Raw genomic sequence first — 53,288 nt, 5'->3', positions numbered from 1 at the left:
TTTGTTTGTTTACCTGATTCACATCATACTGCTTCTACACATACACCTTGTTAGCCACAGGGCTGATGGATACACTTGTTCTCGCATAATATTTCAGATTAAAATCAGCATATTGGCAAACGTCACTCTTGCTATTAGGACATTGAGATGCACGGTGTGGTTATCGAGAATTGTGGCGATTGACTGTCTCGATTGAAAACCAGGCCTGGCAATTAAAATTCTTCGTCTAGCGTTGGTTGTAATGTTACGAGAAGTTCACCTTATTCTATCGTTCTTTTCGCTCTTTTTATTATGAAGAGTTGTTCACGAGCGAATGCAAACGGCTCAGAATTTACATCAACTGAAATGCATAGCATTGATGGATAAAAAGTCTCATCTCGGTCGAACTTTCACTGTTTTTGGTATAAGTATTACAATTCGTGCGAATCGAAGCTTGTTAACCTTGATGGAAACAGATTAACAAAGAAAATATTTCTTTGGGACTATGCTCTTCAGCAGTCCAATTGGTCTTCTGATGTATGTCATATTTTTGATGACCTGAATTTTGATACAGATGGACTACTTCATGTAAACTTAAGTCTTGCCTCAAGTCGTTTGCGACTTGAATATTCAACTGCTTGGTGTGAAAGTGTAAACCGAAAACCAAATTTAAGAAAATATGTGCTCTTTAAACTGATTGTAATGTAGAATGCTATGTATTGATGTGTCTGTCTCGTAGACAGCGACCTTTATTGGCTCAATTTAGAGCAGGTGTTTTGCCTTTACGAATAGAAACTGGAAGATATAGGGGAGAAGCTGTTGACAATAGAATCTGCATTTTCTGTAATCAAAATGCTGTAGAAAATGAGACGCACTTTCTTTTCCATTGTAATCTATATGACGATTTGAGGGAAATGTATTCAAATACTGATTATCAAACTTTGACATCAGATACTGAGAAATGTAAATTTTTGATGTCTAGAAACGTTAGGGGAATATCAAAGTTTATTGAACATGCATTTACAAGGAGAAAAGAGCGTTTATATGTGAATGTTTGAAAGCGTATTGTTTTCCGCTTACAATGCCCTCGTGACCTATATTTTGAATTGTCTTAAAAGTGACATATAAGCCCATTGGGCTGGGAGGTGTTAACCTTATGCTGAATTGTATTCTTTTTGAACCACTGATATCTCATGTCACTATAATAAACTTAACTAACTAAACTTAACTAAAATATAGTTCACACCAACGCTGCACTGAAATGAAGTTGCCATGTATTGGTCGAGACAATGCCTGCAGGAATTAAAGGGTCAAACCCTAAATTTATCACAGTACATTTCATTATTTTTTCGAGAAAACTACATCTCCTACTTTTTTGTCCCCAAGTATGAGGCAGTGCAAAGAATTAGCCTTACATTGCAAATCGTGTCAACACGAAATGTTATTGTCGACGAAAGTATTTTAACCTGAACTAGAGTTGAGGTGTACCAACAATAGCATCAAGGACTTTACACACAAATGCAGACTGTGTTGACTAGTTGAACACGAAGCATTTCGACAAGAATTTGAAGTGGTGCAAGAAAGTGTGTTTTATGTACAGATATAAAAGAATAAAAGTAATGGCAACATGGATCAAAAGTTACAGATAACGGAGTTTTGATAAGTATGTTAACATGAGTCAAACTTTGGTGGATTTCAAAGTTTGCACACTTCATAGTTCAAAATATGCTCCATCATTTCCATGCAAGTTACCGGAGCCGTTTTCCAGTCCAGAAATGTGAGCATAGTGGAAAGGATTCAAATTGACAGCCTTATGCTTCGAAAGATATATAAAAAGACCAAAAATCGAGTATTAAACTAGGGCAAGATTTTTGTAGAGCCTGAGGTTAATCGTCAGCAAAGTTTATATTCTAAATTTCGGTCTCACTGGCCAAAAATTGCGTATACTGTTTATATTCTCTAATCAGCGAAACTGAACTCGACCACTCAGACTGGAAAAACAGGCTTTTATACTTTCCACGAAAACTGAGTCCGTTGGGGTTCTATACGATGCGGATGGCGAGAACAGAAGAAGCGTTGTGATTGATGACACCGTGGAGTATCTGTTGCCTGAAAATGACAGACCATCTATCGTTGGCGACATCACCCTTGGCGGGCCGATTTGACAGCTGATGGGGAGAGTTCAAGCCACCACCATCCACTCAGGGCTGTGTTAGTGTTTCCTTGTCAGTTCCAATTATCGATGAAGTCAATCACAGCTACTTGGTAAAGCATGGTGTTTGTAATCTGCAGCAGTGAGTAAATACCCAGTTTGACAATTACAAATGGAATAGCTTAAAGGTTAACCATTACTGTCATAAAACAGTTGACTCTGAAAGATAGGGGAGTTCGGATTTTGCTTCCCAATGAATGCTTGACAGTTCGTTTGAGGGGACTTAATATCTATGTGTATACTTTTGCGTCTAATTTACATAATTGACTGACGTAACGAAAATGACAAGACTTTCTTCATATCACCATGATCAGAGGAAATTAGGTCAACACTATACATGGGGTTTCCTCATACTTATTTCGCAGGATTCGGAGGGAAAATTATGATGCTGGAATTACATCAGAAGTTGGCGAAAAAGAGGCGTAAATGAAAGAGAAGACTTTACAGAGTCTACAAAGCAGTATTGCAGCAGTTAAAATTGTATTTGTTCAAATTATTTTCATTTCCCAACCAGATGGGAGAAGCATTTCCAAAACTCGCGGCTTTTGGCGAGCTCCTTTAGCGCAGGCGAGAAATCTAAGGAACAAGAAATTGGCAGCTTAAACTAATGTGCTAATCTGTCGTTGAATATGTGTACATGCTCGTGGCCATTACTTTCGCCATACACCGTTATCGCAAGTCTACCTACCCCTGTCTTCCCATGGGCAAGTTCTCTGTTAAGGTATCATATCGATGATCGGCTATATAGAGACTCTTAAATACATCACTTCCAGTGAACGATTTTATCAAATGAGCTATGCAAACCGAATGTGACTCAAATCACAATGATGTGTTTGCGTAGCGTTGAACTACGGCAAGTGATGTTAGCCCCTTGTGAGCATCCCATCTGTGTTAGGGTTCCATCTGGACAGCAATAAACTCCATCCTTTGACATTGAAAGAGATTTCATAGTGCCGAATCTAGAACGCAGCCATGCGTCATTGACGAGCCAAAAATTGTCGAGGAGGCCTGAATAGTGCCTAGCAAAAGCATAAAGGTATGAAAGGTATGGTGACGTGACCTCATGTCTGAATGTTTTTTTTTAATTGTTTTTAAGCCAAAAAGGAAAAAATAAACCATTTGATATCCCAAATCGATGGTGCGATGGTTTTTTGCTGACGGTAAAGTGATTGACGGATTGATGTAAAGCGTTACCTAGATTATAATTTTGGATTTTGTACCAATTATCGTACTTACCCTTGATGAAATAGGTCTACTATGCCATTGCGATCTGTAACTCCAAGTAATGTTCAACCTCCCTCTAGAAAAGATTGTTCAACCATCATATCAAATGCTAAACACCGTCTACACGAAAGGAGGCAGGGATGGCATTACGAAAGCTATAAACATTCGTAAGTTTAGAGTTACATCAGTTACATACATGTACTTGCGTCTCCCTTTTGCTATTGACTAGATTTTTCTTAATTTTGAGATAGATAAGACTAAATTTTACGATCTTTTAAAAAAAATATCCAATGTCTGTCACACATTTCATCACAGTAGTGTTTTTGTCAAAACTATCGCTGCATTCAAGTGTCTGTGTGTCTCGAGTCAATCCGTGACCTCTTGGCTGAGTATACCTATGGCGTACGTAACGATCAACATCTGCAGTAATCTATGAGTAAAAGTCTATTTTCCCAGCAATGGCGTTGATTGAAATGATTGTTAAAATGCCTCTAGGACAACGTTATGTAACTTTGAATGATTAAAGATATCTAGGCTGTAGGTTACTTGTACCTCTGAGCCAAAGTTTCACTAAAAGTAGGGTGGCCAAGCCATTTTTTCTCTTGTTTATACACACAGTTTAAATGGATTTTTAGCAAGAATGGGGTAAAAGAAGAAAAATAAAAAAAAAATTATGCAAATAGCTGTATCCAATCAAAAGTTATGAAGTTTTAAAGCAAAAAAATGCCATTTTTCCGCGGACAATTTTCGGCAAATTTTAAAATTATTTCAATGAATGCCGATTCCTTCAAGTTTGGCAACCCATAATTTTTATTTACTTCACATGGAATCATTAAACTATGTGTCTTGTGCACAGATTTACCAAATATTACGGAAAAATCAAGATTTGACTGATGCACAGTCTTGGATTTTGAAACTGTGAGTGTTGAAAATTGAAAATATTTTGTCTGACTTAGTCAAAATTGCGGCGGCACCGTACCATCGAAAAATGGATGGATTTTTATGTTTTTATGAATTTTGAATTCACATAACTTAAAAACTAGAGCTCACAATACAATGAAATTTTGTCACAATGTTATTTAATAACACTCAATTCTAACAAATCAATTTAAACTGCCAATTGTCTTTTAATGCAGTTCATTTTCAGCCATGAAATTGTAAGAAATAGCTGTCCCTAACTTCAGCCTCAGGCAGGCTGTCAATGGTGTGTCAGTGTGACTGCCTTCCGCCGCCATCTTGAGTTACACTGTACTGAGGTCTATGAATGAACATGATTTTGTTTTTATGATTCGTACTTGTGCTCGTGGACAGATTTTCGTCATATTTCACAGAAATGTTGGAATGATGTTTAAAAAGAGCATGCTACAAGTTTTATGGCAAAAATATGTATCTAAATGGGAAAAATCTACACCGAATTCACCGTACTCACTTTACCTCGTGTTTGCTGGCTAAAATTCCCAGAATATAACAAAAACTCACCACTACATGTAAATGGGATGGTCTGCCACTTCCTGGCCAAGTTTCACAGTTCTATGACAGCGTGCACAGGGCCCGAAAGCAGTTCCGTTGCGAAATAGGTATTGACTGGATTCAGAAGTGCGTGCCATGAGCGGCGACCGCTCGAGCGCTGTGGCCGGTCAGTACAAAGTGGCATTTTTGGAGAGGAAAACTATTTTTCTATCGTTTTTTCTTCAGTTTTTAATGAAACCTGCCTCATACATCGATTTTAATTGGAAATATCTATTTTTTCAGTAACTGAGCTACTTATTTTCAGAAAAAATGGCGTTTAAAATTTCACGAAAATCAAATTTCACTTTCAGTGTGCGTGAGTTGCGTATAATGTCGCAACATTTTAGCTTAACTTTGGCCAACCTTTCACTAAAAGGCATTGTGTATACTATAGAGCCCGGCCGGCATTGCATTGACTTATTAATCTACACGGTGGCAAGGTCGTGAAAGTGGTTCGTACCGCTGCAAATATGATAAAATGAGATGACAAAGGGTATTTACAAAAGATCAAACTGCAAGACTGTATTTGCTATCGAGTGAACTTCAAGAGATCAAAGATGGCAGACTGGGGAATTACGGAATGAAAATGCCCGTTTCATAACCTGCTGTGAAAACAATTTTATACAGATCAATTAGACTAATTAAGTCTGTTTCTAGATTTGGTGACTTGAATGAAAACATTATTAATGCCGTTTTCCATGTTTTTACTTCAAATTGATCTGTTTTATTGTTTCAATTATCTGTATAATGTTTTTACTGTAAACATCTTGCAAGCTTGTGCTTGGGCTATTATGAAAGCAATTTTATTCATATATGGCCCAGTGTCTGCTTTGTCCAGCTAGTGACAGAGTGTAAATAATACAGCTCAATGAGTATAGTTATTAAGGAATTATTAAAGTGCAAATACAGGAAAGGAGTGATTCAGTAAAAATTGTAAAGGAGTGTTCCCTGTACTAATCCATGGTTGTCATATGCGAAGGTATTGAATGCAGTGTTTGTAATCTCCGTCCTACCTCCATAATCTCAATCCTGTAAAGAAAATGCAAATTCGTACAAATAAATGCAGATTCTTAGGCTTTTTTTTGCCATTCCTAGAAATTTCGGATTACCCAGCTCTAGTTGGAATGGATACTAATTACCACTTCTATAGTTATTTTGAGAAAACATGTGCTCACGAAATGGCTTCCGAAGTACCTTAGAAAGATGGGGGAAAACACTCGAGAAGAGGGTAAAACAAGTGTAGTACTGATGAAAAGGATAGGGCATCTCTGTTATTCCAAGTGCATTTCAAAGTGACCCCCTTATGACTTCCATGGCCCCAAAATTTATGTACGGGCCCAAATGTCCTCTGATTCTACTACCTACATTCAACACGTAGATGGATTTAGTTTAAAATCAGTTTACTACACGAGGCACTGGAGAAAAAATATCGCCTCTTTGCCCTGACAGCATGGATACTTTCCAAATACTGCCCAAGGTGAATCACTAGAGATCCTTGAAATAAAAACACAATAAGTCTTCCCGTTTTATCGGATTACGAGTGACGTCAATTTCATTTATGCCGGGGGGGGGGGGATACCGGAGAAAACATTCAATCAGAAAACAGGTTTGGTGTAAAAGAGATATGCATAGTTTGATCATTGCTTGAACAGTAGGAATGGTATTGGTAACAACAAAACCGATTTTGTTTGTGACTTCATACGAAATCGACATCAATAGTGAAATGACTAGGAATGCAAAACAATGACTAAATGCCATCACATGTGTACGGTCGACTACGTGGCAATAAGCTTCTGAACAACCTCAAGAATCAAGTTTCTCCATGTAATAGCGCAGGGCCATTCACTCGATTTTGTCAGCTGACGAGTAGCACCTTTTGCATCGGATTGACTAATATAATATGATGTGATATGATATGGTATGATATGATATGGTATGATATATGACGTGATGTGATATGCTGATATGACATGTTGCATTGTCATATCTAGTTTCAAACAATGGTTGTTAAGGGCAACATATTCAAAGCGCCTATATATATCATGAACTTCGTGTTTTAACTTATAAGCCTGTGAGATAAGTCCACTTAGAGAATGAAATGGGAATGGTTAATTCTGTATGGCCGTCATACACCAAGAAAGCTTCGGTTGCGCTTTCTAGTCACTTTCATTTCAATATGATAAGATATTTTTGTCCCGGTGCATGTGACAAGTCTACATTGTCTTCGTCAAAACATCATGACTTTAACAAAACAAATGAATAGAACTGTACAGCAGAAGAGGTAATATCTTCTTATCGAGATTTTACATCATCCTCAGTATTTCTTCTCAAACATCCGACAAATCATGTAAAATGAAAATAGCGGGCTCAGCATCTCGAACGACTCACTACTGCTTAAAGATGTGGAGAAATTCTGATATGAGAGTTTTTGGAAACAAGAAATGGTACAATTCAGAGTAGCTTTCTTAGAAAGCGAGTAAAACATAACCTTCACTGATGCTTTCACTGGAGAAGTGGCACAGGGAACATTTGCACGTTTTCACCAGTAGGTAAATGGTTAACCAGCAATGCTTTATGACATAGCTGTGGGGGTACTTCAGTGGGGGTTCTGTCTGACAATAAATCTTAACAGAGAACAGAAGCTCTCTGCATCCGGAAGCCAGAGTGACAGATTATTTGGATTGAAAAGGGATCGTCAATTCATCTGAACCAAATCCCCGTGAACAATTTGCATTGTTCGTTTGTTAAATAACGATCCACAATGTCACTTTCAACCCTTTTGTAGTCGTACATTTCAAAAGCGACTGGCACACTCAAGGCGCAACATTACATCAAAGACCACGTCTCTTTGATGCAAATGACGTCACTACTGTTGGCTCAGGCACAATTATTTCGTTAAATAACGGTATTGCTAGAACCAGATCCTCGCACACTGGAGAGCTGAGGCGATGGCATTGCTTTGTCTAATTACGGGTTACTGATGAGGTCTTTTCTAGTTTGAGATATCCTATTCTTTTGCTCTCAAAGTTTCACAGGTTTGCTTAGATTTGAGCATGTCAAGCTCACAATAGAGCAGTATCATTTATGTAAACGCTTTCACAATGCCGTCTGCCACGGTCTGGTATCTCGACGCAGGCCGACATCGCAAGGGACAAATGGCTGCATTAATTTATTGTAAGAATTGTATATAGGCTTTTAGGAAACTCAGCCGACGGTGTAAATTCCAAGTCTGCGCACGAAGGTCGCCGTTAACCCTCTTGAGCATCGCACTTGAGATCTCTTACAGAATACAAGGATCGTCTACTCGTGGCCATACGATTTCATCTCGGCAAAAGGAATTATGGCCGTGCCCTAACTCTGAACGACCCGACAAATATTGAAAAAGATTGCTGGAGGGTTAGGTCATCTTAAGGCTTAAAATGTACCAACAGAAAGAATGAAATGGCCCCTTTTCCTAATATCATACCTGAAAAGTATTATTTCAAACTTCTAGGCCAAGAAACTACTGCTCCATTCATATTATTACTAATTGATGAAATATTTTAATTTTTCAAGTTTTAATTTCTAATCCATGCCAACAGAACAACTTTTCTTGACGTTCATTATCATAATAATATGATTCGACGTTGACTTCTAGTGTTTTAAATTTCAGACATAATGATGATTAAAGTAGGATAAGAACCATGTTGTGGAAGTTGCTGAAACAGCTTCTTGAACCCCCGGATGTTGCGCACACCTTGAACAACAGGGTCTTAAGACGAGCTGGCTGCGTCTCTGTCATAAATATATCTTACTTCAATGTCAGTTAGGTCATCAATCAAGGCCACGCCAAGTCTGCTGTACTTTATCGGTATATAATTATAATCGACTAAATAATCGAATCAAACTTACTTTTCGTAGGCCGAAACTTCGGAATATCGTGGAGAATAAAAATCTCAAGGTGAAGGACAAATTCATGTACATCCTTGGTCTCTGTCTGTTTATGTTCTCTAATCTGTGTGCGTAGAATATTTGGTGAATCCTTTCAAGAGTCCTTACTTATTCCAAGGTTAGCACCGCAGTTGGATAAAATACTTTAAACTATAGTTTACATCCATTGCTACTCACCAAAATCTGTGCTGTCAACTAAATACATCATCGCCAATGTCGGTTCTTTTTTCATATATGAACTCAATAAAGCAGTGTAAACCACATTATTTGATCAAATATAGTGCAAGAATAGAATTTAATAAAACATCTTTGATTTAATTAACATGGCTCTGCTAAAATTCACATCATTGCGACAAGTATGTCAATCCAAGAACGTTTTAGTTTCCTTGTGTTCTGTAAGTATTCTATAGAAACTAGGTTCCTCGCAGTGAGTCAGGAATTAAACTCGATTAGCAGTAATGTATTTTCTTTCCAGTGTTCTGTCTGTGTTTGTAAAACAGTTTTTCTAGTGCTACTCCCTATATAGCCATGTCGAAATGCGCAGTGTTTCACCATAGACCCCCAACAAAGAGGGGTCTATTATCTAACTTTAAAAACTTAAACTGCTCTATGTGTAATGTCCCGTGTTATTGTTGATAACTAAGTTTTAGTCCAAACTGGAATTCATTGTCTGAATAACATGTCATATTGCACACAAGGCATATACCTTGTGGTTTACCATTCTGTAATGAGAAGAATGAGAAATGTATTTAAATAAATGAAAACATAATCAAAGGTTAGAACAGTTGTCCTTTTAACAAACATCCAAGAGCTTTAACTTCTTTCCTCGTTGTGTGTTTGTGAAAGTAGTAATTGCTATGTCCCCGTTGACCACTTAACGCTTGCCTAGCTGAAATGAACAGAAAACATTCGACTATACAGAGACTGGGGAATAGGAATTAGGAATTCCTATCTGTAGGGGTTCCAATACTGCATGACAAAACGGTAAGATGCTGTCCATTTTGTCTAAGAGGTGGGCTTGCCTCGGGGGCACGCAATCATTCTATGTGTGTGTGCATACCTACTTCAGCACAGACATAATGCTCCAATCGCTGAATGATCAAGTAGCGTTGACCTCGGGCTGTCAGCTCGCTTTTGAAGATACAGACTAAAACCTCTGCATAGATGACCTGCAAATACTTCACTGAAGTATCACGTGACCCCACTTCATACAGTTTACAGCAACCTGTCAGCGCCGCCAAACTATCATTTCCCATGGCATAAAAAGGCATTTTACTATTTTGATTTCGTTTCGGCAGATATCGGGCAAGGTTCGATAAGAATGAAATTTTCATATGATAAAATTTTGTGCAGGTGTATCATCTCAAATAATTGTCTGTGCTAAACCGTCGTCTGATGCATAAAGCAACACTTGAAGCCAGAGAAGCGAAACATCCTATAGTCAGATTAATGAAAACTATTTTCGTTAAGAATAACCCAACAGAAACAGGAGTACATAAGTAACGAACGCCTGCTTATAACAAGATCTTTTGAAAGTTAAAAACTTGTCGAGGAGAAAGTAACATATCAAATGTAATTACTTGTTTAGCAAAACACTGATATTAAACAATGCCTTTGGCAATGACCATTAAATCAACATATAACTGACAGAGTTTGGGCGTAAAGAGAGACAAAGGCTATTGTTTTCCTTTTCTGTACAAAGCAAACATTTTCGTTTAAAATATCAACAAAAACTAATAAATGCACGAAATGGTCTTTCTGGTGGCATTATCAAGGTAAGAATACCTGCGAACTCTACCGGTGGAACCGTGACGTGTACGGTCAGCTGAGGTACGTCTGAAAAGGGCGATTTGTATTCGAAATATGCACCAGGTGCCGATGCGTTGAATGGCGAGTATCAATATTTGGAATAATCATGGACCGACGTTTAGTTCCACTTGTCGTTTACGCATACCTACACTGGGCAGGCACTCCGACGTTTGTTGTCTTTGCAAACAACGGCGATTGTGTTTCGAATCTGCGACAAAAAGCCGAGTCTTACTTCTGAAATCACAAAAAGTCGCCAATGAAAGCTTATTTTCTCCTCTCGGGCCGTCTTTTATCAACCAAGGTAAACACCAGACTGTCGTTGCTATAGGTGCCACAAACTGCGTTCAAGCACTGCCGTTCAACAGTATGCAGACAAACTTCTGCGCTTTACCGTATACTAGTAACATTAACCCCACACTGACCACGGTCCCTACACAAATATGAAGGACCTGCATCTTACGTACTATGCTATACGCTGTGACAAAAAAATGTATATTGTTGATTTTAAGAGCGAGGAATCGCACGAAACACAAGCGAAAATTCCATTTTAACCAGATTCCACACTGTCGTTTAACAAACGTTGAAACAGTCGGGCGATAGTACTTTTACACCATAGGCAGTACTGTCCGTATTTAAACGTAGTTTTGACTCGGTTCTCACTACGGATTTGATTTTTCTCAAAGTTTCAGGGAGTACTCTGCTTATCCAACAAATCCGCCGGGTATTATTTGGTAGGATTATAAAATAACGGACACATAACTGTATTACGAGGCGGGAATGCATTCTACCGTATTACCCACACCGTCCACATACACTGCAGTAGGGAAAAATCTTTACAGTTTTCTTTGCTTGGATACAGGGTTCGCTCTATTGTATCACACAGGGGTGTGTAGTATTGATCCGAGTAAAGTTTTCACAATGTGGTTCTATGTAACAATTGTTACAGAACTATTGTTCTATTCTATGTCATTGTAGACATACAATACAGTTATTATGTGTCAAAGGCACACCTACGTTTTTGCTGTTTGTTTCAAAAAGTTTCACCCATCCCTTTAAGAAATAGTTTCGTCCTAAACTTCGATTATCTGTCTTCCCCTTTCACTGCTCACGCACGGAGCAACACCGGGAGAGCTGGACTCGACCCAAGGCGTCTCCGACGTATACAGAGCAACTGGCCAGTCACGCAGAGACGACAGTGCTGTGCCAGCCTCCTGGAACGTGATACAGGGAAGCCATTTGGGGATAACAGAATCCCCCTCGTGTTAAATGAAGAGGAGGGTCTGGAGAGAGAGGGGAAAGTTCCGAAAGAGGATCGAACGTTAGGTAGGTAGTTCATATGTGTGCTTTCACTGTGCCTATCATGAAGTCAGTGTTTGTAGCCATTGTATTTGTAATCTACAGAACAGTAATCGTATTGAGCGGGCATTAATTAAGCAACAGGGTGGGTTTCCGAAACGACACAATGGTCCGATGTTTTCGGTAATAGGGTCTTCAAAACTCGCCCTTCTTTCCTAATCCAAGATGATGACCTGTGCGAGTTTTACGAACTGCCGATAATTTGGCAGTAGCGTAGTGTTCTGCATTCAGAAGAATAGCTCTCTCTCTATCTTTAAGGCTCCTATCACGTAGCTTGGAGTCTATTCTTCGATTACAAGAATGTCAGAGCTTACAACTTTGGAGACTGGAAATCGGAGGATTGACAATTTCTAGCCTTCTTTCCATGCTGTAGTCTGAGCATCGTTATTCCGACTTCGTTAAGACACTGTTTAAGTTGATAACATGTTCCCTCTTGCACTGTTGACCGACGACAAGCCGTGTTTGGCAACTGAACTTAAAGACTTAAAGTACCTGTTGTATCTTGTGGCAAGTTAATATCATCATACTCAACACACGGGAGACAGCTATGTCCGATTTTGTCTGGCTTGCAGACACCCCGTCGAAAATTTCCACTTGAAACCGTGCTTCTTCCGCACATGGAATTTATTTCTGTTTAACATTTGAAGTGTGCAGACGGCAACGGAATAAAACGAAGGTCAAATAAAATATAAACCATGTCATTTGATTACAGCACAGTTAAGACCACCGTAGGGAAGGCCGGTACACTTAAAAATGTTTACATCTATCAGCCAAGCACCGCCTGCAGATGTAACAACTTTTCTGTTCTTATAAAATACCTCCCGTCTAATTGGCGTTGGTTGAAACGGTCTACACTTTCCGGACAAGGACGCGTTTCACGGATAAAACACCAACGAAAACGGCATTACTGCCTGAAGTGTTACGGTCTCTGTGTTCCTAAAAAGTGCCTCTTTACCTGATAAACGACGCGATGCACACAATTTCAGTCGGCTGCTGTGTCCTCGATATGCGTCCTGAGCTCAGAAAGTTTCGCATAATATGAACTGGAAGATGAATTTGTAAGCGAACTTAGTTCTAACCGATACATCGTACGTTCCAAGTTTGCAAGTTTAGACTATATGATGTCGATAAAATGTATCGTTCATAAGGTTAGTACGGCATTTCAAATATATCTTAGTCCTTGAGCACGTAGTTCAGACATCTAGTTTTCGGAAGCTTATTTATTCAACTCAGATGACCCTTCACAGATGCTACTGGGTCGTGTCAAACGTTGATACTGGGATACTTTCCAGTGTCAACATTACCATTTGGATGTATAATCGTGGAAGGGGACTCAGCAGTTACCATGTCAACCTTTCCAACGGCGAAGGTTAAGGGTCATTCTCCGAGAAAAAGGTCATGGCACGATTGTGTCGACATAACCCCTGTGCGTGCTAACCGAGAGAAACACTGGCTTGAGCAAATTTACACTTTTTCTTTGCTTCTTTTGTGATGAACACTGACCAGTAAGAAGCTCTCCTTTATCCACTTTCACGAGAAAAGAAAAAAAAAGTGTGATGCGAATACAAACTGATCCACGTAAATCGTAAACAACAGAAGTTATAACGTTGCCGATGTTTAATTAAACCTTTGTCTTAATTAATAAGATTTAGCTGTAATCAGTAGTTAGTTTGTTGCAATTGAAGATTTTCAATTAGGAAAAGGTGATAAAATCTAATAGGCAACGACAACACACCTGGCTGCGAACGTCAAGTAAAACTCATCATGCAAATCTGACTTCGTCTACCAATAATTAGAACTTCCATTACACAGGTCAAGGGTGAAACTTTTGCGAGGTTGTATCGCTTCGAGAAAAAAAAAACCCTGGATCAGTATTGCTCATATATGCAAGTGAAATCTTTGGAGATAAGATCACAGCGTATATATATTTTTCATGTTCTTTATTCCCCGCTCTTACTGCATACGTGAACTTTTTTGACAGCTACGGACCTAATTTTACATATCAACCCCGTGCTTCCTTTCAATCTCAGAACGCTACGTTCAGAGATTTAATAGGTCCCATTTTAAGATGCAAAACATTCTTTGACTTAGATGGTGGTAGGTATGTTGTCCAAACTACAAAGGATCGGTACATTTCCCCTGGAAAGGACCGTTCCATTCACCTATATCCTCAATATAGCATATGCTGGTGTTTAATGGATGCGCGTTGTATATCTGAAGAAAGTGGTTGCCAAGTCACTACTTTGCACAAGCATGCCATTACTAAAATACTCCGCTGTGCGATTACGTAGTGAAGGGTGGGTTGAGATATATTCAGAAGTTGAACTTTCGCAATCAAGCCTCGATTTATCTTCTCACGCACTGATATAATAAACTGCCCAGCCGAGTTCTTTTGATTTTTTGTCTTGCGTTCGCAAGTGACACACAAGTGTCTGAGATGTTTGAAGTTCTCCTGAATATTAATGAGGGCAACTCCACATTCTGTCGTTTTATATGACCTTTGTGAAGTTTAAGGGGACGGCGGGATCTATTGGCAAATAACGCCTGAAAACTGAAAAAATGATAAGGGCGTAGATATGACATCTGACTTCTCAATAATACAAGCCAAAGGAGAGGAATGCAATTCTTTGATATAGTGATATTGTAGGGGAATCCAGGTAATACTAGATACTAAAACGATATCGCGATGGCAGTATTATTTTTGAATGAAGTATTTCCAGATCCTGCCTTGGCTTCTCAAATGAAGTATAACCGTGCACCATCGCATCATTCCAGCGCCGCAACAAGTTAGTTTGGATCTTTTTCGCGATATCTAAATGTAGATCAAGTGTTTTCCGCTGTTTTGATCCTGGCCCTGCGGAGTTACCTCGGGACGATGAACTGCCCTATTTATCAGATAAAACTCGAGTAAGGTCTCTGTCGAACAGCTCACGATACACACGAGCAATATCACGATACACATTGTAGCAAGATTGCTGGTGCGTATCGCACGTCAAACGGTCGGCACACTGAAATATAATGTTTCATTTACCCCCTCAACTGCCATACAGGAAAACAATTGTCATTTGCAGGATAAGAGGTACAGTAATAGTCAGAAAGTCAATTCAAAATGTCATCGAGAGTACTTAGTAAATTAGTTTTCACAAGTGAATAATTTTGCCTAAGCATTCAGTATCTAGACTGTTTTTAGTGGGAGTACCTCTGTCTCATTGTTATGGATCATAAAAGATTCCAGATACACGCAATTATATCTTTCTGGTGCTTGTGTAGGTGGTCACCAGTGTGCTGATAATTGGTATTGCGAACAATGTCGACTGTTTTAATGGAAGGGTTTCTTCAGAGTACCGTTACCGAAGATAAACTGCCACTGGAAGTGCACATGATTTTGTATATTTGACTTTCATTTAGGCTTTCTTGGGTGAAATGCTTGTCCACTTTTCATCCCTGATAGTGACTCATTTGTGTTAGTAGAGGGTCGTTCAGAATCCTACAAATGGCGTATAGTTCACTTTGATGTTACATTGATTTTAGACCCTGAAACTGCCCCATCAAGTTCTCCGTTCTGTTTCTTAGACCATTCAAGAATTCCATACACCTGATTTTTAACCCAAAACAACATTAATCAAACCAACAATATCAAAAATGTGTGCCTTCCATGTGACAAGGGTTCTTGAAATAGCAGTATGTAATGTTATATTGTACAATGATTTTGGATAACAAGGGTAAATAGTAAAATTTGGACAAAAATTTGCCTATTCTTCAGCGTCAGATCCCTGATATGCTGTAAAGTGTTCAACCCCAACACTCTCTCAGTCTACGGGAAACATTTCCCTGTCCGTCTATAGAGGATTGCTTGTAATGGAAAAGAAGATAGCTAGTTGTGTTGAATTAATTTTTTTCTGATGAGTTGGTTCAGTATAACTTCGACATAGTCCGTCGGGCCGCGGATGACAACAGGCAGGTTAATAGCATGAAAGTAGCACGGCTAATTAATTCTGAATTTCCACCTTTTTGTTGCCTAATACCAGGGTAATGAAATAAAAGCTATGGCTCGTCTACCATCCATGTCCGTTTCTCTCGCGCGTTGGATTTGGCATGCACACGGTGTGCTATGATAGGACAACAGTCATATGCCAGAATGCCCTGTTTATTGAGCATTAACAAAACCGATTATTGAGAGGATTGTTGCTTCCTTTTACCGACAATCTAATAGTCGACCTTCAGGTTCAAGCTCAAAAGTCTCTCGAAACACGAAGCATTTTCGACATGTTTTAATGCAGGACTCCAAAGTAACGGTAGTCTTGCCTTGGGATTTCTAGTTCCTGGAAATGGTTGTCCCGTGGGACTACCACATGTTCTGATGTGTTAATGGAATGAAACCGCGGTGCACAGCCGAACGCGGTGCGCTGGTTCCAAGCTGGCTTGTAGATTCAAACAACGCTCAGTGATCATGCCTAAACCTGATGAAATTTTATCAAATAATGATCAATCGATCACCAGTGTAATTTATGCTAAGTCTTCTTTGGCCATTCATAATAATGAAAAAGATGAAATTGAGTGTAGTGAACCTTTTTGTCTCGTTTCTGTTTGTTTACAAAGTGTGTGATCAGCTTATAATATGAAATGAAAATTGAGTATTCTTTGGCTTTGTTATGAAACATTTCGACTTGAAAGTGCTTTTAAGTACTGTCAATGTGTTGCCAAGCTGAATGAAATTAAACTAAATGAGAAATAATGCTTTGGTGTAATAGTCTTTCGTTTATCAGATTCGTAGAAATTATACTAATTGTAGGATGTAAAAGTACGGAAGCCATATGGCAGTAGTACAAGCGGGCTACCAAATATCTTCTTTGTACAGCTATATTAATTTTCGGAAATGGTTGTCCACTTTGACTACCTCTTAAAAAGTTCATTTCGAGCCCTGTGACAGTAGAGGCGTGCTGCGCATAGTAAGAAATGAAAAAGTCGATTCAGAAACCGAAGCTAAAACAGACGACAGCGGCAAAAGAATTAAAATACGCTTCAAACGTCAAGCAAGGAAGTACGTGATCTGTCCTAAGTATTGACGACTACTGCATCAAGCGTGAAGAGCATCATAAACTCGAGTCATGAGCGGATGACACTAGCAGAACTGCAAATTCAAGGAACCCCTTCGGGTGGAATTGACGATCACCTTTGTTAGCCCAGTATACAAGCGTTTTGCTGTGAACTAACTACAAATAGAAGAAAACGCAATTACACCACCAGCATTTGTCTCTTTATGAGAGACTTTTTCAAGCGGGGCTTTTGGTATCGTTTGCCTTCGTAAGGACAAAAGAGTTGAAACGCTGCTTAATTTAAAAACAGAAATTCCATCCAAAGAGTAAGTCCAGCGAAGCGAGGCGACAAGCATTTTTGGTTCTGTGGTTTTAGCAAGTACAATATCTCTCATTTGAAGTTGTCCTTCCATGCGTTCACATTGAGAGAAAACGAAAACAGCGTCAGGAATAGCGAAATCTAGATGAAAGAAACCTATTCGTAGGTTATAAAGTTGTCAAAAGGCGAGAAAATTGAGTAAATAAGAGCAATCGAAAAGATTAAATAAGACAAATTAAATTTCGGAAGGCGAAGAAGCAGCATTGTAACTGACAACACTGCCCCGCAGAGTTAATGCCTCAAACAATGTATTCAGTTTTTTGTCTTACTTGGAGTGTTTGTTTGTATCTTTGTTTGTTTCCATGGTTTCTTCTGTGTGGGGTGTAAGACGCGCACTCCATGGGTAGCAGGTAGCTTTTGTTGGTGGTGTAAATCTACGCAAACAGTCGATAAACCCGTGAATGAATACTATTCAACGAGTTTCGTCTCCAGGGATCTCTTGATCTGCTTTAGCTCTATCTCAGACTCAGCGGACCGTCTCTTATCTTACTAATTAACAACAACGTAATTAATAACACCGCTCCATTGTCTAACAGGTATTTACACCCATCCCCCACCCCAAGGGTCTGTTTTATTCTGGGTTGATTGCAAGCCTTACGGGATTCCCAAGCGAATTGACCATCGACTTAAACAACAATTATCACCCGTGTGAGAAGTCGTAATTATGAAAAGAGAAGTTCCGTTATCCACATGCAGATTTGGAAGTCAAATTCTAAAGATGCGATATTTTACTGATATATCGACGAAGAGTAGAACCTCATTGCATGCCGAAAGGCAAGGCGTTTCCGATGTGCGTCAGATGCTAAGGTATTGCATTCACGTAGAGATCGCTTTCTTCATCCACATCATCCGTTGCTAGGATACCAATCATTCTCTCCTCAATCATTCTAGGACTTATCCTTTCCGTATCAATTGTCTCTGAGCTCAGGCACATTTTTTATTCTCAGTCCTCCCTAAGGTCGTCAATAGCGAAAGTTTATCTTTCACCCGTCAAACAGTAAAATCCCCAAGACTGATGACCCAGTAATCATCAGAATGATGAATCAACCCGATCGGTCTCTGTCGTATTTGATGTGCGGTTTTGGTTCATTGATTTGTCATGTGACACTTCCTCTCAAAACTTACGGTTTTATCAAGACCAAGGACCACTGGTTAGCAGCAGGGAATGGCGCACAAAAAGATGTCGGTCGTTCATGCAGTCTTCCAAACAATCCAATCAATTTATGCCTTGTCAACGTTGTGGCCGGTCATGAACCTAGCTCGTAGTTTGGTCGGAGACCCTGAGTCTAAGGTCTAGCCAGGAGAAAGAGAAGCTTGGAAGCGGTCTTTCATTAAAGTCATGAGTTGCCACAGACGTAAAGAAAAAGGTCGGGTATTAAAATAATGAAGAAAGTTACCCACCTATTGTAACTGCGCCAAAAACTGTTTAATACAACTACAACCTTCGTCCTTCGCGTTAAAAGAGTGATAGCTGGAGGGGGTTGTTTTACACAATACTGTGAGATCATGATCTATGCCCGCTTCTTTCTTTGTGATATTGAATTTTGATCTATCCTTTTACCAATATTAACACAGAAAGTGATGATGCTATTGATCCACGTGACTTGTATTCAGCACATATTAATTGCAAAGTCAGTCAGTTTGCTGTCTTGAGTCGACTATCCGAAAGTTTCCCATCAAAGTAACTCGATCAAGGAAGCTTAAAATAACTCTTTGGGCAAAATCGAATAATCCTGAGTGAAAACTACTCTGAATTTGAAAAAAGTCGTATAAAAGACATGCCATGTACTTCGTTGCGATCGAACTGAATTAGGCACAACAAAATGGGTAGCAACAATTAATGACGTCATCGTAAACTTACATGGCCCAGTGATTTTATCTTTTAAGTTTGTTATGTAGACTAAAGCATCATCGTTCAAGTCGATGTCACGTGAAAGGGGAAGCACCATTCAAAAGACCAAATATGTTCAGCCTTTCATTGCTCGATCAATGCGTCGTCACCATACGCCCCTTACACAATCAAATTATTTGTTTTCAAGAATTAACGTCATGCTGGATCAGCTTGTGCATAATTCAAAGACATTGATTAACCATGGTCGTCCATTCTTTGCAATTAACTTGACAGACTGTCACCTGGTTACAAAGTGACACACTTTTAGAGATTGGCACTCCGTTTGAAATTTTCCGCAAGGGGGAAAGTTGTCCGACAGAGTAAGCCACAAATATTCAACTAACTGTGATGCAAATTAACAACAGGTTGTTATTGGCATGGCAATATTGTTTATGTTTCTACTGTCCTGTTTATTTTTAAGGATTAGTAAACCTTATGACAATGTCAATGGAGTATCTGTTTTTTAGCCCGTTTGACAAAGAACATTCATGGCAAAGACAAGAACTATCAAAGCAGGCCGGAACACGTGTATGGGATAGTTTTGAACAACTTCAATACATTTGTGCCTGGACGATGTGTATCAGAATTCCTGTGTACACCTATTAGGACGCCCTCTATAATGGAAATGAAAGCCAAGTGCATCAATCAACATGACATTGATCGGCATTAACATACTTTTCCAAATTGTGGAACTACACTTGCGGAAGCGTGACTGTGTTTGTTTTCCAGTGGGATATTGAGTCGTTTTAAGCCCTCAGCGTGTAGCAACGATAGCTGCTGCACTATTTCCTTGATCCTTGCGTGAACAGTTCACCTCTCAAATGAATGTGGGTCAAGGAGCACGCATGTCATGACAAAGAATGGCGAGTCTGTCATTTGCCAGCTGACCTTGTGCCCGGTGATACGATCAAAGACACCAAAATAGTATTCATGAATGCGCGCAAACTCCAAATCCTGCGAAGTGGTGTATCCCAGAATCATCCGCGTCAAGTCGAAATGACGAAATCGTTATCAGAGTGACTACAGTCATTTGACAATAATTTGAGTAAGTCCGAGCCATTTAATTTTTTACGGTATTTTGTCCTGCGGTTTTGTACAGCCACATGGCAACTTTATAGGAGTGCAGTATTCCCTTCAGGTTCTTTTCATGAATTGTAGATGTATCCTAGAGATAGAGGAAACATGAGCAAATCAGATGAGACAGCGTTCTTAAAGAGTGTGTGTCACCTTTCAAATCGATCTGGAATTGAACAGCGGAGGAATAAAACTAGCTACAGTTTATATGTAAATCTTCTCACTTAATTTTTGCATTCATTTAAGTCGATTGATTGAAATTAGTCGTATTGCACGCAACTTGAATACTACTGAGTATACTCAGTGAACACCTATGGCTCCAGTGAGTGCAGCAGTTTTGTCGCTGAGGATCCGAACTCATGGTAAATACCGTTTTGCGCTTCATTCCACCTGCAAGACCATACCCCGTCAGCTCAAGTGCTATGCTCAATTTGAACAAAAATGTACTGTACAATCAAACCATTAATGAACCTTATTGTGATTTAATTAATTAATTGACATTCCATCTGTAATTTCTATAGGTTAGCATTTCATCAAAAGCGAATATAATTGTTTACCTGGATTTCGCTAACTGCAATTGATTCGCATCGTCACTCCGATTTCTGACAATTTACTTTAATTTGTCTCATGGGGAAAAAGTGGATTTTGTATAGCAAGATAGATTGCTCTGAACACAGACATGTGAAAACAGTTTTTGTTAGTGTAGTTTCTCATAAATGCACCGGTAGTAGCAAAATTGCAATTCGCACGATTGAATTCATCGATGTCTTTCTGTGACCTTATACTTAAACTCGTATGTGTACATGCCATGTTCCGGAATCCAAAGCAGTGATTAATCTACATTGTGTATTGCGCGCGTGATAATTGATATTTTCCGATTAACCTTTCACCCGTATTAGCTCCACTCCGTTGACTGCTCCTCAGTACAAGTTCCGCTTTACTACCGTAGACTAGACACTGGCAAACAAACAAATGACTATTCCGGCACACCGACATTTATTTCCGTACATACGAGATATTGTTTAATTCATTGTTAGGTCATATGAAAAGATAATTCATGAGAAGTCCCTCAGCTATATAAGAGCACAACAACGCGGGCGAATGGTGAAATTGTGATAATGTCGAACTGACACTGAAATGTAAACCAACCTTTCCTGTTTGATGGTCTCGACAGTTTTTCTCTGCAACGACCTCTGACAATTTTTGTCTTCTTGCCGTAAAACAACTGACCTTTTTACCGCCGTTTACTCGAAAAGCTAACGGACACCCGGCGTACATCGAATGAGGATTTTAAAGTCGGAGTCATGAGAAACAGTGGAAACTAAACGTTTGAATCCCTGCGAATTTTCCATATAATTAATTGTGTCCCGGAATTAAGGTGATATTGTGACCAGAAGGCTGTACAAGTACATGTACCAGCATTCACTAGTTTTTCCCTCAGCTTCCTCTCTGCTCACGGTGTATGCTACACGGTATGCATAAGCTAATAAACAGCTTTGCCCAGTATTTACAACTTCAATTAATGGGCCAGCATAATTTAACATCAAACTTGCTGGTAACATGGCTTTGGACTAACACTTTACTTTGAATGCTCAAAATAAAGTACGAATTTGACGATATGGTTTATTTTTATGAATCAGACAAAAATTAAAAGTATGCGAATCGGGTTCATACGGCGACCAGACAGTTGAATTTGTCCGACTGGCAAAATTTGGAAATTCTGTATGATGTCAGAATTTTTGAAGACGTATGTCTGTTTGCAGTTACTCGTGTTCTGATTTATCAGTGTGAAAAACATGAAAGCAGGGTAGGTGCGGTCGTATTCATCTTCTAAAACGATCGAAACATGCAGCCTAAGTTTCGTTTTCTTGGCTCCAACATAATCATGAGCTACTTTTCCACAATCAATAGCAAACGGCACTGTCCGGGGTTCTTTGATACCAGTTAGAAATCCACCAGAACACATATATGAAACGTGCAGCAGAAATTGAAAGCTATATGCAGAAGTAAGTTGCTGGCTAATGACTTGTCTTTCCGGTAGCGATGCCGAGAGGCTAACAAAAGCGTGCTCTGTTGAGAATAGCAGTATAGATCAATGCAAGTTTGTATTGAGTGACGTTTGCAAAAAGGCAATCTACCGATGTCGCATCTCGGGTATCGACACAGCTGCCTCCAAGACACACAGTCCTGTCCTCGTGAGGGATGCCATAAAATGCTCGCGGGTATTCAAAAACCCCATTTGATCTAAACCTGAGTCTACACTCTGAGATAGCAAATCAACCCCAGTAAATATATTTCTCTTTTGACCATTGGATCCAAATGATCAAATCAGTGCAACCGAAAAATAAATCGTGCCGTCCTCCGCATCTCATCGCGTGACTTTTAGTTTTAATCAATATATGCACGAGGAAATAACCACTGGGCGTTGCTTATTAACAGGAATTATTACATTAAGCTTGGTACTGTTGATTGAATTAGCTATCCCGCCTACTTCCTGCTTTGATGAAGACAGTACTGCCGTGTGAATTGACGACTCAGGCAACAAAATCACAAGCTCTTCTGAAGTCGAAACCACGAAATTCTACACCATCTTGTGGATTTGTAATCGAGATTTTGAGCTGTTATGCTTGCACTGGTTTCTTGGTATCGACAGCTGAGGTAAGACGCTTGGTTTTAAGACACTTCTCTACCCTTGCGCGCATTTTACCAACAGTTGTGGCAGTCGGATTCTTACAATGGCACGCGCCGGACGTGAACATTACGTGACAGTAATCTAGGTTGAGGTGAAAGACACGGTGCAGGGCTTTCGTCGTTCGACGCGACGTAAAGATTCGGTGAAATGCGTGGATAATGTGTGTCTCTGTCGTTCGTAAGCGGTTATTTCGGTGAAACTTGGGCTTCAAGTTTTCTTTTGACGAACTGATTTCTTCACATTCAGACACTGCACTGTAAGACTGCACATTTGCCAAGTAAGCACGAAGAGGCCACTCTCTGAACTGCTTATAAAAAAATTAACGCGAAATAATATCGGACAAACGCACTTTAGTTCATTTGATAAATTACTTCAGTAAACTTATCGTGGCCATGCCCAATAAATAAAACACGTTATTTGTAGCATAAAATAAGTCTTCTTAAACGCCACTGGAATTTAATGTAACCGTCTGTCAGGGGATTTAAAGCCATGTTCAGTAAGCGATCAAGGCCGATTCAATACGTAATGGCATTACTGATTTCAACTCTAAACAGATGTTCCATAAATAAAACTAATTATTGACTCATGGGACGGTCCGGGACTGACAAAGGGTAAATACGCTCTTTCGTTTGTCTTATTGGTCCTTGAAGATTCGCGATAACAGCCTAGCCGCCCTCGGCTATGATTCCACAAAAGTAGATGTGGAAATTTATTGATTTAGCAAAGCAGCTATGAAACTCTATTAAGTGTAATGTTTCAATAATAATAGGTTACACTCTATATAAAGAAACGTAAGAAAGAAAATGGCATTTAAACGTTTGTGTCGTCTCTCAAAGTCTCCAGCTGAAGTAGGCATGTTTCACTTGTATCGTTTGCCATAGTATATTTATTTATAAAAGTTAAGAATGTCAATATCGGAATCCTGTATCCGCGTTTTCTTCAATAGACGAAACGCTAACATAACAAATCTTGGCTAATGTTGGGACGGAGATATTGGAATTCCTGGAGCTTACGACTTTAAAAAGACTCAAGTATCCTTTGTATGGCGATGAAAAAAATACACTTTTTAATGTGCACGTCATCACTCTAGCAAAATTTCTACAATTTTTTCCATGGATGGGCTTAAATCTATTTCGTTACAAGGACGACTGGAAACTCCTTGAATATAAGTTGTGAGTTTACATTGGTTAATTGGCCGCCGTATATTTTCTCCATTTATACTCCGGTGTTAAATAAATAAGGCTACAAGAAATGCCCGTAGGGTCAAAAGAAAATAAACCGCGAAATCAAGTGACCACTGCATTGTTGGTTTTAATTCGGAAAGTGGTTTGCCAAAATATCGAACAATACAATCGATGGTGACCAAGCAGACTCGTGTGTAATTTTCAAGATATGTACCTTAGCGGGCAGAGGTCAGCACGCTTTTATCAGGGAATCTTGAAATAATAATACATTGTCATATATGTTAACATTAAATCGAAGGGAAATGAAACTTGAAAGTAAAAACAATGTAATATCTCTAAAAGCTGTCTGTGTCTGTCAGAAAGGAAATAGATAAGTTGCACATAAAATGACCCAGTCTATCCCGTACTTAACTTAAAAGCCCTCTTCACCACTAAAGCAGTTTTACCCAGTTCGAGCTCTTTTTAGCGAGAAAATCTGCAAAATTGATGTCTGGCAATAAAATTAATCCATCATTTCTGAGTTGGGACTGTTGTGATATCGTTGTACATCGAGTAGGGTGACGGGCCTTCAGACAATAGTCATCAGCAGACAAGCACCATCATGCGAATATTTGCGCCATGGCGCGATGAACGATGGCGTTTTATAGTCTCAGTTCTCGAGTGATCTGGTTATTTTCTCGGCGACACTTCTCGTTATACCACTAAAGATAAGAGTCTGGCGAAAGCGTGGACATGTGCACTGCTATCAAGGCGATTATCTGTTATCGCTACATGAAGTGTTGCCCGATGGTTGAAACCAAAGCGGTGTGTACGTCCAAACATGTAACAAGGCCATAAGAATTATAAAATGTCGTCACATTAGCCAATATGTTTACATTGATAACCATGCTAATTACATTAATATACCGTTAATTTGATTGATGATTAGTTGATTGATCGATTGATTGATTTGTTTGTTGGTTATTTACTTCCTTCGATCATATTTGTTCGTCTTATAGTTCTCTCAGTAGTATAGTGGCTGATTTCCACGTTAAATCACCCAGAACAGCAGAAATAAGAAATATTGCAAAAATAATATCTGAAAAACAGAAGATAAAGTCTTGTCCGGCATAGTATCGAATGAACTTATTTTCGTCACTGTGCAATATTTCGATGAACACTTTTGATCGCCCCCCACAATTTGATTAATTTGAGTGACGTTTGTAGACTTATGTCATAATCTTCCAATTAACGACATATTGAACCAAATAAGTATTTGTGAGGGATGATACTTTCATTGTATTTCTCTTCATGATGACAGTCTCGAGTTGTTGCTTTTTTGATGTCTTATGGTTCAAAAGGCGCTCATATTTCAGGGTTACCAGCTCATTTTGATGACAGGAAATAGAAAGGGACCATAAAGAGCTATTCAGAAACACGTTCGCGGATTTAAGGAATCGGTGATCATACTATTCATGCTGTAGTTATCAATTTGAAGTGCATCTCAACGGCACTGCTTGATGGTAGAACATTCTACTGCGATAATTACATGATGCTGTGACGTATTTCAGAGTAAAGTGGTATTAATTTACCCGTTGTGCCTATTAAGTTGGTGTTTCACTGCAGCCGAAGGTGAACAGGCACAAGGACACTTCAAAATGCGTGAATTTACGCGCCAAATGGGGCATTCTTCTCAACGCACCGCGTTTTAATAAAGCACTGAGTGTACCAATTCTTGCCATATTCTACGTCTCAAAGCCTTGCTTAAACGACCAAATGAACCGTTCCCGCAAGTCAGAATGGACACCTCGAGGAAAGGAGACCTTCAGATATATAAATCGGCATGCCTTGCGTTTTATGAGGGGGAAATGTTTGATATTCTTTGACCGAGAGTCAGTGGAATAGGTCTCGTGGCTGTTGAATCGATATGTCATGATGGTTTCTGCATCGATAGAAACCGTGTGAGTGTCTCTCATCAATTTAATTTGCACATCGTAAAATGTTTGTCATTTTAAAAAAACATTACAAGCAAGATGGTCAGCTTAAGATCATACATGATGTAGTTGGAAAGAAATATATAATCTCTATGTTAAAGTAAGTTTATGTAATACGGGGGCTGGAGTTATGCTTTACTCGTTGGTATATGCCACGATCAATTTACAAGGCGTGAACTAATAGCTATTTTCATCGGCGTGGAAAGTTTTCACGTCAACAGAATACAGACTTAAGTCGATATCAGCCCATGGCGATTCCCTGGGCGCTCTTAGCCACCCTCGCTCGTCTGCTGGAAACCACTTATGCTTCCAATTTTGTCGATTGGTATTTCAGCAGCGCTGTTACATAGTGCGTGAAATGCTTCGAGAATCGCATAAACGGCGTCTGGATACGAGAGATATAAGTTGTTTTTGACGAAATACGGTGGTCGACCAACGGGTCGCTTTCAAAATATGTATCAATATGGATGAGTGAGTAATCCCACTTCAATGCTGATAAGGTGTTTCCTTGACCAGTGAGTGTCTCATGTTTCAAGCATTTTCCATAAATCAATGGAGCCGTATATCTCTTATTTATGGAAAAATGTAGACTGTCGGTTACGCTAATTTGAGCGGCTAATTTGAGCGGAGACTGGACATATTTAAATAGTTTGATCTTCGAGGCTTCTTGTGGTATGCGCGAATCACTATAATATTTGCCAAAATAAAAATCCACACGCAATGATCCGGACTGGTCACTACACATGGTCCCGAAATACTTGCAAATGCCGGAGATTTGTTGCGTTTAAAGTTGAACATGGGCTTAAAGTCCACCAGCCGTAACCTTCCAAGTAATTTATCGGAATGGCACAGTTCCATGTTCAAGTCCAAAAATTATGTCGAACTGCCCAGCGTTTAATATTTCAACGCAGCCTACATGTTTACATGTATAATGTTGAGTATAACTTTTGACAACTGAGTGTTAGTCCTGACTATTTTTATGATGCTTTGCTACATAATATACTCTAAAAAGAATGAAAAATGCATTTATTTTACTGAACAAAACTATTAAAAATGTTAACAACCAACCTAAATAACACACAAACAGTCAAAGAAGGAAATCTTGGGTACAGATGATTGGTTCATTCTCTCATGACACGCCTCTGTTTACCAACTGCTCTACGGCTATGTTATCGAGTTGAAAAACCTGTATGCAGTGGGGTATCTTTGGCATTAGCATGCTAGAAAACATTAGGTCAAGGGTTACATGCAATTTCCATTTGAAGCGAGATGGAGAAGGCTGCGGTGGCACTTAATGTCCAAGTCGTTACGCAAACAAGGATGAATGCGTGAAAATGTTTACGGAACATGAAGATTTAGCGACGAAAAACTTGCGAAGTATGCGGTTGTATTTTATCTACGCGTCGAAAATAAACAATGCAGTCAAAATTAAATTTATGAGCTAACTAGAGCAGAGGTGTAGGGAAGTTTTAGCTCGTCGCATACCCGATATCTGTTGTTCACAGATAAATCGTGCGTTAATGGGGTCATTGAACAAATGTGAGGGCATAAACATTCTTGGAGGTCGACGGACGATAATCCTTTCTCTTTGTAATATCAGAAACGTATCGTCTCATACTATATTCTGATAATTGTTTCCTTTCTATCAGTCGTACGGCATCAGAATTGGTGCGTGCTCCCCGATAGCGTCCCATCGAGAGCAGCCCGGGGTCAGATAAAGCTGAAACACGCTTTACACTGGCCACATGTTTTGAATGTTTGGTTGGTGCGTTCGACTTTCTCGGTTCACTTGATTCTTCTTGAATTTTATACCAATATACTTGTTGACTCTGATATCTCAAAACTTTTTTTTCAGCAAAATATTTTAGGTTTTTGTGTGGCCTTCGGAACCTCACTTACCCCTTGCCCTATGAATAAGCTTATCACGTGATTGCGGACACACACCCAGCGTGTGCAATATTTTTTAACATATTATCCCGTCTGTTTAAAAGCAAGCCCTCTGTGACCTGTTAACTACCTAAGGCTGTGTACGGCTTGTTGGTATCAAGGTCACACACCCGGCAGATTATTAATACCTCTCCCGGAAGTGTGAGGAATTTTCTCGGGACTCACTTATAGCACTTCATGTTATTTTTGTTCATATACAGACTTGCTTGGCTTGTGTTTTTCAGACCCATCTGAACAGTCGAAGCTGGCGGTGTTCAAAATCAGCCACCACTGCTGAGTACATTGCCTAGGCGCAACTCGAGTATTTGTAAGGTAAGACTGCTTACTGCAAACCCTTTGTCTTATATGTAAAATCAATAGATCCTTGTGGAAACTTGGCTATACATGCAACGAAACTGTTAGTCATACTTGGTATGCCTTCGGTTGAGTTACCACGAAAGTCAACAGTGAGGTCTCTTGGAAGCATATGAGAAATATTTAGCTCGGTTCCACTCAAATTATTTACATTAACTACCTGCTGTGATGCAAGTATTTTAATATCCTGTGATGTCGACAACATCAAGTGGTAAAAACGTACCTATCAGCAGTGTACCAGCACTGGAACGTGCAACAATTAACACATGCAAATAAGTTTGTTATTGTCAGAAGTACTGCTGCAGTTGTTTAGATTGGAAAACATCAGTTTTAGTATTTTAAAAGGAGAAAAACCAAAGGTCTTTCCCAGGAGTATTCATCTGGCAACGGGAAAGTACAAACATTTAGTCTACGAAACTTGTCAAACTTTCTCAACTTAAAAAAATGCATTCGGTCCATAATGCTCCCTTTGTTGGATTGTTTTTATGTATTTCATTTATTTTGTAGTGTATTTAAATCACAGTTTAAATTTGCTACCTTCCACTTCATGGCGAAATAATCAGCTTGTCGACATAGCCTGCGTGTGTGAGTGATTTCCAGTACTTTAATATTGTTGAGATTGGAGTGAATTCTAGTCTGGATCAGAAATAGTTGGTGCGTATTGTTCAGTTTTGAATACAGACGGGAACAAGAGACAGAATGGACTGTGTTGGCAAGGCGTATACTTTGTATTACAACATACTTCTGGGTGCAGAGGAACAAACTGTACTTATATTCAGTAACAAAATTGAAAATATTACCGAAAATGACGGCCATTGTCTCTACAATTGAAAGCAATCAAATTAGTACACAAATTGTGCAATATTAATAATAGCGACAACCCTAGGTAACGCAGATTCCTTATTAAAATCTGCGATTAGTTGGGACTCGGATAATAATTATTACTGCGGTGGGACTCCGCTTCAAGTCTTTTCATTGCAACAAAGCCATTGAGATGTAGACCATTTCGGTATAAGAACAAAGGTATCTTGAGCATTACACATATTTGATGCGCCGATATAATTTGTCGAAATGGAATCGAATATGAGAATCATTTTGCATGTACGCTAAAACTTGTATACGGCATAATATGTATTTTAATGCCTAATAGAATGAGAAACTGCCTTTGATGTGTCGCGTCGCGCATTTTATTTAATGCCGTTATGAAATATAAAAATATCATAGCAGAGGTAATGGCCACTATTCGGTATGAAAATACATCAATTCCCGTGTTTAAAGAATTCATCGTTTATTTCCATTGTATCATTAATGTCAGAATAAATTTACTCTGTCTTTGATCAAACTGCGTGTACAACCCCACGCCTTCTTGAATCAGCTAGTTCATGCTTGAGTATTCAGTAAGTGTTCAGGTATAATGAGTGACTTTGTCACACACCAAAAAAGTTTAGTGAACTTTCCTTCGCGCATACTCGAGGACAAGAGGAAACCAGGGGCATGAGGCAGTCCTCACAATCGAAAGCACGGATTGTATATATTGTATTCTATCAGACACACAACCAGCATCTCGCTTTTCTCATGATAAATTATCGTTGCATCCATTCGTATAATGTTCCACGATGGGCTCACACAGACCAATTTTGAACTGCTGACTGTGAGGGCGGAGGGAGGCATTTTTGACGGATTCCATTTCGCGGTGTGCAACATGAGCCTAGGTCGTTAAGAAAAGACGGACGGTCGGAAAAATTCTGGCATTTTTCTTGGGTTCTGAATTTGTTTACCAGTCTTGGACAACATAACTCTTCTATGTGCACGCAAGGAATATATCCTGCACCCTTTCAACATAATCACATTCAATTTATCTGACATTCAGTCGAAGTAACGAGGTTCCATACAAGATGAATAGATAGACGTTTTATATCTACATATTCTCTATCTATATGTACTGAATACTTAACGAACCTTTCCGATGTTTCTCATGTTTGCTTTTTTGAAATTTGTGTTCTTGCCGATACAATGTATAGTGTCATATTTGATTTGCAGTTCATCAGAGACAAACAGACTCGCGATGCCCCATCATGCACCTCGATATTACATCTTTATCTCTTACATGTCAGATCTTTTGTCCGATGAGACACTTTTTCCGGAACAAGTTAACCCCTTCTAATGTTATTGTCGTGTTATTTCTGCTTTACGGTGGCGACTCCATACTTCTCGTAGATTCACGTCTTAATTGTGTAAACAGATGGTACTTTCCCAGTAAAATGTAATCAGTCTTGCTTTGATTTACTTGCATTTTTCTGTACCACGGGGATGTCATCGAATATCTACAAAATACCGACACGTAGTCGTCACTGGTCTCAAAATCAAAGTGTTGCCAGCTATTCCATTATCGATATCTCCATTGATTCAGAAAGGTTACGTCACTAGGGTCCAAAAGTTTAGCCATTAAATATTTTACCGCTGACTTAAGAAATTCTCCATCCCTCCAACCAAGTTACTCGGTTTTGCATCAGAATTGCCCGGAAAGGTTGTTCAACTGTCGTTTTCTACGCCTAACCGTTGCCTTGGTAATTGTATGAATTCGGAAATCCAAAATTGAGATATCAACAATGGCTTTGACCATGAAATATTCCCCTGTATTGTACACTGAAACTTTGGAAAACATCTCTAGTGCGTTCATGCCCAGTATAACAATAAACTCTCTTGCTTTGTGAAAAGGTTACGCAGCTGCTGAATCGAACAGCCAGTGTTTGAAAATTATGGGAAAACGCACAAATCAGTGTGGACAGCTAATACAGTTATACATTTTCTAAATCCAAGTCTTGTAATAGGTACAATTGATACACCCGAGATTTATTTCTCGACATTTTTTAAAATTTCCATCTGGAGAATGTCGGTCGGTCACAAGAAGTCTACTATCTGTGATTTGTATTCGTGTCATTTAGTTCAGTGGACGTAACACCCGGTGCGGAAACAAATCACCTTTTATGTATTTTTAGATAATTCTACATATTGATCAATTCTACAGTAGGTTTCTCGAAGACAAAATAACCCAGTGTCCGAAACGTATTTGTTGCAGCATTTACTTAACGATGATGCCATTGATCGCTCCGTCCAACGTCGTCTCGCGCAGTCTCACAGAGATATCCATCATGTCCTCCGGGACATGTTATCATACTTTTTCCTCGACATATTTATTATAAGAGGGCGTTGGGTATGCCATTTACTCTTGTAGGCGTTAAATTTTGCCCGCCATTGATAATGTTACCCATTTTGGTATTTCATCATCTCGGGTTGCATTACGCATTGGTTGAGTTCGTTGATGGCAAGGTCGGCTGAAGTGACTGTGTCAAATGTGATGTTTTTAATCTCTCGGTGTCGAAATGTCCCTGATCTTTGTGACCGCAATTACAGACTCTGATATTCTTTGGTGTATCGTTTGTATTGTTGCCATGCAGGAGTCGTTGGGAGCCGAGATGGTCGGTGCCACCAGCCTGTGTAGTCTCAGACTGTCAGTTTGCATGAAAACGAATACCAATGAGTAGTGGCCTGTTACGTTTGGGAAATATGATAAAATGTGAAATGTGTGCAGTTGTATCGAGCAAATTAAGGTGCTTTAAGTCTTTCCACGTGTGTAGTCCCTCCGCACGCAGTTTAAGTGCATAGTCTTGTCGTCGAATGTAATTATAGACTTGGGAGTGAAATCGCCTGAAGGGCTACGGTTTAATTTCTTCTTCGTGAGGGCGCTGTGTTATACCGAATGGCTGTCCCCGGTTCAGTTCTTCACGTATCAAAGCTATCCAGTGTTTATCGTGTGTTATTACCCATTCTCTTGCCATGGATTTCATTCATGGTGTTATACATTTCATGTTACGGCGTATCGAAATCTGTAAACTTTGCTTTTACTTGACAGTCCGGTACAACGAACATATGAAAATGACTTTACTTGACTTTACTTTGAAAATATACTGTGTTAAATGAAGTATTAGAAAGAGATATGGGTCGAAACAACAATGGAAGGCTACAAATAAACAAAGAATATTTTTATCAATGTAGACCAACCAGGTTCACATCCACATTTGTTTAAATCAAGATTCTCGTTTGTTGGAGGTCATTTCATTTAGCTAAGTGGTGGTGGCATAAAACACTGTTCACAGGGTAGGCAAACAGACGGGTTTGTTTGTGGAGAATAGGGTAAACGCACAAGAGTACATCTCTTTCAGTAAGCTCAGTACTTCGTCGAAAACGGTTCAGTTTGCTCATAGAGTTGCCATTTTTCTCACACCCACATGTGTTCGACTGCGCGCATTATGGTTGAATTTTGGTGATCTCTGCAGCAGTTATCGGATGAAAGCTCTGCAAATACCCAGCTCATTCTGTTCATCAGAGCGGCCGATGTTTATTCTTTGCTAAAACATAGTAGCTGGATTCAGGTAGACGTGCAATTTCGAAAACATAGTCATTAGTGTAATTATTACTAACGATTTAATCGTCAGGACAGTTTAATCAGCCGATATATCAGAAGATAACCAAGTTTCGTCGGTGTGATTTCAGAACTACTCGTCCATGTATGATTGCTTTCTGCATAATTCGTTTTGGGACCAAGTGTGCGATGTCAGATCATAACGTTAATACGGAAATTTGATCTCAGCGTCGATACGTCTTTTGAAATGTTATGTGATCAAAGTTCCTTGTAAAAGATGACCCTGGCCAAAACCGGTGTTTTTATATCGTGTTTGTCCGTGTATCATCGAAAGATAATCATATAGAATCAAGTGAATTTAATCATGAAAATAAGCACAATATCGTGATTAAACCTTGGGGAGAACATTGACCTATTCCGCACTCTTATGTACAATTTCCTCTGAAGATTGATACATCTTTATCGCCTAGTGGATTGCTGTCGTTGGACTTAATACGGGCGACATATAACACGCTTTACGCAGAGCTATCTACTGGCTGCATGCCGCAAGAGTGTGTTGAATCCTCACTGTTTAATATGATTGTAGAGAGTTTTGCCAACATTACCGAACAGTGTACTGGTACCCCGCAGGTGCCACCCTGTTCACTCTGTTATTTCACGTTCTCCCGCGTGTCGCCATAGCTAAACAGTTACAAGGTGCGAGGGCGCACTTCAAAATGGGAAGGAGGGGGGGGGGGGGTGGTTCAGGAAATCCCAAAGTACAGGTGATCAACTTTATTGCCAGATTGAAAGATTGTATTCAAGTTAAAAACCTACTACATTTTGTAGTCACTCCGGAAAAGATTTCCAGGCTTTTAGTCAAAGGGTACACGGAAATATATACCACTTGATATTGACGGTTATTTCAAAGTTTCAAGCATTTATTTCTTATATGTTTGATGCAAAATTCCCAAAGGAGCTGACATGTGGTTTGGTTGCTCCCTTACGAGCACTTAAGTTGTTTCAACCTGAACGAATATTCTGCCGATCCGTATTGCTAAAAGTTGGAAATGGGTCGCAGAACTTTCGAAATACGTTGCAACAAGGACCTTGTTCAAAATCGACAGATACAAGCACTGCCAAAGCCCGAGAATGTCCCTGCTCAATATCGTCAGATGTTGTATTGTCAGTGAAGTTACTATAAAGTTTACACTCAGCGACGGAGTTTACTTGTACACTCAGTCTTGTAACTCTCTTGCTATGAAATGGCCTCAGCTGCACCATTTGAATAATGAAAGTGATGACACATGCACAATTTTAACAACTCCGATTGGCTCACGACTTTACCCCGACATTTTGGTTCTAACATTTGAAGAAAATTTCTACCACTCATGTCAGTATTTACAGTATAGATAATTAAATATCACGATTTCTTCATTTACAATTACGTCATCACAGTTCCCCCACGCTCTGCTCTTCCCCACCCCCGCCTTCGTATCAGGTTGGTCTCTGTAGTCTAACGGTTCATATTTCACAACGTCTTCTTCAATATAGAACATATCAGTTTTATAATACCGACATCCCAACGTTCCCTGTGGCACGACGAGAAACTCATTATAATTAGGAGAATGGCCGTGGACACACTTTGTAGCTATAGATATCAGAATACCACCCATGTGACGATTTGAAGCGTGTCTGATTTGTTTTCGTTTTGAAATATTTTCTTGTGATATCATTGTCACTGCTGATAGACACGATCATTATCTGACGCATGGATGAAAGACGACGTTCAATGTTAGACGGACTATGTACACGAGTTGGACCCCCATAGCAATAAAAACATGTCGTGCCACATTGTCAAGAGTGCCAGAGAATTTATTTATATAGTTCTTCAATCAATCACCGTCGATTTATTTGAGAAAATATTGCCTTTATGTCAACTGTTGTCCAGGGACGAGTCAGTCACTTGACTCCCACCTTCAAGAACAAGCATCGGACCGGCTGCAGAATTTCGAACCGCGAACTGCTTGTTTTAGTGGCTTTCATTCAGTTACACAGAAATCGCCGTATCATTTTCGATATCATGTCTTTCCTAAGGTTAAAACTTTGCAGACGGTCAACAAAATTGCGTCACAATGCTTCATTTGCATCAGGCTTTATAAATGTTATAGCAGGTGTTTTAAAAGATCATGAGGAACATCATCTTTAGGAAATATTGTAATAAACGATAAAAGACGAGTGTATTTAACATGTGAATAGTAATGATGTCAATAAAGTACACTTATAATACGATAATGTAGCTAGGTTGCAGATCTTTCGGTTTCAGGGGATTGGATGAATTTAGAGTCCAAAAATTATCGCCAGGTCCAGATGGGAAAATTCAATACAACAAGTGCGTCTGTCTTTTTTCTGATTACAATAAAATAAGTAAATTGGATTTAAATTGAACACGTCTCGAAACTGATAACTTTTGCTCAAACTTTAATGAAAGAAAGTTAAACCATTTTCTTTCAAAATCAAACATGAAAACCAGAGTCTCCGTACAAATTTTGGTTAGAGAAACAAATTTTATAACTTGAAATTCAAAATGGCCGCCATCCCATGTGTTGCCATTACGTGAAAAATGTAATTTTCGATTTTAACAAAAAATAAATAAAAAGAGCAAAACTTCATTTAGTCCACAAGCTTTAAAATGAGCCCACACAAGTGGTAGACCATCTTGTAACAATTCGAAAGTCTGAATATCTGTCCCCGAGGCGCATTCTACGTTAAAGAAGGCGTCGTGATCCAAAAGTAACCAAAGTAGAGATAGGTCTAAGACTGTCAGATTTATGAGCTATCATCATTCTTGTAATGTGTCAACATGAATATCAATTTCGTCTGGTTATTTTAGCCCGGAGGGCACATCTCAGTTTAACGCGTGTTAATGAAAGAGCCTTATATGCCGGGCTGATACGCTGCTGCAGTATCACAAGGAAGAAAGTAGGTCCATTGGTGTCATTTAGGGCCTGACTACAATGCAGCGTTTTCTACTTCTATACTACAAAGGTTTCTTCGAAAATAGTGGGACCTCTCCCACACGAACTCTTCTAATGCCTCTGTCGAGTAACATCATGTCTGGTCTCCAGAATTCCGGGAGCCGTTATGCTTTTCGGACATTTTTTCAAATATAGAGATTCCGATTTCCTATATCCGGTCATAATGTTTGCATGCAACGAATACGTGCATGCAACGAATACGTTTACAGATGAAATTGCGGTATATGAAAATAGTTGTTGAATAAACACGTGTGTGTAGTGAATTGTTAGTGAAACAACCACACTTTTGTGGTCACAAATAATCTTTGCTCAAAGGCCTGTCTAAGACTTCGGACACAAATAATCTTTGCTCGAAAAATGAAATTAGCACACATTCATTAGTTTCTCGGGTGATGGTGAAAATCGAGACTGTTCAGAGCGTACGGTGTGCGGATAAAATTGTCGGTCAAACTCCCCTTTCACGCTTTTTGCAATACAATATCATGCTCGTGTTCTTGGCAAATACATCGTGTGATTTAGTACTGTCACGTGCGTCCCAAAGGACCGTCATAAATTTTCGTGAATAGAAAAACAGTACTTATGAAAGGCCGCGGCAACATGTGTTTATTGGTAGGGGTGCATCATGTACCAATAGCGGTGTAAGTTTTGCGAATTTCAACGCAATACAAATGAATATGAGTGGCAGTTTACGAACACAACTATGTCTCGTTTCTTATTGTAGATTTTGATTCTCGAGTTCATCAGTCGCGTTGTCGTGCCCTTTTTGCAGAACTATGTCATGCGCCTGAATACACTTCTTTTAGTTTTTTGAAGTAACCGACACAATAGAACAGTTTAAAGCACTTGGACAAAAACTGCCAATTTTGAGGCATCTCCATCAAAAGGGGGATTTCGATGCAACACAAGACGAGATGCTTCATACTTCGCCTTTGAGAGTTCATTAGTTTATCACAAACTAGTCAGTTATAAACATGTTCTTACATCCAAACCAGCAACACGCTTGATTCACTATAAAATCAGCACAGAAAATGTAATTCCACGCTATAATAATGTATCTCAATATTTAGGGGTCTATATTTTTACTCCTCAACATTTCTTTTGAATGATCTATTCATTTTATCATAGAAAATGTATCAACGAATACTGAACCAGTCGTTTCAACTGCACATTTTAGCAAACCTATTCTGATGGCGTGATCTTGAAATCTGTCTGTAGACAGCCCTAGCGATAGTGACCCCGCCAGTGACAGTTTAAGTGTCTCCCACCTACTCCCCGGGTTCGGGACTCAATGTTCTGAATATGTCTTATGAGTCTTCAAAGTGGGACGGAAAGAGATCATAAGTATGATAAGTAAACAAAGTTTAACGTATATTGCTTTTAGTCAAAGACAGATAAACTACTCTTGTTCCTTGTCCAATATTCGTCAAAAGCATACCATGTAGAAACTGCCCCCCGACATGTGTTATCTTAGAGCTCCGTCGAAAGAAACACCCATTATTTACAGAGGGACTGCATTGTCAACGATAGACCCTCACTTATTCAAGTAGAGTTTACACGTATAATAAAAAGTCTTGGTTTTTTCCATTCAAAATATGTTTCAACACCAAATCTGCCTAGATTTACGAGGGGACATCGAAAACGCCAGGACTCACGATTTAACAAATGTTTGTAATTCCACACTTGTTAGGTTTCTTTCTTTAGAAACACTAATTTAGTTGTACGGCTTTATGGCCATGAGCAATGTCCGTGGGAACACGGGCGGCGTGTTGAACCAGCGAAAGTACATTGCACTTTCGATCGCCTTCGGTAACAGCAGTGCGCGTTCTTGTCTGTTATATTACCCACAAATCCCTCCCGTGACCCTGTCTCCGTGACGTGTCTTGTCTACAGTCGATCGCACATGAGGTCCCACTGGAAAGAGTCGACAAGGAAACACTCGAGAACGTGACAGCCATTAATCTCTGTCTATTGACGCTGACAGAGCTGACAGGCGACCCTGTCATGTTCTTGAACCAGAATCAATTGCACAAGAACTTCACACAAGTTAAGTTACGAGTCTACTTCACTAAACTGAAGCGTGCCATCATGACTATCAAACATCAAGATGTAATTGATAACCATGCCCCTCAGAAACACATACAAGAATAACTTTGTAGTTGACCTCACATTAAGTACTCGTACAGCATGTCAGTAGGGGTAGACAAACGCCAATTTACTGTTTCCGATCGAAAATAAATAATACACATATGCCTTTGAGAATACTCCAGACGCAATCAATGACATGAAAGCAAACTCATCGATTTATTCAAATCGTGACGTGATCCTGCCATAGTATTCCGGCTCGAAATTACCATTTTTCAGAGCAATTTTATTATCTTTTCCATTTTCATATGACTATTGACTTTTCTGAGAACCCATTTTTAAATTAAATTTTTCAATCTAGGTTTTCAGATTTTCTGTTTTTCCTCACATTTTTTTAACTTTGCATTGGAAATAATTTAAATAGGCCACTAGATGTATATGTAAATGAAGCAATTTAAACAATTACGTAGCGGACTTCCAAACAGCTTAGATAGCTTTTCTGATGTTAACAAACACGACCATCTTCCTATGGCGAGGTCTGCTCATGTTGCCATGGAAATGCCATCGTGGCCATAATTAATCGAGGAGCAAGGTCATTTAAGTCATAAAATTTCACGCAACACTGTGGAAAATTTTGTGTTGTGAATAGCCATGCAATTAGCGGAATACAACAACAGTGAATGTCCAGTTGTCGCTGAGTTCGAAAAAAAGATCAGTCGGAACTCCTATCATGAATTCCGACTTAAGGAATGTTTGGAACCAAGTGGTAACTGTACACTTATTGTGTCATTGTATGGGGGTAAGATACGTAACGGGATGGATCTCCTTAGGATATATATATATATATATATATATGGATATATATATATATATATATATATATATATATATATATATATATATATATATATATATATATATATATATATATACACACACACAGATGTCCTTGTTGGAAATTAAAGTGCTCTATGTTAAAAGCAGAGCGTTAAAAATAATAATAATACTTTGTACTTGTGTGTATATATATATATATATATATATATATATATATATATATATATATATATATATATATATATATAGATACACATGTACATGTGATCATTCAGCTATATATCATATACGTCACATAGGCAGTCAGATCGGTTGCTCGTCCGGCCGTTAAATTATCCGTGTTGAATATCCATAGCACCTGGATACACCACGAGTACAATTTCTTATATCCAATGATGAAGTGAAGCGTTCATGGATATTATGAGAAGGCGAGTAGAATCATCACTTGCATCTCTACTGGGGGTACTACCTATTTTGATAAAGATCGATTTGTAGTATGCGCCTGTCAGATTCAATTGAACGAGTCTGAAACATGGCTAGATCGATTTCATATTCGTAATGATATGTGTCGAATGTCATGTTTCTCGACAACAATTTATTCAAGATATTTTTGACATTAATTTATTACTGACCATACAAAATAATAGATGACAACACTCAAAGCAACCCTGTGTCACGAACTGCGTTGTATTGTTCAAAGTGCAAAACTCTTCATCCAATGAAAATCTCTTCCTGAAAATGTCATTATGTATATGTAATATGCAAACCAATTAGCTGACAGGTTTTTAACGACACGATGGAGGGTCTTGATGGGTCACATAGTGCCGCTTGGTTAGTCAAGTAAAACATATTTTGCCGTGCGTGTCGTCAGCTAGTGGTTCATCGAATCGATTACGTGTCACTTTCAGTTCCGACGAGAAGCTTTTCGAGAACTGAGTTGAAATTGCATTCAGCTCTGCAGGTAGGTTACGGCACTTTCTCGTTGAGTGCGCGCGTCCTAGCTTCCAGTATAACTTCATGTATGCGTCGAACTGAGTGAATTTCCCCAAAACTGGAAATTGGTAAGCATGTCTTTGCTTAGCTAAGGAGTGCACACTGTGAACACGTGCACATACCATGCATATACGTCTTGTATTATCGCACAGCCAAGTATGAAGTTGAAGTGTGGATTCGTTTGACCGTTCCCGGCCGCTGATCGTGACCGATTAGTGCTGACGTTTAAATTTCCCAGAGAAGCCGCCTCTTTGTCGGACGCACACCTTGCACTGGTCACAATGTTGACTTGTCTGTAAGATTCAATTAATGATCAACTTTAAAGCAGTGGTGATGTATTTAGTTTGAAAACAAGAAACAACAAATTCACTCAGCCTGTATAATTTTTATTAAAAGCAATATGTTATTGTAAGGGCACGAATACCTATTCAATTACAAGTCCTAGCCAATACGCTCACGGAGCAAAGTAACGCTTCAAAATGGTTCTATTGTTCATTTCAACAATCATTCACGGTGTCTCTGCAACCGCTTTCATATTTTCCTTCGATTAAATCGCGGGTGTTTCTCGGCAAGGTAACAATTTTAGCATATTGCCAGCACAATGGGCGCACTTAAATTCAAGTGTGGTAATTATATTTCACGCGCATTTATGGTCGAATATAAAGGAATCATAGAAAAAACCGATTTCCCAGGCACTCTTCAGAATTCACATTATGGAGCAATACATTTTCTATGCGAGGTTCTGATATGAAGCTTGCTACGGTTGCATCGACGCAACTGCCGTTCTCTGCAATAACCACCAATGACGATAACATTTGAAATGTTAACATCATGCATAGGCCGTTGAGGGAGAGCCTTTATACATTACGGATTAACGAACTGCACAATTTCTTTCATACGCGTTTAAGGGCCACAGTGTAACTCTTGATGACTTTTCACTGTTTTCGTGTTTGATGACATTTGAAAGTTCTACTCCCCAAAACACGTTGCAACATCCCCTTATCAGCTTATCAACATAGCATGTATAAATGCTAGGCTCACTATAAAAACCCTCTATGTATCTTGCCAATATTGCGTCTATAAGTGTAGAATGTATCATTATTGTTTACATTTGAATTCTAGTCCGGACTAGAATTCACTTGTAAACAATAACAATGTAGTTTACTCATGTACAGGCTGATATGACAAGCTGAATGCTGTATATCCCAATATGCTTTGAGGAGTAGCACAAGAAACTGTAATCGACCAGAACAAAAATTGTAAAAACTCATCAAAAGTAACTGATACTGGCTCTTTAAAGGGAAGAGGTCTTCTTTTTTCACATCATAGTATTGCATGGTGTCTGTCAGACAGTCAGACAGCCATATGTCCATATACTCTTTACAGAATGTGGACCCGTGTGCGTACGCGTTACTGCGCAACTTCAAGCGCGTGAACGAGTGACGTCACAATGTAAGACTTTGTAGTGTACTGACATACCGTTTCAAGAGTTATATCAGAAGGCAATTTTAATGCCATATTTAATTTCAGTGGACAATAAGAGAAAAATGATAGGGAAAAAGAATATATAATATTTGTATCATCAAACACTGAATCGAAAAAAAGGATTTTTGATAAATTTTGATAATTTTTTTCACTTTGTTTGTTTTCAATGTAAAGTGCAGTTTCTTGTTCTACTCCCCGAAGCATGCTGAGATACACAGTATTCAGCGTGTCAACCTAGACCGGACATGTGCTAACTTCATTGTTCTTGTTGACAAGTGAATTCTTGTCCGGACCAGTATTGAAATGGACACAATAACAATGCATTCTACACGTGTAGACGTTTTATGGACATAAACAATCGGTGTTTCAGTGTGTTTTTGGAAGTAGGACAAGAGTAATTGCCGTGCAAAACAAAAGTAGTGAAAAGTTCATCAAAAGTGACAACTACTGGACCGTTTGAGAACTAAAGAAATTTAGAATAAATGCACCTTGTAGTAGAGGAACTTACGCACAGTTGGATATTAAATGTAGAATGAAGAGACGTGCGACAACTTTTCAGAATGATGTCATTAATTATAAGAAGATGGACTAGCTGCCAGTGTGTAAAGAAAAACAATTTCCGTTTTTCTATTACTTCGGGACTTTGAAATCTAGCCATGCCTCGACATGTGTTGATCTCTAGACTGAACGGACCTTTTCTTTGCGTTGCTGAGGTTACAATTCATTTACCTCTAGTATAGATCAGTGCTACATTGTACCAAAACATCTGGCGTGGTTTCAATGACGATTTTGATTCGGCAACTGTTTACATTTTTGATATGCTGTGTTGATGCTCGGAGGTTTCTTTCCATCGATCAAATTCATAAAACTGTAGAGTACAAAGACATCTGACTTCAATGAGTTTAAGCATAAACGATTCAGATTGTCGTTATATTTGTCTATCAACTTTTCTCTATGCGATCACGATTGTGGTAAGCGGATGACATTGCAGCGTGACTCACGACTTGAATCACGTTCAGCAGTCATTGAAATTAAACCTTGCTGATTTATGAAGCTAAAAATATTCCCAGTTCACGTGCATCGTCATATTGGCTTTTGCATCAATATGTTGTTGACCTTGTCAAAGTGTGGCCATCTTATGAGTTGACTCCAAAGAGCCCCAGATGGTCGTCAAAATTTTAAAATACGTCGTTTCTGTGACGATTTCATGATCAACCCGACCATGTACGTTTGTGTAACAACTAATGATAGCGTGGTCAGTGGACGTGCCACGAAATGCCATTTTAATAATCAGAACCGATTCGTTTTAATTAAAATCTGCCTTCTCAACAAATCGGTTGATTTCAATCAAATTGATTCATATCTGCGCATGCATGCACATCGAGCAATTTGTTTGACGGGGTTAATTGACTGAACTTGTGCATTCACACTACGGGCTAATGAAATAAAAGAACGAAGTTGTATAGATTTCATCTCGCTGGTTTTGTTATTAAATTTCCAATACGTGTGTAATGTATACACCCTATTTATTGAGATGGCGTAATGCCCCTTCATTCAGGGTATAGTCAAAGCAACTAACATGAGTGCCGGCACAGTTCATTTCACGCTGGTACTTGTATGGCTAACTTGGAGGATGCAAAACGTAATATATTAAAAAAAGACAAAAACGCGTCTCGTAAACCCTGGAGACAGTCAATGACCATAATTACAATGTAAGAAGATAAACCGTCGTTTTAACGAATGAAACGGAAATCTGCTCAAAGTATATTCACCCTTTCAAGATGGTGATAGAAATTGGCCGCTTTAGTTCTCAATAATAGTTCAAGTACTTTCGAACCGCGAGTGTCCATCATACACTATGTGCTATCACAACGATGTTGGCTACCAACCAACCAACCAACCAATGAGTATTTACTTCAGTTTTTGGCACAAGTGAAAATTACTCTTTCTGAGCCAGCACGCACAAGACAGAAAGTGACGGAAGTATTTTGTGACGAAAGCATTACGTTGTCATACGTCAGCTTTGATAAGAATACACGTCTCTCCCAGGAACGCTAACAAATCATGTCGCGTGTAAACGCCCCTTTCCCCCCGGGAAAGTGTACTGATTCTGCGCAATGAGAGGATATGTCGCCCTCACTTCAAACACGGAAAGGTGGCCAATAGTCACTGCACCTTCTGCTTTACGACGGCCTCTACAGTCAATGCTGACCGCCCGTAAGTTTTTGTTTTCGCGTTTTATTTGTCTACCAAAGTTTGCGTCTGTTTTCTTGTGTCAGTTTGTTTCATCATCGGCTTCCGAAACCATATCATTTGCAAAGCATAGAACTAAAAGGCTGAACCGTGCGATCGTTTGTTTAATGAACGGGAATAATTAACAACCACAAGGGTCTCACGTAGAGGAATCGTGCATTTCTTAACTATATCTTTTCTTCGGTCGTCATTACTTGCGCTAGAGTTAGCTTTTGGTTCATAGTAAATTGCGAACTTAAATTTGTTGTTTCTATAATTCTTGCTTGCAGAGTAGAGCTAAGCGATTTGCACATTACTGCTTTGTTAAATATAAAGGACAGACAGAAATAATTAACCATCTGCAAGCCGTCTGGAATATGTTCTAGACCTGATGCTGCTTTACAAAGCCATACTCTAGGCTCAATTTCAATTACAACTAAAATTATCTTTTTAATTATTTTTCTGTCGCGAAAACTCTTTTATGATCATGTTATCAGTGTTCGCCACTGCCCACAATACCGTGTGTCATGACAAAAGCGCGCTATCTTTTTTATCAACTTTCAAGTTATAACAGGTGATGCTGGTCTAGTTTCACTACGGTTACGTACATGTGGGATTCACACTTGTACCTTATGCGCCAATACACGACTCCTGTCTGCCACACTCCCACTCTGACGTACAGCTTTGCAAGAAATCGATCTTCGAGCAGTACGTCAATAATTCACTTGTGCGGTTTGTAGAGAGTGTTGTCTTATTACGTGGTGGAGACTTCTTAGGGCGAGAGAGACACTTTCTCAAAAAGATCCCATTATGTTACAGGCAACGATGCCCTGGGGATGTGTCTTCACTTTGTACACATTTTGTACAGTAAAATGCGATCACTGTCTCTTTAATCTTTGTCTGCCACTGCATACCTTACAAATCAGTCTTTTGAATTTAACACAGAGTAATTACCGTTCTTTCCATTGTGAGCTTTCACCATACTATATTGTAACGGTGTTGTTGTTTTTGTTTTTTTCTTCAGGGACCGGCGGGATTTTTTTTGGAAGGACCAAGTTACTGATTGGATGGCCGATATACTAGTTACCCCGAGCGCATAGAACATCATCGGAATGAAGTAACCCCTGGCCGTTGTCTGTCACTTTACAGTGACTTCGTCAGTCATATTGAGACGCCTCAGTGCAACTTCTCCGGTTGTCGTGAAATCTGACCATCCACAAAGCGTTTACGTGACATAGACTCCTAGTTGCCGGGTGATCATGGCGAGCAATAACAGCAGCGTTACAACGGCCGCACCCGATCCGTACGCCGGGGTTTGGAACGGCCGATCTGATGCCGCCCTCTCTGTGATCGGTATTATACTGTTCCTCATCTGTGTGTGGACTGTCTTCGGCAATATCCTGGTCATCCTTTCACCGCTCACAAATCGCAAACTTCGGAACGTTAGCAACTACTTCATCACCTCGCTGGCGATAGCTGACACCCTTCTCGGCATCACTGTTCTCCCGTTCAGTGCCATCTACGAACTCAGGCGAGTGTGGGACCTTGGTGTAGTCTTTTGCAATATCTACGTCGCTTCCGACGTGTTTTTGTGCACGGCCTCTATGTTGAGTCTTTTCGCCATCAGCGTGGACCGATATCTTGCCATCTCCGACCCGTTTTCGTACCACGAGCGAATGACAAGAACGAAAGCGATGATTTTCATCCTTGTGCTGTGGCTGATATCGCTGCTCATATCGTTCATACCTGTTCATGTAGGCTGGAATACCAGCAACGGCGAAGTCCAGAACTACGACAACAAGTACCAATGCGGACTCGCTACCAATCTCGTTTTCAGCCTCATTGATGGCATCTTACTGTTCTTCTTACCGCTTATCGTCATGTGTGTCATCTACATACGGGTGCTGCTGATAGCAAGAGAACAGGCTCGCAAAATCAACGCCCTGAACGTCAACCTCAACCGTGGGGAAGGCAGCAAGAACAGATCCGCTGTTGACGAGCACAAAGCGACGAAAGTTCTCGCCGTCGTCATGGGCTGCTTTGTGATATGCTGGGTGCCGTACTTCATGCAGTTTACGTTCAGTGAGCTGGCCGGCTGGAAGTTGTCCCACGATGCCTATTCCGTGTTGCTTTGGCTGGGTTATATCAACAGCTCCATAAACCCTGTCCTGTATGCTCTCCTCAATACAGAATACCGCAAGGCCTTCAAACGGCTTGTTTGCTGCTGTTGTAGTGACGACAGTGAACGCAAGCGCTGGGAGTATTCATCAGACACCGGCGAGTTAGTTCGCAAGAAAACACTCAAAACGGTCTCGGGGGACATTTCTATGGCCGAGAATCGTAAAGCAGAGACTTAACAAGTCGATAGCTCGTTTTGACGGACTTTTTTTTCGCAGTGTGAACATAGAGACACGATCGATGTATTCTATCCATGTCGACTCTATTTACATCGTACAATCTGTTATAGACTTGAGTCAGGAAACAATGTGTCTTAAGTGATTTAAAAAAAACACACACAAGAATACCAAAACTGACTGTATAGAAAGACCAAATATCTTATATTTTAATAGTAACATTGCACGATACTAAAATGTAAATAACATATTTCTATTTGTACAAACACTTAAATATTGGATTTTGATGTACATCATAATTTGTACAGTATGTGTACATGGTGTAAGTAATATATTTTTATATGTAAACAATGAAGAGAAGACTTTAAATACAGCCACATATGTTGTAAATTTGGCAATTTTAATGATATGTACAGCCTAATATTATTTTTTATTACTCCGATCTTAGAGAGTGTCTGTGCTCCAATATGTTGTCGGGATTGAAAGATTATTGTCGCCAGGATGTAGGCAGATATACCGAGTAATGGGAATTTGATCATTAGAGTTCTTAGCAAAGTATACAGTAATGGTATTTTATTACGAGTATAGACTTATAATGAGCCATGTAAACATTTGTTTTTGTAGTGACGATCTGTTTTCATAATACTGACATGCTTTGATTTAAATACTTAGTTTTTGCATGGACGTCACCGCTGGTGAAAATCCGTTTTCGTATGAAGATTTTATATGTCCAGCCTAGTTAAGGTAGAATGTGCCCCGGGGACAGATATTCAGGCAAATTTGTACAACACTATTCTAATCTACCACTTGTATTGTGCTCATTTTGAAGCTCTTGGAGTGAACGTTTTTTTTTCACCGTCTTAGTAGAAAATTCATCTTAATAACACAGAGATGGCGGCCATTTTAAATTTCAAATATCGGCAAATTTACGGTAATTTGTTTATCCGGAACACATTTGCGAGGTGAACCCAAATTTTTGTTCTTGATTTTGTGAGAGAACGATTTAAAGTTTCCCTTTAGTTAGAAAACTTTGTGTAAAAGTTGAAGTCTTTTTCTTTCGCGGCGCATGCTACCTTAACGGATTCATAATTTGTCGCTCGTCGCCCATGTACAGCTCTCGGCATGATGGTTACCAGAGATGAACATTCAAACAGTTCAATAGTCGCGACAACACCTAGTGTACGCATTTATTAGTTCCTCTAGCTAGCTTATTAATACACGATTACAGCTTTAACGCAGGATTATTAATTGATTAAACTCTCATCATTGTAAAGTTGAACTCTGTAAAGGGCACAAATAAACATGGAAACTGATTGGTTTATTTATGTTTAACACTGTCGTTGCTTGGTAAATAGGTTCCGTACACGTGTGTGGGGCGTGTCGTGACATGTTTGTTGTTTTCACGATGCCTTTTTCTTCCCTCGAGTGATGAATGCCATTCTGTGCAAGAGTGGATATTGAGAATGCATGTCAGTTTCATAGCGTGAGTTTACATGCAAACAAACAGACAAACAATCGCCGTACAAATAATGTGAAATACATCCCATGGTCATGACAAAATAATGCACGACATCTAGAGATGCTGAAACGAAAAGATGTTTATGGCTAGCATTGACGGGATTAGAAATATAACATTTTCTTAAAATGTGTCGCAGTTTCAGTAAGCTAGCCACGGAAACCAAAAAGAAATGTTTCTACACACACGGGGAGAATTACACTCGACTTTCGCAGGGTAGATCCAAAGAACAAACATGATCTTGTTGAAAGTTTAAATCTGTTTGCGTTCAATTCAATGGATATTTCAAAGGTAAGACCAGTAAAAAGAGGAGGCTACGATAAATTAATATGCGATCTACTCATGTGCTAGAATTAATATAACGAAGGAACACGGTAAAATAAGCTGTAACCTGTTACTGCTCCATCAACCTCATAAAATAGCGTCAAATGTTTGACTGCATAGTAACTCGGGATTCTTCAAATTTTACTTTAACTCGCTCCTTTCAAATAAATCCCTTAATGAAGATCGAAACTTTATTATCGAAACCCCTGATTTCTCTGATACAGAAGGTTGTTTTAATCTTAGAGGATTAACTTGTTTGAAACAAAAGCCATACTTTATTAATTATTTATCCGACAGTTGTCCTTTACAAGCGTCCTGACAAACACACCACAGTTCCGTTGCATTGCAGTCGGCATCGGAGTCAAAGTTCTTCGAGGACATTTTTGATTCAATTGCTTCATATTCCATGTGAAACACTTTTTTCTGCCAACATAAGTTTCGAAGACAACCAGGTGAACAGGAATACCTACATGCAGATACGGATATCGAGATCGTTCATTGGTTTGGCAAGGGGCCAAAGATTACGGTACAACTTTTGATAAATAGAGCAAAGGTGAAGGGAAAAAATCAAGAACCGTTTTTTATTCGAAAGGAAAGACGTGAAATCGTTTTCTACGAAAGCATTAATTATACAACACCACTAGATATTTACTCTGATCCGAATTTATCCGTATGAAGTCTTAATGCAACATTTGCTTGCAGTATAGGTTAATCTTGTATTATGGCACAGAGGAAGACTTTCGAAACCATGAGAATAATTCTTTGAACCAGGGCATGAGCTTGCCCGAGCAATATCTGTTTGTCTCAGATTTCATTTCACACGTCTCACCTGAAATCGTAAATCTGACACACCTTGGGACCATAAGATAATCGTGCCAAGACATCGACATTACTCCTATATTGCTAATATTCTGATCAAATCTTGAGATTTACAAGTATTGCCCATTTTACAAAACTGAAAGTTTGTCTATAGGCAACAATCTGAAATAATGTAGGACTGAAGTTGTCACAGGGACTGTTCACAATCGATTGGTGCAACTGCCATCGATTTTTTTATCTCACGTTTTACTTCAAATTTACAACTAGATTAAGCAGGTTAGATTTTGAAAGCGTTTCTGGTTGTAATTGAAGTCAAAGAAGAAAAATTAAGAGAACTACAAGGAAAAACCACTTAGTAGAACTAGGTCAGTGTATTATATAAATTCTTATTGCTAACATCTTGAGAGAATATAAAACACATTAAAAATTCATATGCCACGCGAAAGCAATAAAAAATGAACATAATGTAAGAAGAGACATCCTCTTTTTGTCGGCTAGCGATTCAAATTTTATTAAAAATCAAATATTCAGTCGAATATAGAAAATGTATTTCAAAAAGCTAAACATTTTGATGTCTTAGAAATCGATAAAGTGCGTGCACCGTAGTGAAACAACTTAATAAAGAATCTCTTCAAGATCCTTTTTCGTCGTAAACAATTTAAAATTAGGTATAATTATATTACAGCTGCATTGTCCTGAGAGAGAGAGAGAGAGAGAGAGAGAGAGAGAGAGAGAGAGAGAGAGAGAGACAGAGAGAGAGAGAGAGAGAGAGAGAGAGAGAGAGAGAGAGAGAGAGAGAGAGACAGGCAGACAGACAGACAGAGGCAGACAGACAGAGACAGAGAAGGAGAGAGGGAGGGACGGGGAGGGGAGGGAGGGAAGTCTTTTGTTCAATGGTACCATGTTTAGTAATAATTTCAGAACAAATTCATCACTTTCTTTTGTATATAATCTAAATGTTCTATAGCCACACTGGCAGTGTATATAATTTATAATTGCCGAAATTGAACTACATTTGAGTATATGTCTTTGTAAGCTGTACATCTACACCTCTTTCCAAATATCACATTGCATCTTCTGGCGTGCTTTACCACTGATATATTTGTCGTAGAGGGCGAATTTTGACCCCAATGAGACTCTTGCAGCTTTATTCTTTTCAAGGGTGCAACATTCATATCCGTCCAATGTCCTCCATTGGTGATTTCAATCCTGATATGAGCTTGTAGAACTGGACAACTTAGCGATTCAACTGGTGACAGACATCTAAGTTTATCACAAGTTTCTGTGACAAAAGCAGAGCTCTAAACGATCTCCTTTAATTTGATCACGGTCTCTGCACGGACCGTGATTCGATGAAGATAGCACTCAGTTGTTGACTTCGAGTTTTTACCCTCTAAAAACCAAAATCTCCACACGTGTGTAAGGAAAACTGACAAATTTCAAATCAATAATGTGAAGATCTATCACATACTGAATTGGGTCTTCTTTCAGTTTGTCAAAACATTCAGCGCTCGAAAGTTGATTGGGAAAGGTAAACAGTGGAAGACGTAATGAAAAGAAGACATAACAATTGATAATTTGGCTTTATCAAGAGCTCTTTATTTCAATAACTGGAAAGTGTCACGAACCTCTACTATGGTGGTATTGGCTTTCTGATGTTACAGTTGGTCTTAGATATTAAATAAAATAAAAAATACAAGAAGGAATGAATTTTCAGTTAGTTCTTCAGAACGGACAGGTGCAGGCGATGTTACAATTTGGTAATGCGAATAACTGTTAACTTAGGATGTTGAAAACAGGAGATGAAATTAATTATCTGGCGTCAGAGTATTCATAAATAATCGATGTCATGATTCTTTATTTCACGTATTCGCCGTAGTTGGCGCTTTTACTCACAAGAACGGCCCATGTGAATGCAGGTGATGGGTTTCCTACGGCCGAATATATAGTGGCATTAGGGAGTAAAACTCCCAAAATAAAAACAAAACCCCAAAAACAAACAAACAAAAAACAAACAAACAAAAACCCGACCAATATCCCCCCCAAAAAAAACAAAACCGCAAAAACATGTTATGCCCATATATTAAGATGTTGTTCTGAAAAATAAAAAGAAGGGGGCTAGGCATGGCTGGTAGAGGGCGCGGTCATCAAGTAAGAGGGGTGAGGTAACAGACAAAGCAAATACAGACGAAGGATTCAAAAGGCTGCAGGGGCATTGTCTGTTGCAAGCAATTTTAGCTGACAGATGGCGCTAAATTTCTTTTTCTTTGACAGATCGTGTGATAAATTTCAAAATGCAGACGCCGATCATGAAGGGCCTTTGATTATCATCAAGTAGTTGTAAAATGGGAATGGAAAATTTGTACAGTAAAACGGCAACAGTAAAACAAAACTCTAGCTGGCAAAACAAGAGACAAAAAAGTAAGACAGTGCACACTGGTATCAAAAACAGATTTTCAAAAAGGTCTGACTGAAAAAAATCGTTTCATCAGCTATTCATACAATCAGTCGCGTACTTTGTTCAGTGGTTGGTCTGCGGTTTCACCTGATAGAAAGGCCTCTAAGATTGACAAAAAGTTCGTGTTCATTGTCATCATTATGAGAATCTTAATTTGCTCTGTGAAGTGCTCTGTGGATTCTGTTTAGCACACAATTTTTGTACATTTTTGGTTTTAATAAAAAGACATGCCACGCCGCCCATAGATTTGCAATGCTTTCTTATTCTGAACTGAATGACCTAATAGAATAATCAGCGATATTTTTTCTGGTACGAGCGTTAAGTTTTCTTCGGGCTTCATAGTTTTTAAAGATTCCTGTGCGATTTCGAAAGCCTGGAGCTCACACCTGAGGTGGATTCAGTGTGATGCTCAAAATACTTGCTGAAGTCACTATGTTGGCAGTTGGTGGGGCCAAGTCATTTTATTCTAATCGCGGTGTGCTAGATGTGTTCATCTTCATCTTAATGTGGCGTGATATGTTTTTAATTTTCCCGTGTTTCATGTTTTCTAATTTTGATTACTATCCACTCTTTCTATCGACTTGAGTTTAGAAGTTCTTTTCCGTTTGTTCTCGTTTGTTACTGGATTTTCTAAAATATTGTTGTTGTTGTTGTTGTTTATCAATGCTTATAACGTTTAGATTACATTTTTAACCTCCTTCACTTTTGTTTCTTGATATCTATCGTTCAGTTATTCTCGTCTTTCTTCAAACTTAGAAATCGTATTCTTACTTTAGCTTTTACAATTTTTTTACCAAATGTCGTTCAACTTAAACCACCAACTAACGCATCCATATCACCTATCCATTCTTCCATATCGTCCAATCTATCAATTCATCCTTCGCAATCCATACATCCTTGCATCCATCAATCAATCAATCCCTGTCAATCCATTCATTTTAACCATCCATCCAAACAGCCAAAGCCGTATTCAATCCATCCATCAATCCTTCCATCCATCCATCCATCCAGCCATCCATCAATCCATCCAGCCATCAATCCATCCATCCATCCATCCATCCACTCATCCTCATCCATCCGTCCACACAGTCATCAGTCAATCTATCCATCAATCCATCCATCAATCATTCCTCATCCATCCATCAAACTAACCATCAACCCAACCATCCTTCGTCCATCCATCCATCCATTCATCCACCCATCCATCCATAAATCAATCAATCCATCCATCCATCCATCCATTTTTCCATCCTCAACCATCCATCCATCCATCCATCCATCCATCCATCCATCCATCCATCCATCCATCCATCCATCCATCCATCAATCAATCAATCCATCCATTCATCCATCCATCCATCCATCCATTTTTCCATCCTCAACCATCCATCCATCCATCCATCCATCCGTCCATCCATCCATCCGTCCATCCATCCATCCATCCATCCATCCATCCATCCTTTCATCCATCCACCCATCTATCCATCCATTCTTCCATCCATCCATCTATCTATCTATACATTCATTCATCCATTCATCCATCAAACCAACTATCCATCCATCCATCCGTCCATCCATCCATCCGTCCATCCATCCATCCATCCATCCATCCTTTCATCCATCCACCCATCTATCCATCCATTCTTCCATCCATCTATCTATCTATCTATACATTCATTCATCCATTCATCCATCAAAACAACTATCCATCCATCCATCCGTCCATCCATTCATCCATCCTTCCATCCATTTATCCACCCGTCCATCCATCCATCCATCCATCCATCCATCCATCCATCCATCCATCCATCCATCCATCCATCCATCCATCCATCCATCCATCCATCCGTCCATCCATCCATCCATCCATCCATCCTTTCATCCATCCACCCATCTATCCATCCATTCTTCCATCCATCTATCTATCTATCTATACATTCATTCATCCATTCATCCATCAAAACAACTATCCATCCATCCATCCGTCCATCCATTCATCCATCCTTCCATCCATTCATCCACCCGTCCATCCATCCATCCATCCATCCATCCATCCATCCATCCATCCATCCATCCATCCATCCATCCATCCATCCATCCATCCATCCATCCATTTTTCCATCCTCAACCATCCAACCATCCATCCATCCGTCCATCCATCCATCCATCCATCCATCCATCCTTCCATCCATTCATCCA

The 53,288-nt window shown here is 39.2% G+C and overlaps 1 protein-coding gene across 1 annotated transcript; it reads left to right on the top strand.

Annotated features, from left to right (window-relative positions):
• Positions 1-11,769: 11,769 nt before the first annotated feature.
• On the top strand, positions 11,770-47,304 carry LOC139119893 (histamine H2 receptor-like). Its single transcript, XM_070683840.1, has 3 exons — positions 11,770-11,986; positions 28,420-28,507; positions 44,643-47,304. The coding sequence occupies exon 3, from the start codon at positions 44,878-44,880 to the stop codon at positions 45,973-45,975; it is 1,098 nt and encodes a 365-aa protein (XP_070539941.1). The 5' UTR covers positions 11,770-11,986; positions 28,420-28,507; positions 44,643-44,877; the 3' UTR covers positions 45,976-47,304.
• The last annotated feature ends 5,984 nt before the right edge of the window (positions 47,305-53,288 follow it).

This window comes from Ptychodera flava, chromosome 20 (assembly GCF_041260155.1).
Source record: "Ptychodera flava strain L36383 chromosome 20, AS_Pfla_20210202, whole genome shotgun sequence".
Taxonomy (NCBI): domain Eukaryota; kingdom Metazoa; phylum Hemichordata; class Enteropneusta; family Ptychoderidae; genus Ptychodera; species Ptychodera flava.
This window is presented reverse-complemented; position numbering and strand designations above follow the sequence as displayed.

Bases quoted from the DNA above. Each gene is read 5' to 3' on its own strand.
- LOC139119893 (XM_070683840.1), top strand. From the start codon at position 44,878: ATGGCGAGCAATAACAGCAGCGTTACAACGGCCGCACCCGATCCGTAC.